This window comes from Phyllobates terribilis, unplaced genomic scaffold, assembly GCF_046119375.1.
Source record: "Phyllobates terribilis strain yellow unplaced genomic scaffold, ASM4611937v1 Scaffold_8__6_contigs__length_399053987, whole genome shotgun sequence".
NCBI classification, from domain to species: domain Eukaryota; kingdom Metazoa; phylum Chordata; class Amphibia; order Anura; family Dendrobatidae; genus Phyllobates; species Phyllobates terribilis.
Window position 1 is genome coordinate 230,706,564 of NW_027362768.1, and position 72,089 is coordinate 230,778,652.

A 72,089-nucleotide genomic window follows, 5' to 3' on the forward strand; every position below is an offset into this window, starting at 1 on the left:
TGGGGTACCCTCACACATATTATTCCCTCATTTAGTGGATATTTTCACAAAAAGAGAAATTTTCAAAAATCCAGAAAATTGGCTGAAAACGACTAAATATCAAGGACTCATTGGGCGAGTCGCTCTGGAACTGAAATCGGAATGCTCACTGACATTTCCCCTATCTGAAAGTCTGATAAATGCCAGAAAAATGACTAAGTCCAAAAAAATATTTTTTTCAACTTTTTTTAATTTTACCCCGTGCAATATATATTCTACCCACACACATTTGGAACTCTCCAGGGGTACCCTCACACATATTATTCCCTCATTTAGTGGATATTTTCACAAAAAAAGAGAAATTTTCAAAAATCCAGAAAATTGGCTGAAAACGACTAAATATCAAGGACTCATTGGGCGAATCGCTCTGGAACTGAAATCGGAATGCTCACTGACATTTGCCCTATCTGAAAGTCTGATAAATGCCAGAAAAATGACTAAGTCCAAAAAAAAATTTTTTAAAACTTTTTTTAATTTTAACCCCGTGGGTTATATATTCTACCCACACACATTTGGAACTCTCCAGGGGTACCCTCACACATATTATTCCCTCATTTAGTGGATATTTTCACAAAAAAGAGAAATTTTCAAAAATCCAGAAAATTGGCTGAAAACGACTAAATATCAAGGACTCATTGGGCGAATCGCTCTGGAACTGAAATCGGAACGCTCACTGACATTTGCCCTATCTGAAAGTCTGATAAACGCCAGAAAAATGACTAAGTCCAAAAAAAAATTTTTTTAAACTTTTTTTAATTTTAACCCCGTGGGTTATATATTCTACCCACACACATTTGGAACTCTCCAGGGGTACCCTCACACATATTATTCCCTCATTTAGTGGATATTTTCACAAAAAAGAGAAATTTTCAAAAATCCAGAAAATTGGCTGAAAACGACTAAATATCAAGGACTCATTGGGCGAATCGCTCTGGAACTAAAATCGGAACGCTCACTGACATTTGCCCTATCTGAAAGTCTGATAAACGCCAGAAAAATGACTAAGTCCAAAAAAAAATTTTTTTAAACTTTTTTTAATTTTAACCCCGTGGGATATATATTCTACCCACACACATTTGGAACTCTCCTGGGGTACCCTCACACATATTATTCCCTCATTTAGTGGATATTTTCACAAAAAGAGAAATTTTCAAAAATCCAGAAAATTGGCTGAAAACGACTAAATATCAAGGACTCATTGGGCGAATCACTCTGGAACTGAAATCGGAATGCTCACTGACATTTGCCCTATCTGAAAGTCTGATAAACGCCGGAAAAATGACTAAGTCCAAAAAAAAATTTTTTTCAACTTTTTTCAATTTTACCCCCGTGGGATATATATTCTACCCACACACATTTGGAACTCTCCTGGGGTACCCTCACACATATTATTCCCTCATTTAGTGGATATTTTCACAAAAAAGTGAAATTTTCAAAAATCCAGAAAATTGGCTGAAAACGACTAAATATCAAGGACTCATTGGGCGAATCGCTCTGGAACTGAAATCGGAACGCTCACTGACATTTGCCCTATCTGAAAGTCTGATAAACGCCGGAAAAATGACTAAGTCCAAAAAAAAATTTTTTTCAACTTTTTTCAATTTTACCCCCGTGGGATATATATTCTACCCACACACATTTGGAATTCTCCTGGGGTACCCTCACACATATTATTCCCTCATTTAGTGGATATTTTCACAAAAAGAGAAATTTTCAAAAATCCAGAAAATTGGCTGAAAACGACTAAATATCAAGGACTCATTGGGCGAGTCGCTCTGGAACTGAAATCGGAATGCTCACTGACATTTCCCCTATCTGAAAGTCTGATAAATGCCAGAAAAATGACTAAGTCCAAAAAAATATTTTTTTCAACTTTTTTTAATTTTACCCCGTGCAATATATATTCTACCCACACACATTTGGAACTCTCCAGGGGTACCCTCACACATATTATTCCCTCATTTAGTGGATATTTTCACAAAAAAAGAGAAATTTTCAAAAATCCAGAAAATTGGCTGAAAACGACTAAATATCAAGGACTCATTGGGCGAATCGCTCTGGAACTGAAATCGGAATGCTCACTGACATTTGCCCTATCTGAAAGTCTGATAAATGCCAGAAAAATGACTAAGTCCAAAAAAAAATTTTTTAAAACTTTTTTTAATTTTAACCCCGTGGGTTATATATTCTACCCACACACATTTGGAACTCTCCAGGGGTACCCTCACACATATTATTCCCTCATTTAGTGGATATTTTCACAAAAAAGAGAAATTTTCAAAAATCCAGAAAATTGGCTGAAAACGACTAAATATCAAGGACTCATTGGGCGAATCGCTCTGGAACTGAAATCGGAACGCTCACTGACATTTGCCCTATCTGAAAGTCTGATAAACGCCAGAAAAATGACTAAGTCCAAAAAAAAATTTTTTTAAACTTTTTTTAATTTTAACCCCGTGGGTTATATATTCTACCCACACACATTTGGAACTCTCCAGGGGTACCCTCACACATATTATTCCCTCATTTAGTGGATATTTTCACAAAAAAGAGAAATTTTCAAAAATCCAGAAAATTGGCTGAAAACGACTAAATATCAAGGACTCATTGGGCGAATCGCTCTGGAACTAAAATCGGAACGCTCACTGACATTTGCCCTATCTGAAAGTCTGATAAACGCCAGAAAAATGACTAAGTCCAAAAAAAAATTTTTTTAAACTTTTTTTAATTTTAACCCCGTGGGATATATATTCTACCCACACACATTTGGAACTCTCCTGGGGTACCCTCACACATATTATTCCCTCATTTAGTGGATATTTTCACAAAAAGAGAAATTTTCAAAAATCCAGAAAATTGGCTGAAAACGACTAAATATCAAGGACTCATTGGGCGAATCGCTCTGGAACTGAAATCGGAATGCTCACTGACATTTGCCCTATCTGAAAGTCTGATAAACGCCGGAAAAATGACTAAGTCCAAAAAAAAATTTTTTTCAACTTTTTTCAATTTTACCCCCGTGGGATATATATTCTACCCACACACATTTGGAACTCTCCTGGGGTACCCTCACACATATTATTCCCTCATTTAGTGGATATTTTCACAAAAAAGTGAAATTTTCAAAAATCCAGAAAATTGGCTGAAAACGACTAAATATCAAGGACTCATTGGGCGAATCGCTCTGGAACTGAAATCGGAACGCTCACTGACATTTGCCCTATCTGAAAGTCTGATAAACGCCGGAAAAATGACTAAGTCCAAAAAAAAATTTTTTTCAACTTTTTTCAATTTTACCCCCGTGGGATATATATTCTACCCACACACATTTGGAATTCTCCTGGGGTACCCTCACACATATTATTCCCTCATTTAGTGGATATTTTCACAAAAAGAGAAATTTTCAAAAATCCAGAAAATTGGCTGAAAACGACTAAATATCAAGGACTCATTGGGCGAGTCGCTCTGGAACTGAAATCGGAATGCTCACTGACATTTGCCCTATCTGAAAGTCTGATAAACGCCGGAAAAATGACTAAGTCCAAAAAAAAATTTTTTTCAACTTTTTTCAATTTTACCCCCGTGGGATATATATTCTACCCACACACATTTGGAACTCTCCTGGGGTACCCTCACACATATTATTCCCTCATTTAGTGGATATTTTCACAAAAAAGAGAAATTTTCAAAAATCCAGAAAATTGGCTGAAAACGACTAAATATCAAGGACTCATTGGGCGAATCGCTCTGGAACTGAAATCGGAATGCTCACTGACATTTGCCCTATCTGAAAGTCTGATAAACGCCGGAAAAATGACTAAGTCCAAAAAAAAATTTTTTTCAACTTTTTTCAATTTTACCCCCGTGGGATATATATTCTACCCACACACATTTGGAACTCTCCTGGGGTACCCTCACACATATTATTCCCTCATTTACTGGATATTTTCACAAAAAAGTGAAATTTTCAAAAATCCAGAAAATTGGCTGAAAACGACTAAATATCAAGGACTCATTGGGCGAGTCGCTCTGGAACTGAAATCGGAACGCTCACTGACATTTGACCTATCTGAAAGTCTGATAAACGCCGGAAAAATGACTAAGTCCAAAAAAAAATTTTTTTAAACTTTTTTTAATTTTAACCCCGTGGGATATATATTCTACCCACACACATTTGGAACTCTCCAGGGGTACCCTCACACATATTATTCCCTCATTTAGTGGATATTTTCACAAAAAAGAGAAATTTTCAAAAATCCAGAAAATTGGCTGAAAACGAATAAATATCAAGGACTCATTGGGCGAATCGCTCTGGAACTGAAATCGGAACGCTCACTGACATTTGCCCTATCTGAAAGTCTGATAAACGCCAGAAAAATGACTAAGTCCAAAAAAAAATTTTTTTAAACTTTTTTTAATTTTAACCCCGTGGGATATATATTCTACGCACACACATTTGGAACTCTCCAGGGGTACCCTCACACATATTATTCCCTCATTTAGTGGATATTTTCACAAAAAAGAGAAATTTTCAAAAATCCAGAAAATTGGCTGAAAACGACTAAATATCAAGGACTCATTGGGCGAATCGCTCTGGAACTGAAATCGGAATGCTCACTGACATTTGCCCTATCTGAAAGTCTGATAAACGCCGGAAAAATGACTAAGTCCAAAAAAAAATTTTTTTAAACTTTTTTTAATTTTAACCCCGTGGGATATATATTCTACCCACACACATTTGGAACTCTCCAGGGGTACCCTCACACATATTATTCCCTCATTTAGTGGATATTTTCACAAAAAAGAGAAATTTTCAAAAATCCAGAAAATTGGCTGAAAACGACTAAATATCAAGGACTCATTGGGCGAATCGCTCTGGAACTGAAATCGGAATGCTCACTGACATTTGCCCTATCTGAAAGTCTGATAAACGCCGGAAAAATGACTAAGTCCCAAAAAAAATTTTTTTCAACTTTTTTCAATTTTACCCCCGTGGGATATATATTCTACCCACACACATTTGGAACTCTCCTGGGGTACCCTCACACATATTATTCCCTCATTTACTGGATATTTTCACAAAAAAGTGAAATTTTCAAAAATCCAGAAAATTGGCTGAAAACGACTAAATATCAAGGACTCATTGGGCGAGTCGCTCTGGAACTGAAATCGGAACGCTCACTGACATTTGACCTATCTGAAAGTCTGATAAACGCCGGAAAAATGACTAAGTCCAAAAAAAAATTTTTTTAAACTTTTTTTAATTTTAACCCCGTGGGATATATATTCTACCCACACACATTTGGAACTCTCCAGGGGTACCCTCACACATATTATTCCCTCATTTAGTGGATATTTTCACAAAAAAAGAGAAATTTTCAAAAATCCAGAAAATTGGCTGAAAACGACTAAATATCAAGGACTCATTGGGCGAATCGCTCTGGAACTGAAATCGGAACGCTCACTGACATTTTCCCTATCTGAAAGTCTGATAAACGCCGGAAAAATGACTAAGTCCAAAAAAAAATTTTTTTCAACTTTTTTCAATTTTACCCCGTGGGATATATATTCTACCCACACACATTTGGAATTCTCCTGGGGTACCCTCACACATATTATTCCCTCATTTAGTGGATATTTTCACAAAAAGAGAAATTTTCAAAAATCCAGAAAATTGGCTGAAAACGACTAAATATCAAGGACTCATTGGGCGAATCACTCTGGAACTGAAATCGGAATGCTCACTGACATTTGCCCTATCTGAAAGTCTGATAAACGCAAGAAAAATGACTAAGTCCAAAAAAAAAATTTTTTAAACTTTTTTTAATTTTAACCCCGTGGGATATATAGTCTACCCACACACATTTGGAACTCTCCAGGGGTACCCTCACACATATTATTCCCTCATTTAGTGGATATTTTCACAAAAAAGAGAAATTTTCAAAAATCCAGAAAATTGGCTGAAAACGACTAAATATCAAGGACTCATTGGGCGAATCGCTCTGGAACTGAAATCGGAACGCTCACTGACATTTGCCCTATCTGAAAGTCTGATAAACGCCAGAAAAATGACTAAGTCCAAAAAAAAATTTTTTTAAACTTTTTTTAATTTTAACCCCGTGGGTTATATATTCTACCCACACACATTTGGAACTCTCCAGGGGTACCCTCACACATATTATTCCCTCATTTAGTGGATATTTTCACAAAAAAGAGAAATTTTCAAAAATCCAGAAAATTGGCTGAAAACGACTAAATATCAAGGACTCATTGGGCGAATCGCTCTGGAACTGAAATCGGAACGCTCACTGACATTTGCCCTATCTGAAAGTCTGATAAACGCCAGAAAAATGACTAAGTCCAAAAAAAAATTTTTTTAAACTTTTTTTAATTTTAACCCCGTGGGATATATATTCTACCCACACACATTTGGAACTCTCCAGGGGTACCCTCACACATATTATTCCCTCATTTAGTGGATATTTTCACAAAAAAGAGAAATTTTCAAAAATCCAGAAAATTGGCTGAAAACGACTAAATATCAAGGACTCATTGGGCGAATCGCTCTGGAACTGAAATCGGAACGCTCACTGACATTTGCCCTATCTGAAAGTCTGATAAACGCCAGAAAAATGACTAAGTCCAAAAAAAAATTTTTTTAAACTTTTTTTAATTTTAACCCCGTGGGATATATATTCTACCCACACACATTTGGAACTCTCCAGGGGTACCCTCACACATATTATTCCCTCATTTAGTGGATATTTTCACAAAAAAGAGAAATTTTCAAAAATCCAGAAAATTGGCTGAAAACGACTAAATATCAAGGACTCATTGGGCGAATCGCTCTGGAACTGAAATCGGAACGCTCACTGACATTTGCCCTATCTGAAAGTCTGATAAACGCCGGAAAAATGACTAAATCCAAAAAAAAATTTTTTTCAACTTTTTTCAATTTTACCCCCGTGGGATATATATTCTACCCACACACATTTGGAACTCTCCTGGGGAACCCTCACACATATTATTCCCTCATTTAGTGGATATTTTCACAAAAAGAGAAATTTTCAAAAATCCAGAAAATTGGCTGAAAACGACTAAATATCAAGGACTCATTGGGCGAATCGCTCTGGAACTGAAATCGGAATGCTCACTGACATTTGCCCTATCTGAAAGTCTGATAAACGCCGGAAAAATGACTAAGTCCCAAAAAAAATTTTTTTCAACTTTTTTCAATTTTACCCCCGTGGGATATATATTCTACCCACACACATTTGGAACTCTCCTGGGGTACCCTCACACATATTATTCCCTCATTTACTGGATATTTTCACAAAAAAGTGAAATTTTCAAAAATCCAGAAAATTGGCTGAAAACGACTAAATATCAAGGACTCATTGGGCGAGTCGCTCTGGAACTGAAATCGGAACGCTCACTGACATTTGACCTATCTGAAAGTCTGATAAACGCCGGAAAAATGACTAAGTCCAAAAAAAAATTTTTTTAAACTTTTTTTAATTTTAACCCCGTGGGATATATAGTCTACCCACACACATTTGGAACTCTCCAGGGGTACCCTCACACATATTATTCCCTCATTTAGTGGATATTTTCACAAAAAAGAGAAATTTTCAAAAATCCAGAAAATTGGCTGAAAACGACTAAATATCAAGGACTCATTGGGCGAATCGCTCTGGAACTGAAATCGGAACGCTCACTGACATTTGCCCAATCTGAAAGTCTGATAAACGCCGGAAAAATGACTAAGTCCAAAAAAAAATTTTTTTCAACTTTTTTCAATTTTACCCCCGTGGGATATATATTCTACCCACACACATTTGGAACTCTCCTGGGGTACCCTCACACATATTATTCCCTCATTTACTGGATATTTTCACAAAAAAGTGAAATTTTCAAAAATCCAGAAAATTGGCTGAAAACGACTAAATATCAAGGACTCATTGGGCGAGTCGCTCTGGAACTGAAATCGGAACGCTCACTGACATTTGACCTATCTGAAAGTCTGATAAACGCCGGAAAAATGACTAAGTCCAAAAAAAAATTTTTTTAAACTTTTTTTAATTTTAACCCCGTGGGATATATATTCTACCCACACACATTTGGAACTCTCCAGGGGTACCCTCACACATATTATTCCCTCATTTAGTGGATATTTTCACAAAAAAAGAGAAATTTTCAAAAATCCAGAAAATTGGCTGAAAACGACTAAATATCAAGGACTCATTGGGCGAATCGCTCTGGAACTGAAATCGGAACGCTCACTGACATTTGCCCTATCTGAAAGTCTGATAAACGCCAGAAAAATGACTAAGTCCAAAAAAAAATTTTTTTAAACTTTTTTTAATTTTAACCCCGTGGGTTATATATTCTACCCACACACATTTGGAACTCTCCAGGGGTACCCTCACACATATTATTCCCTCATTTAGTGGATATTTTCACAAAAAAGAGAAATTTTCAAAAATCCAGAAAATTGGCTGAAAACGACTAAATATCAAGGACTCATTGGGCGAATCGCTCTGGAACTGAAATCGGAACGCTCACTGACATTTGCCCTATCTGAAAGTCTGATAAACGCCAGAAAAATGACTAAGTCCAAAAAAAAATTTTTTTAAACTTTTTTTAATTTTAACCCCGTGGGATATATATTCTACCCACACACATTTGGAACTCTCCAGGGGTACCCTCACACATATTATTCCCTCATTTAGTGGATATTTTCACAAAAAAGAGAAATTTTCAAAAATCCAGAAAATTGGCTGAAAACGACTAAATATCAAGGACTCATTGGGCGAATCGCTCTGGAACTGAAATCGGAACGCTCACTGACATTTGCCCTATCTGAAAGTCTGATAAACGCCGGAAAAATGACTAAGTCCAAAAAAAAATTTTTTTCAACTTTTTTCAATTTTACCCCCGTGGGATATATATTCTACCCACACACATTTGGAACTCTCCTGGGGTACCCTCACACATATTATTCCCTCATTTACTGGATATTTTCACAAAAAAGTGAAATTTTCAAAAATCCAGAAAATTGGCTGAAAACGACTAAATATCAAGGACTCATTGGGCGAGCCGCTCTGGAACTGAAATCGGAACGCTCACTGACATTTGACCTATCTGAAAGTCTGATAAACGCAAGAAAAATGACTAAGTCCAAAAAAAAATTTTTTTAAACTTTTTTTAATTTTAACCCCGTGGGATATATAGTCTACCCACACACATTTGGAACTCTCCAGGGGTACCCTCACACATATTATTCCCTCATTTAGTGGATATTTTCACAAAAAAGAGAAATTTTCAAAAATCCAGAAAATTGGCTGAAAACGACTAAATATCAAGGACTCATTGGGCGAATCGCTCTGGAACTGAAATCGGAACGCTCACTGACATTTGCCCTATCTGAAAGTCTGATAAACGCCAGAAAAATGACTAAGTCCAAAAAAAAATTTTTTTAAACTTTTTTTAATTTTAACCCCGTGGGATATATATTCTACCCACACACATTTGGAACTCTCCAGGGGTACCCTCACACATATTATTCCCTCATTTAGTGGATATTTTCACAAAAAAGAGAAATTTTCAAAAATCCAGAAAATTGGCTGAAAACGACTAAATATCAAGGACTCATTGGGCGAATCGCTCTGGAACTGAAATCGGAACGCTCACTGACATTTGCCCTATCTGAAAGTCTGATAAACGCCGGAAAAATGACTAAATCCAAAAAAAAATTTTTTTCAACTTTTTTCAATTTTACCCCCGTGGGATATATATTCTACCCACACACATTTGGAACTCTCCTGGGGAACCCTCACACATATTATTCCCTCATTTAGTGGATATTTTCACAAAAAGAGAAATTTTCAAAAATCCAGAAAATTGGCTGAAAACGACTAAATATCAAGGACTCATTGGGCGAATCGCTCTGGAACTGAAATCGGAATGCTCACTGACATTTGCCCTATCTGAAAGTCTGATAAACGCCGGAAAAATGACTAAGTCCCAAAAAAAATTTTTTTCAACTTTTTTCAATTTTACCCCCGTGGGATATATATTCTACCCACACACATTTGGAACTCTCCTGGGGTACCCTCACACATATTATTCCCTCATTTACTGGATATTTTCACAAAAAAGTGAAATTTTCAAAAATCCAGAAAATTGGCTGAAAACGACTAAATATCAAGGACTCATTGGGCGAGTCGCTCTGGAACTGAAATCGGAACGCTCACTGACATTTGACCTATCTGAAAGTCTGATAAACGCCGGAAAAATGACTAAGTCCAAAAAAAAATTTTTTTAAACTTTTTTTAATTTTAACCCCGTGGGATATATAGTCTACCCACACACATTTGGAACTCTCCAGGGGTACCCTCACACATATTATTCCCTCATTTAGTGGATATTTTCACAAAAAAGAGAAATTTTCAAAAATCCAGAAAATTGGCTGAAAACGACTAAATATCAAGGACTCATTGGGCGAATCGCTCTGGAACTGAAATCGGAACGCTCACTGACATTTGCCCAATCTGAAAGTCTGATAAACGCCGGAAAAATGACTAAGTCCAAAAAAAAATTTTTTTCAACTTTTTTCAATTTTACCCCCGTGGGATATATATTCTACCCACACACATTTGGAACTCTCCTGGGGTACCCTCACACATATTATTCCCTCATTTACTGGATATTTTCACAAAAAAGTGAAATTTTCAAAAATCCAGAAAATTGGCTGAAAACGACTAAATATCAAGGACTCATTGGGCGAGTCGCTCTGGAACTGAAATCGGAACGCTCACTGACATTTGACCTATCTGAAAGTCTGATAAACGCCGGAAAAATGACTAAGTCCAAAAAAAAATTTTTTTAAACTTTTTTTAATTTTAACCCCGTGGGATATATATTCTACCCACACACATTTGGAACTCTCCAGGGGTACCCTCACACATATTATTCCCTCATTTAGTGGATATTTTCACAAAAAAAGAGAAATTTTCAAAAATCCAGAAAATTGGCTGAAAACGACTAAATATCAAGGACTCATTGGGCGAATCGCTCTGGAACTGAAATCGGAACGCTCACTGACATTTGCCCTATCTGAAAGTCTGATAAACGCCGGAAAAATGACTAAGTCCAAAAAAAAATTTTTTTCAACTTTTTTCAATTTTACCCCCGTGGGATATATATTCTACCCACACACATTTGGAACTCTCCTGGGGTACCCTCACACATATTATTCCCTCATTTAGTGGATATTTTCACAAAAAGAGAAATTTTCAAAAATCCAGAAAATTGGCTGAAAACGACTAAATATCAAGGACTCATTGGGCGAATCGCTCTGGAACTGAAATCGGAATGCTCACTGACATTTGCCCTATCTGAAAGTCTGATAAACGCCGGAAAAATGACTAAGTCCCAAAAAAAATTTTTTTCAACTTTTTTCAATTTTACCCCCGTGGGATATATATTCTACCCACACACATTTGGAACTCTCCTGGGGTACCCTCACACATATTATTCCCTCATTTAGTGGATATTTTCACAAAAAAGAGAAATTTTCAAAAATCCAGAAAATTGGCTGAAAACGACTAAATATCAAGGACTCATTGGGCGAATCGCTCTGGAACTGAAATCGGAACGCTCACTGACATTTGCCCTATCTGAAAGTCTGATAAACGCCAGAAAAATGACTAAGTCCAAAAAAAAATTTTTTTAAACTTTTTTTAATTTTAACCCCGTGGGATATATATTCTACCCACACACATTTGGAACTCTCCAGGGGTACCCTCACACATATTATTCCCTCATTTAGTGGATATTTTCACAAAAAAGAGAAATTTTCAAAAATCCAGAAAATTGGCTGAAAACGACTAAATATCAAGGACTCATTGGGCGAATCGCTCTGGAACTGAAATCGGAACGCTCACTGACATTTGCCCTATCTGAAAGTCTGATAAACGCCGGAAAAATGACTAAGTCCAAAAAAAAATTTTTTTCAACTTTTTTCAATTTTACCCCCGTGGGATATATATTCTACCCACACACATTTGGAACTCTCCTGGGGAACCCTCACACATATTATTCCCTCATTTAGTGGATATTTTCACAAAAAGAGAAATTTTCAAAAATCCAGAAAATTGGCTGAAAACGACTAAATATCAAGGACTCATTGGGCGAATCGCTCTGGAACTGAAATCGGAATGCTCACTGACATTTGCCCTATCTGAAAGTCTGATAAACGCCGGAAAAATGACTAAGTCCCAAAAAAAATTTTTTTCAACTTTTTTCAATTTTACCCCCGTGGGATATATATTCTACCCACACACATTTGGAACTCTCCTGGGGTACCCTCACACATATTATTCCCTCATTTACTGGATATTTTCACAAAAAAGTGAAATTTTCAAAAATCCAGAAAATTGGCTGAAAACGACTAAATATCAAGGACTCATTGGGCGAGTCGCTCTGGAACTGAAATCGGAACGCTCACTGACATTTGACCTATCTGAAAGTCTGATAAACGCCGGAAAAATGACTAAGTCCAAAAAAAAATTTTTTTCAACTTTTTTCAATTTTACCCCCGTGGGATATATATTCTACCCACACACATTTGGAATTCTCCTGGGGTACCCTCACACATATTATTCCCTCATTTAGTGGATATTTTCACAAAAAGAGAAATTTTCAAAAATCCAGAAAATTGGCTGAAAACGACTAAATATCAAGGACTCATTGGGCGAGTCGCTCTGGAACTGAAATCGGAATGCTCACTGACATTTCCCCTATCTGAAAGTCTGATAAATGCCAGAAAAATGACTAAGTCCAAAAAAATATTTTTTTCAACTTTTTTTAATTTTACCCCGTGGGATATATATTCGACCCACACACATTTGGAACTCTCCTGGGGTACCCTCACACATATTATTCCCTCATTTAGTGGATATTTTCACAAAAAGAGAAATTTTCAAAAATCCAGAAAATTGGCTGAAAACGACTAAATATCAAGGACTCATTGGGCGAATCGCTCTGGAACTGAAATCGGAACGCTCACTGACATTTGCCCTATCTGAAAGTCTGATAAACGCCGGAAAAATGACTAAGTCCAAAAAAAAATTTTTTTCAACTTTTTTCAATTTTACCCCCGTGGGATATATATTCTACCCACACACATTTGGAATTCTCCTGGGGTACCCTCACACATATTATTCCCTCATTTAGTGGATATTTTCACAAAAAGAGAAATTTTCAAAAATCCAGAAAATTGGCTGAAAACGACTAAATATCAAGGACTCATTGGGCGAGTCGCTCTGGAACTGAAATCGGAATGCTCACTGACATTTCCCCTATCTGAAAGTCTGATAAATGCCAGAAAAATGACTAAGTCCAAAAAAATATTTTTTTCAACTTTTTTTAATTTTACCCCGTGGGATATATATTCTACCCACACACATTTGGAACTCTCCTGGGGTACCCTCACACATATTATTCCCTCATTTAGTGGATATTTTCACAAAAAAGTGAAATTTTCAAAAATCCAGAAAATTGGCTGAAAACGACTAAATATCAAGGACTCATTGGGCGAGTCGCTCTGGAACTGAAATCGGAACGCTCACTGACATTTGACCTATCTGAAAGTCTGATAAACGCCAGAAAAATGACTAAGTCCAAAAAAAAATTTTTTTAAACTTTTTTTAATTTTAACCCCGTGGGATATATATTCTACCCACACACATTTGGAACTCTCCAGGGGTACCCTCACACATATTATTCCCTCATTTAGTGGATATTTTCACAAAAAAAGAGAAATTTTCAAAAATCCAGAAAATTGGCTGAAAACGACTAAATATCAAGGACTCATTGGGCGAATCGCTCTGGAACTGAAATTGGAATGCTCACTGACATTTGCCCTATCTGAAAGTCTGATAAACGCCGGAAAAATGACTAAGTCCCAAAAAAAATTTTTTTCAACTTTTTTCAATTTTACCCCCGTGGGATATATATTCTACCCACACACATTTGGAACTCTCCTGGGGTACCCTCACACATATTATTACCTCATTTACTGGATATTTTCACAAAAAAGTGAAATTTTCAAAAATCCAGAAAATTGGCTGAAAACGACTAAATATCAAGGACTCATTGGGCGAGTCGCTCTGGAACTGAAATCGGAACGCTCACTGACATTTGACCTATCTGAAAGTCTGATAAACGCAAGAAAAATGACTAAGTCCAAAAAAAAATTTTTTTAAACTTTTTTTAATTTTAACCCCGTGGGATATATAGTCTACCCACACACATTTGGAACTCTCCAGGGGTACCCTCACACATATTATTCCCTCATTTAGTGGATATTTTCACAAAAAAGAGAAATTTTCAAAAATCCAGAAAATTGGCTGAAAACGACTAAATATCAAGGACTCATTGGGCGAATCGCTCTGGAACTGAAATCGGAACGCTCACTGACATTTGCCCTATCTGAAAGTCTGATAAACGCCAGAAAAATGACTAAGTCCAAAAAAAATTTTTTTAAACTTTTTTTAATTTTAACCCCGTGGGATATATATTCTACCCACACACATTTGGAACTCTCCAGGGGTACCCTCACACATATTATTCCCTCATTTAGTGGATATTTTCACAAAAAAAGAGAAATTTTCAAAAATCCAGAAAATTGGCTGAAAACGACTAAATATCAAGGACTCATTGGGCGAATCGCTCTGGAACTGAAATCGGAACGCTCACTGACATTTGCCCTATCTGAAAGTCTGATAAACGCCGGAAAAATGACTAAGTCCAAAAAAAAATTTTTTTCAACTTTTTTCAATTTTACCCCCGTGGGATATATATTCTACCCACACACATTTGGAATTCTCCTGGGGTACCCTCACACATATTATTCCCTCATTTAGTGGATATTTTCACAAAAAGAGAAATTTTCAAAAATCCAGAAAATTGGCTGAAAACGACTAAATATCAAGGACTCATTGGGCGAGTCGCTCTGGAACTGAAATCGGAATGCTCACTGACATTTCCCCTATCTGAAAGTCTGATAAATGCCAAAAAAATGACTAAGTCCAAAAAAATATTTTTTTCAACTTTTTTTAATTTTACCCCGTGGGATATATATTCTACCCACACACATTTGGAACTCTCCTGGGGTACCCTCACACATATTATTCCCTCATTTAGTGGATATTTTCACAAAAAAGTGAAATTTTCAAAAATCCAGAAAATTGGCTGAAAACGACTAAATATCAAGGACTCATTGGGCGAGTCGCTCTGGAACTGAAATCGGAACGCTCACTGACATTTGACCTATCTGAAAGTCTGATAAACGCCAGAAAAATGACTAAGTCCAAAAAAAAATTTTTTTAAACTTTTTTTAATTTTAACCCCGTGGGATATATATTCTACCCACACACATTTGGAACTCTCCAGGGGTACCCTCACACATATTATTCCCTCATTTAGTGGATATTTTCACAAAAAAAGAGAAATTTTCAAAAATCCAGAAAATTGGCTGAAAACGACTAAATATCAAGGACTCATTGGGCGAATCGCTCTGGAACTGAAATCGGAACGCTCACTGACATTTGCCCTATCTGAAAGTCTGATAAACGCCGGAAAAATGACTAAGTCCAAAAAAAAATTTTTTTCAACTTTTTTCAATTTTACCCCCGTGGGATATATATTCTACCCACACACATTTGGAACTCTCCTGGGGTACTCTCACACATATTATTCCCTCATTTAGTGGATATTTTCACAAAAAAAGAGAAATTTTCAAAAATCCAGAAAATTGGCTGAAAACGACTAAATATCAAGGACTCATTGGGCGAATCGCTCTGGAACTGAAATCGGAACGCTCACTGACATTTGCCCTATCTGAAAGTCTGATAAACGCCGGAAAAATGACTAAGTCCAAAAAAAAAATTTTTTCAACTTTTTTCAATTTTACCCCCGTGGGATATATATTCTACCCACACACATTTGGAATTCTCCTGGGGTACCCTCACACATATTATTCCCTCATTTAGTGGATATTTTCACAAAAAGAGAAATTTTCAAAAATCCAGAAAATTGGCTGAAAACGACTAAATATCAAGGACTCATTGGGCGAGTCGCTCTGGAACTGAAATCGGAATGCTCACTGACATTTCCCCTATCTGAAAGTCTGATAAATGCCAGAAAAATGACTAAGTCCAAAAAAATATTTTTTTCAACTTTTTTTAATTTTACCCCGTGGGATATATATTCTACCCACACACATTTGGAACTCTCCTGGGGTACCCTCACACATATTATTCCCTCATTTAGTGGATATTTTCACAAAAAGAGAAATTTTCAAAAATCCAGAAAATTGGCTGAAAACGACTAAATATCAAGGACTCATTGGGCGAATCGCTCTGGAACTGAAATCGGAATGCTCACTGACATTTGCCCTATCTGAAAGTCTGATAAACGCCGGAAAAATGACTAAGTCCCAAAAAAAATTTTTTTCAACTTTTTTCAATTTTACCCCCGTGGGATATATATTCTACCCACACACATTTGGAACTCTCCTGGGGTACCCTCACACATATTATTCCCTCATTTAGTGGATATTTTCACAAAAAAGAGAAATTTTCAAAAATCCAGAAAATTGGCTGAAAACGACTAAATATCAAGGACTCATTGGGCGAATCGCTCTGGAACTGAAATCGGAACGCTCACTGACATTTGCCCTATCTGAAAGTCTGATAAACGCCAGAAAAATGACTAAGTCCAAAAAAAAATTTTTTTAAACTTTTTTTAATTTTAACCCCGTGGGATATATATTCTACCCACACACATTTGGAACTCTCCAGGGGTACCCTCACACATATTATTCCCTCATTTAGTGGATATTTTCACAAAAAAGAGAAATTTTCAAAAATCCAGAAAATTGGCTGAAAACGACTAAATATCAAGGACTCATTGGGCGAATCGCTCTGGAACTGAAATCGGAACGCTCACTGACATTTGCCCTATCTGAAAGTCTGATAAACGCCGGAAAAATGACTAAGTCCAAAAAAAAATTTTTTTCAACTTTTTTCAATTTTACCCCCGTGGGATATATATTCTACCCACACACATTTGGAACTCTCCTGGGGAACCCTCACACATATTATTCCCTCATTTAGTGGATATTTTCACAAAAAGAGAAATTTTCAAAAATCCAGAAAATTGGCTGAAAACGACTAAATATCAAGGACTCATTGGGCGAATCGCTCTGGAACTGAAATCGGAATGCTCACTGACATTTGCCCTATCTGAAAGTCTGATAAACGCCGGAAAAATGACTAAGTCCCAAAAAAAATTTTTTTCAACTTTTTTCAATTTTACCCCCGTGGGATATATATTCTACCCACACACATTTGGAACTCTCCTGGGGTACCCTCACACATATTATTCCCTCATTTACTGGATATTTTCACAAAAAAGTGAAATTTTCAAAAATCCAGAAAATTGGCTGAAAACGACTAAATATCAAGGACTCATTGGGCGAGTCGCTCTGGAACTGAAATCGGAACGCTCACTGACATTTGACCTATCTGAAAGTCTGATAAACGCCGGAAAAATGACTAAGTCCAAAAAAAAATTTTTTTCAACTTTTTTCAATTTTACCCCCGTGGGATATATATTCTACCCACACACATTTGGAATTCTCCTGGGGTACCCTCACACATATTATTCCCTCATTTAGTGGATATTTTCACAAAAAGAGAAATTTTCAAAAATCCAGAAAATTGGCTGAAAACGACTAAATATCAAGGACTCATTGGGCGAGTCGCTCTGGAACTGAAATCGGAATGCTCACTGACATTTCCCCTATCTGAAAGTCTGATAAATGCCAGAAAAATGACTAAGTCCAAAAAAATATTTTTTTCAACTTTTTTTAATTTTACCCCGTGGGATATATATTCGACCCACACACATTTGGAACTCTCCTGGGGTACCCTCACACATATTATTCCCTCATTTAGTGGATATTTTCACAAAAAGAGAAATTTTCAAAAATCCAGAAAATTGGCTGAAAACGACTAAATATCAAGGACTCATTGGGCGAATCGCTCTGGAACTGAAATCGGAACGCTCACTGACATTTGCCCTATCTGAAAGTCTGATAAACGCCGGAAAAATGACTAAGTCCAAAAAAAAATTTTTTTCAACTTTTTTCAATTTTACCCCCGTGGGATATATATTCTACCCACACACATTTGGAATTCTCCTGGGGTACCCTCACACATATTATTCCCTCATTTAGTGGATATTTTCACAAAAAGAGAAATTTTCAAAAATCCAGAAAATTGGCTGAAAACGACTAAATATCAAGGACTCATTGGGCGAGTCGCTCTGGAACTGAAATCGGAATGCTCACTGACATTTCCCCTATCTGAAAGTCTGATAAATGCCAGAAAAATGACTAAGTCCAAAAAAATATTTTTTTCAACTTTTTTTAATTTTACCCCGTGGGATATATATTCTACCCACACACATTTGGAACTCTCCTGGGGTACCCTCACACATATTATTCCCTCATTTAGTGGATATTTTCACAAAAAAGTGAAATTTTCAAAAATCCAGAAAATTGGCTGAAAACGACTAAATATCAAGGACTCATTGGGCGAGTCGCTCTGGAACTGAAATCGGAACGCTCACTGACATTTGACCTATCTGAAAGTCTGATAAACGCCAGAAAAATGACTAAGTCCAAAAAAAAATTTTTTTAAACTTTTTTTAATTTTAACCCCGTGGGATATATATTCTACCCACACACATTTGGAACTCTCCAGGGGTACCCTCACACATATTATTCCCTCATTTAGTGGATATTTTCACAAAAAAAGAGAAATTTTCAAAAATCCAGAAAATTGGCTGAAAACGACTAAATATCAAGGACTCATTGGGCGAATCGCTCTGGAACTGAAATTGGAATGCTCACTGACATTTGCCCTATCTGAAAGTCTGATAAACGCCGGAAAAATGACTAAGTCCCAAAAAAAATTTTTTTCAACTTTTTTCAATTTTACCCCCGTGGGATATATATTCTACCCACACACATTTGGAACTCTCCTGGGGTACCCTCACACATATTATTACCTCATTTACTGGATATTTTCACAAAAAAGTGAAATTTTCAAAAATCCAGAAAATTGGCTGAAAACGACTAAATATCAAGGACTCATTGGGCGAGTCGCTCTGGAACTGAAATCGGAACGCTCACTGACATTTGACCTATCTGAAAGTCTGATAAACGCAAGAAAAATGACTAAGTCCAAAAAAAAATTTTTTTAAACTTTTTTTAATTTTAACCCCGTGGGATATATAGTCTACCCACACACATTTGGAACTCTCCAGGGGTACCCTCACACATATTATTCCCTCATTTAGTGGATATTTTCACAAAAAAGAGAAATTTTCAAAAATCCAGAAAATTGGCTGAAAACGACTAAATATCAAGGACTCATTGGGCGAATCGCTCTGGAACTGAAATCGGAACGCTCACTGACATTTGCCCTATCTGAAAGTCTGATAAACGCCAGAAAAATGACTAAGTCCAAAAAAAAATTTTTTTAAACTTTTTTTAATTTTAACCCCGTGGGATATATATTCTACCCACACACATTTGGAACTCTCCAGGGGTACCCTCACACATATTATTCCCTCATTTAGTGGATATTTTCACAAAAAAAGAGAAATTTTCAAAAATCCAGAAAATTGGCTGAAAACGACTAAATATCAAGGACTCATTGGGCGAATCGCTCTGGAACTGAAATCGGAACGCTCACTGACATTTGCCCTATCTGAAAGTCTGATAAACGCCGGAAAAATGACTAAGTCCAAAAAAAAATTTTTTTCAACTTTTTTCAATTTTACCCCCGTGGGATATATATTCTACCCACACACATTTGGAATTCTCCTGGGGTACCCTCACACATATTATTCCCTCATTTAGTGGATATTTTCACAAAAAGAGAAATTTTCAAAAATCCAGAAAATTGGCTGAAAACGACTAAATATCAAGGACTCATTGGGCGAGTCGCTCTGGAACTGAAATCGGAATGCTCACTGACATTTCCCCTATCTGAAAGTCTGATAAATGCCAAAAAAATGACTAAGTCCAAAAAAATATTTTTTTCAACTTTTTTTAATTTTACCCCGTGGGATATATATTCTACCCACACACATTTGGAACTCTCCTGGGGTACCCTCACACATATTATTCCCTCATTTAGTGGATATTTTCACAAAAAAGTGAAATTTTCAAAAATCCAGAAAATTGGCTGAAAACGACTAAATATCAAGGACTCATTGGGCGAGTCGCTCTGGAACTGAAATCGGAACGCTCACTGACATTTGACCTATCTGAAAGTCTGATAAACGCCAGAAAAATGACTAAGTCCAAAAAAAAATTTTTTTAAACTTTTTTTAATTTTAACCCCGTGGGATATATATTCTACCCACACACATTTGGAACTCTCCAGGGGTACCCTCACACATATTATTCCCTCATTTAGTGGATATTTTCACAAAAAAAGAGAAATTTTCAAAAATCCAGAAAATTGGCTGAAAACGACTAAATATCAAGGACTCATTGGGCGAATCGCTCTGGAACTGAAATCGGAACGCTCACTGACATTTGCCCTATCTGAAAGTCTGATAAACGCCGGAAAAATGACTAAGTCCAAAAAAAAATTTTTTTCAACTTTTTTCAATTTTACCCCCGTGGGATATATATTCTACCCACACACATTTGGAACTCTCCTGGGGTACTCTCACACATATTATTCCCTCATTTAGTGGATATTTTCACAAAAAAAGAGAAATTTTCAAAAATCCAGAAAATTGGCTGAAAACGACTAAATATCAAGGACTCATTGGGCGAATCGCTCTGGAACTGAAATCGGAACGCTCACTGACATTTGCCCTATCTGAAAGTCTGATAAACGCCGGAAAAATGACTAAGTCCAAAAAAAAAATTTTTTCAACTTTTTTCAATTTTACCCCCGTGGGATATATATTCTACCCACACACATTTGGAATTCTCCTGGGGTACCCTCACACATATTATTCCCTCATTTAGTGGATATTTTCACAAAAAGAGAAATTTTCAAAAATCCAGAAAATTGGCTGAAAACGACTAAATATCAAGGACTCATTGGGCGAGTCGCTCTGGAACTGAAATCGGAATGCTCACTGACATTTCCCCTATCTGAAAGTCTGATAAATGCCAGAAAAATGACTAAGTCCAAAAAAATATTTTTTTCAACTTTTTTTAATTTTACCCCGTGGGATATATATTCTACCCACACACATTTGGAACTCTCCTGGGGTACCCTCACACATATTATTCCCTCATTTAGTGGATATTTTCACAAAAAAGTGAAATTTTCAAAAATCCAGAAAATTGGCTGAAAACGACTAAATATCAAGGACTCATTGGGCGAGTCGCTCTGGAACTGAAATCGGAACGCTCACTGACATTTGACCTATCTGAAAGTCTGATAAACGCCAGAAAAATGACTAAGTCCAAAAAAAAATTTTTTTTAACTTTTTTTAATTTTAACCCCGTGGGATATATATTCTACCCACACACATTTGGAACTCTCCTGGGGTACCCTCACACATATTATTCCCTCATTTAGTGGATATTTTCACAAAAAAGAGAAATTTTCAAAAATCCAGAAAATTGGCTGAAAACGACTAAATATCAAGGACTCATTGGGCGAATCGCTCTGGAACTGAAATCGGAACGCTCACTGACATTTGCCCTATCTGAAAGTCTGATAAACGCCAGAAAAATGACTAAGTCCAAAAAAAAATTTTTTTAAACTTTTTTTAATTTTAACCCCGTGGGTTATATATTCTACCCACACACATTTGGAACTCTCCAGGGGTACCCTCACACATATTATTCCCTCATTTAGTGGATATTTTCACAAAAAAGAGAAATTTTCAAAAATCCAGAAAATTGGCTGAAAACGACTAAATATCAAGGACTCATTGGGCGAATCGCTCTGGAACTGAAATCGGAACGCTCACTGACATTTGCCCTATCTGAAAGTCTGATAAACGCCAGAAAAATGACTAAGTCCAAAAAAAATTTTTTTTAAACTTTTTTTAATTTTAACCCCGTGGGATATATATTCTACCCACACACATTTGGAACTCTCCAGGGGTACCCTCACACATATTATTCCCTCATTTAGTGGATATTTTCACAAAAAAGAGAAATTTTCAAAAATCCAGAAAATTGGCTGAAAACGACTAAATATCAAGGACTCATTGGGCGAATCGCTCTGGAACTGAAATCGGAACGCTCACTGACATTTGCCCTATCTGAAAGTCTGATAAACGCCGGAAAAATGACTAAGTCCAAAAAAAAATTTTTTTCAACTTTTTTCAATTTTACCCCCGTGGGATATATATTCTACCCACACACATTTGGAACTCTCCTGGGGTACCCTCACACATATTATTCCCTCATTTAGTGGATATTTTCACAAAAAGAGAAATTTTCAAAAATCCAGAAAATTGGCTGAAAACGACTAAATATCAAGGACTCATTGGGCGAATCGCTCTGGAACTGAAATCGGAATGCTCACTGACATTTGCCCTATCTGAAAGTCTGATAAACGCCGGAAAAATGACTAAGTCCCAAAAAAAATTTTTTTCAACTTTTTTCAATTTTACCCCCGTGGGATATATATTCTACCCACACACATTTGGAACTCTCCTGGGGTACCCTCACACATATTATTCCCTCATTTAGTGGATATTTTCACAAAAAGAGAAATTTTCAAAAATCCAGAAAATTGGCTGAAAACGACTAAATATCAAGGACTCATTGGGCGAATCGCTCTGGAACTGAAATCGGAATGCTCACTGACATTTGCCCTATCTGAAAGTCTGATAAACGCCGGAAAAATGACTAAGTCCCAAAAAAAATTTTTTTCAACTTTTTTCAATTTTACCCCCGTGGGATATATATTCTACCCACACACATTTGGAACTCTCCTGGGGTACCCTCACACATATTATTCCCTCATTTAGTGGATATTTTCACAAAAAGAGAAATTTTCAAAAATCCAGAAAATTGGCTGAAAACGACTAAATATCAAGGACTCATTGGGCGAATCGCTCTGGAACTGAAATCGGAATGCTCACTGACATTTGCCCTATCTGAAAGTCTGATAAACGCCGGAAAAATGACTAAGTCCCAAAAAAAATTTTTTTCAACTTTTTTCAATTTTACCCCCGTGGGATATATATTCTACCCACACACATTTGGAACTCTCCTGGGGTACCCTCACACATATTATTCCCTCATTTACTGGATATTTTCACAAAAAAGTGAAATTTTCAAAAATCCAGAAAATTGGCTGAAAACGACTAAATATCAAGGACTCATTGGGCGAGTCGCTCTGGAACTGAAATCGGAACGCTCACTGACATTTGACCTATCTGAAAGTCTGATAAACGCCGGAAAAATGACTAAGTCCAAAAAAAAATTTTTTTAAACTTTTTTTAATTTTAACCCCGTGGGATATATATTCTACCCACACACATTTGGAACTCTCCAGGGGTACCCTCACACATATTATTCCCTCATTTAGTGGATATTTTCACAAAAAAAGAGAAATTTTCAAAAATCCAGAAAATTGGCTGAAAACGACTAAATATCAAGGACTCATTGGGCGAATCGCTCTGGAACTGAAATCGGAACGCTCACTGACATTTGCCCTATCTGAAAGTCTGATAAACGCCGGAAAAATGACTAAGTCCAAAAAAAAATTTTTTTCAACTTTTTTCAATTTTACCCCCGTGGGATATATATTCTACCCACACACATTTGGAATTCTCCTGGGGTACCCTCACACATATTATTCCCTCATTTAGTGGATATTTTCACAAAAAGAGAAATTTTCAAAAATCCAGAAAATTGGCTGAAAACGACTAAATATCAAGGACTCATTGGGCGAGTCGCTCTGGAACTGAAATCGGAATGCTCACTGACATTTCCCCTATCTGAAAGTCTGATAAATGCCAGAAAAATGACTAAGTCCAAAAAAATATTTTTTTCAACTTTTTTTAATTTTACCCCGTGGGATATATATTCGACCCACACACATTTGGAACTCTCCTGGGGTACCCTCACACATATTATTCCCTCATTTAGTGGATATTTTCACAAAAAGAGAAATTTTCAAAAATCCAGAAAATTGGCTGAAAACGACTAAATATCAAGGACTCATTGGGCGAATCGCTCTGGAACTGAAATTGGAATGCTCACTGACATTTGCCCTATCTGAAAGTCTGATAAACGCCGGAAAAATGACTAAGTCCCAAAAAAAATTTTTTTCAACTTTTTTCAATTTTACCCCCGTGGGATATATATTCTACCCACACACATTTGGAACTCTCCTGGGGTACCCTCACACATATTATTACCTCATTTACTGGATATTTTCACAAAAAAGTGAAATTTTCAAAAATCCAGAAAATTGGCTGAAAACGACTAAATATCAAGGACTCATTGGGCGAGTCGCTCTGGAACTGAAATCGGAACGCTCACTGACATTTGACCTATCTGAAAGTCTGATAAACGCAAGAAAAATGACTAAGTCCAAAAAAAAATTTTTTTAAACTTTTTTTAATTTTAACCCCGTGGGATATATAGTCTACCCACACACATTTGGAACTCTCCTGGGGTACCCTCCCACATATTATTCCCTCATTTAGTGGATATTTTCACAAAAAAGTGAAATTTTCAAAAATCCAGAAAATTGGCTGAAAACGACTAAATATCAAGGACTCATTGGGCGAGTCGCTCTGGAACTGAAATCGGAACGCTCACTGACATTTGACCTATCTGAAAGTCTGATAAACGCCGGAAAAATGACTAAGTCCAAAAAAAAATTTTTTTAAACTTTTTTTAATTTTAACCCCGTGGGTTATATATTCTACCCACACACATTTGGAACTCTCCAGGGGTACCCTCACACATATTATTCCCTCATTTAGTGGATATTTTCACAAAAAAGAGAAATTTTCAAAAATCCAGAAAATTGGCTGAAAACGACTAAATATCAAGGACTCATTGGGCGAATCGCTCTGGAACTGAAATCGGAACGCTCACTGACATTTGCCCTATCTGAAAGTCTGATAAACGCCGGAAAAATGACTAAGTCCAAAAAAAAATTTTTTTCAACTTTTTTCAATTTTACCCCCGTGGGATATATATTCTACCCACACACATTTGGAATTCTCCTGGGGTACCCTCACACATATTATTCCCTCATTTAGTGGATATTTTCACAAAAAGAGAAATTTTCAAAAATCCAGAAAATTGGCTGAAAACGACTAAATATCAAGGACTCATTGGGCGAGTCGCTCTGGAACTGAAATCGGAATGCTCACTGACATTTCCCCTATCTGAAAGTCTGATAAATGCCAGAAAAATGACTAAGTCCAAAAAAATATTTTTTTCAACTTTTTTTAATTTTACCCCGTGGGATATATATTCTACCCACACACATTTGGAACTCTCCTGGGGTACCCTCACACATATTATTCCCTCATTTAGTGGATATTTTCACAAAAAAGTGAAATTTTCAAAAATCCAGAAAATTGGCTGAAAACGACTAAATATCAAGGACTCATTGGGCGAGTCGCTCTGGAACTGAAATCGGAACGCTCACTGACATTTGCCCTATCTGAAAGTCTGATAAACGCCGGAAAAATGACTAAGTCCAAAAAAAAATTTTTTTCAACTTTTTTCAATTTTACCCCCGTGGGATATATATTCTACCCACACACATTTGGAACTCTCCTGGGGTACCCTCACACATATTATTCCCTCATTTAGTGGATATTTTCACAAAAAAGTGAAATTTTCAAAAATCCAGAAAATTGGCTGAAAATGACTAAATATCAAGGAATCATTGGGCGAGTCGCTCTGGATCTGAAATCGGAACGCTCACTGACATTTGACCTATCTGAAAGTCTGATAAACGCCGGAAAAATGACAGTCCAAAAAAAATTTTTTTTCAACTTTTTTCAATTTTACCCTCGTGGGATATATATTCTACCCACACACATTTGGAACTCTCCTGGGGTACCGTCACACATATTATTCCCTCATTTAGTGGATATTTTCACAAAAAAGTGAAATTTTCAAAAATCCAGAAAATTGGCTGAAAACGACTAAATATCAAGGACTCATTGGGCGAGTCGCTCTGGAACTGAAATCGGAACTCTCAATGACATTTGACCTATCTGAAAGTCTGATAAACGCCAGAAAAATGACTAAGTCCAAAAAAAATTTTTTTTAAACTTTTTTTAATTTTAACCCCGTGGGATATATATTCTACCCACACACATTTGGAACTCTCCTGGGGTACCCTCACACATATTATTCCCTCATTTAGTGGATATTTTCACAAAAAAGAGAAATTTTCAAAAATCCAGAAAATTGGCTGAAAACGACTAAATATCAAGGACTCATTGGGCAAATCGCTCTGGAACTGAAATCGGAACGCTCACTGACATTTGCCCTATCTGAAAGTCTGATAAACGCCGGAAAAATGACTAAATCCAAAAAAAAATTTTTTTCAACTTTTTTCAATTTTACCCCCGTGGGATATATATTCTACCCACACACATTTGGAACTCTCCTGGGGTACCCTCACACATATTATTCCCTCATTTAGTGGATATTTTCACAAAAAAGTGACATTTTCAAAAATCCAGAAAATTGGCTGAAAACGACTAAATATCAAGGACTCATTGGGTGAGTCGCTCTGGAACTGAAATTGAAACGCTCACTGACATTTGCCCTATCTGAAAGTCTGATAAACGCCAGAAAAATGACTAAGTCCAAAAAAATGTTTTTTTCAACTTTTTTTAATTTTACCCCCGTGGGATATATATTCTACCCACACACATTTGGAACTCTCCTGGGGTACCCTCACACATATTATTCCCTCATTTAGTGGATATTTTCACAAAAAAGTGAAATTTTCAAAAATCCAGAAAATTGGCTGAAAACGACTAAATATCAAGGACTCATTGGGCGAGTCGCTCTGGAACTGAAATCGGAACGCTCACTGACATTTGCCCTATCTGAAAGTCTGATAAACGCCGGAAAAATGACTAAGTCCAAAAAAAAATTTTTTTCAACTTTTTTCAATTTTACCCCCGTGGGATATATATTCTACCCACACACATTTGGAACTCTCCTGGGGTACCCTCACACATATTATTCCCTCATTTAGTGGATATTTTCACAAAAAAGAGAAATTTTCAAAAATCCAGAAAATTGGCTGAAAACGACTAAATATCAAGGACTCATTGGGCAAATCGCTCTGGAACTGAAATCGGAACGCTCACTGACATTTGCCCTATCTGAAAGTCTGATAAACGCCGGAAAAATGACTAAATCCAAAAAAAATTTTTTTTCAACTTTTTTCAATTTTACCCCCGTGGGATATATATTCTACCCACACACATTTGGAACTCTCCAGGGGTACCCTCACACATATTATTCCCTCATTTAGTGGATATTTTCACAAAAAAGAGAAATTTTCAAAAATCCAGAAAATTGGCTGAAAACGACTAAATATCAAGGACTCATTGGGCGAATCGCTCTGGAACTGAAATCGGAACGCTCACTGACATTTGCCCTATCTGAAAGTCTGATAAACGCCGGAAAAATGACTAAGTCCAAAAAAAAATTTTTTTCAACTTTTTTCAATTTTACCCCCGTGGGATATATATTCTACCCACACACATTTGGAACTCTCCTGGGGTACCCTCACACATATTATTCCCTCATTTAGTGGATATTTTCACAAAAAGAGAAATTTTCAAAAATCCAGAAAATTGGCTGAAAACGACTAAATATCAAGGACTCATTGGGCGAGTCGCTCTGGAACTGAAATCGGAATGCTCACTGACATTTCCCCTATCTGAAAGTCTGATAAATGCCAGAAAAATGACTAAGTCCAAAAAAATATTTTTTTCAACTTTTTTTAATTTTACCCCGTGGGATATATATTCTACCCACACACATTTGGAACTCTCCTGGGGTACCCTCACACATATTATTCCCTCATTTAGTGGATATTTTCACAAAAAAGAGAAATTTTCAAAAATCCAGAAAATTGGCTGAAAACGACTAAATATCAAGGACTCATTGGGCAAATCGCTCTGGAACTGAAATCGGAACGCTCACTGACATTTGCCCTATCTGAAAGTCTGATAAACGCCGGAAAAATGACTAAATCCAAAAAAAAATTTTTTTCAACTTTTTTCAATTTTACCCCCGTGGGATATATATTCTACCCACACACATTTGGAACTCTCCTGGGGTACCCTCACACATATTATTCCCTCATTTAGTGGATATTTTCACAAAAAAGTGACATTTTCAAAAATCCAGAAAATTGGCTGAAAACGACTAAATATCAAGGACTCATTGGGTGAGTCGCTCTGGAACTGAAATTGAAACGCTCACTGACATTTGCCCTATCTGAAAGTCTGATAAACGCCAGAAAAATGACTAAGTCCAAAAAAATGTTTTTTTCAACTTTTTTTAATTTTACCCCCGTGGGATATATATTCTACCCACACACATTTGGAACTCTCCTGGGGTACCCTCACACATATTATTCCCTCATTTAGTGGATATTTTCACAAAAAAGTGAAATTTTCAAAAATCCAGAAAATTGGCTGAAAACGACTAAATATCAAGGACTCATTGGGCGAGTCGCTCTGGAACTGAAATCGGAACGCTCACTGACATTTGCCCTATCTGAAAGTCTGATAAACGCCGGAAAAATGACTAAGTCCAAAAAAAAATTTTTTTCAACTTTTTTCAATTTTACCCCCGTGGGATATATATTCTACCCACACACATTTGGAACTCTCCTGGGGTACCCTCACACATATTATTCCCTCATTTAGTGGATATTTTCACAAAAAAGAGAAATTTTCAAAAATCCAGAAAATTGGCTGAAAACGACTAAATATCAAGGACTCATTGGGCAAATCGCTCTGGAACTGAAATCGGAACGCTCACTGACATTTGCCCTATCTGAAAGTCTGATAAACGCCGGAAAAATGACTAAATCCAAAAAAAATTTTTTTTCAACTTTTTTCAATTTTACCCCCGTGGGATATATATTCTACCCACACACATTTGGAACTCTCCAGGGGTACCCTCACACATATTATTCCCTCATTTAGTGGATATTTTCACAAAAAAGAGAAATTTTCAAAAATCCAGAAAATTGGCTGAAAACGACTAAATATCAAGGACTCATTGGGCGAATCGCTCTGGAACTGAAATCGGAACGCTCACTGACATTTGCCCTATCTGAAAGTCTGATAAACGCCGGAAAAATGACTAAGTCCAAAAAAAAATTTTTTTCAACTTTTTTCAATTTTACCCCCGTGGGATATATATTCTACCCACACACATTTGGAACTCTCCTGGGGTACCCTCACACATATTATTCCCTCATTTAGTGGATATTTTCACAAAAAGAGAAATTTTCAAAAATCCAGAAAATTGGCTGAAAACGACTAAATATCAAGGACTCATTGGGCGAGTCGCTCTGGAACTGAAATCGGAATGCTCACTGACATTTCCCCTATCTGAAAGTCTGATAAATGCCAGAAAAATGACTAAGTCCAAAAAAATATTTTTTTCAACTTTTTTTAATTTTACCCCGTGGGATATATATTCTACCCACACACATTTGGAACTCTCCTGGGGTACCCTCACACATATTATTCCCTCATTTAGTGGATATTTTCACAAAAAAGTGAAATTTTCAAAAATCCAGAAAATTGGCTGAAAACGACTAAATATCAAGGACTCATTGGGCGAGTCGCTCTGGAACTGAAATCGGAACACTCACTGACATTTGCCCTATCTGAAAGTCTGATAAACGCCGGAAAAATGACTAAGTCCAAAAAAAAATTTTTTTCAACTTTTTTCAATTTTACCCCCGTGGGATATATATTCTACCCACACACATTTGGAACTCTCCTGGGGTACCCTCACACATATTATTCCCTCATTTAGTGGATATTTTCACAAAAAAGTGAAATTTTCAAAAATCCAGAAAATTGGCTGAAAATGACTAAATATCAAGGAATCATTGGGCGAGTCGCTCTGGATCTGAAATCGGAACGCTCACTGACATTTGACCTATCTGAAAGTCTGATAAACGCCGGAAAAATGACAGTCCAAAAAAAATTTTTTTTCAACTTTTTTCAATTTTACCCTCGTGGGATATATATTCTACCCACACACATTTGGAACTCTCCTGGGGTACCGTCACACATATTATTCCCTCATTTAGTGGATATTTTCACAAAAAAGTGAAATTTTCAAAAATCCAGAAAATTGGCTGAAAACGACTAAATATCAAGGACTCATTGGGCGAGTCGCTCTGGAACTGAAATCGGAACTCTCAATGACATTTGACCTATCTGAAAGTCTGATAAACGCCAGAAAAATGACTAAGTCCAAAAAAAATTTTTTTTAAACTTTTTTTAATTTTAACCCCGTGGGATATATATTCTACCCACACACATTTGGAACTCTCCTGGGGTACCCTCACACATATTATTCCCTCATTTAGTGGATATTTTCACAAAAAAGAGAAATTTTCAAAAATCCAGAAAATTGGCTGAAAACGACTAAATATCAAGGACTCATTGGGCAAATCGCTCTGGAACTGAAATCGGAACGCTCACTGACATTTGCCCTATCTGAAAGTCTGATAAACGCCGGAAAAATGACTAAATCCAAAAAAAAATTTTTTTCAACTTTTTTCAATTTTACCCCCGTGGGATATATATTCTACCCACACACATTTGGAACTCTCCTGGGGTACCCTCACACATATTATTCCCTCATTTAGTGGATATTTTCACAAAAAAGTGACATTTTCAAAAATCCAGAAAATTGGCTGAAAACGACTAAATATCAAGGACTCATTGGGTGAGTCGCTCTGGAACTGAAATCGGAACGCTCACTGACATTTGCCCTATCTGAAAGTCTGATAAACGCCGGAAAAATGACTAAGTCCAAAAAAAAATTTTTTTCAACTTTTTTCAATTTTACCCCCGTGGGATATATATTCTACCCACACACATTTGGAACTCTCCTGGGGTACCCTCACACATATTATTCCCTCATTTAGTGGATATTTTCACAAAAAAGAGAAATTTTCAAAAATCCAGAAAATTGGCTGAAAACGACTAAATATCAAGGACTCATTGGGCAAATCGCTCTGGAACTGAAATCGGAACGCTCACTGACATTTGCCCTATCTGAAAGTCTGATAAACGCCGGAAAAATGACTAAATCCAAAAAAAATTTTTTTTCAACTTTTTTCAATTTTACCCCCGTGGGATATATATTCTACCCACACACATTTGGAACTCTCCTGGGGTACCCTCACACATATTATTCCCTCATTTAGTGGATATTTTCACAAAAAAGTGACATTTTCAAAAATCCAGAAAATTGGCTGAAAACGACTAAATATCAAGGACTCATTGGGTGAGTCGCTCAGGAACTGAAATTGAAACGCTCACTGACATTTGCCCTATCTGAAAGTCTGATAAACGCCGGAAAAATGACTAAGTCCAAAAATGTTTTTTTCAACTTTTTTTAATTTTACCCCCGTGGGATATATATTCTACCCACACACATTTGGAACTCTCCTGGGGTACCCTCACACATATTATTCCCTCATTTAGTGGATATTTTCACAAAAAAGTGAAATTTTCAAAAAATCCAGAAAATTGGCTGAAAACGACTAAATATCAAGGACTCATTGGGCGAATCGCTCTGGAACTGAAATCGGAACGCTCACTGACATTTCCCCTATCTGAAAGTCTGATAAACGCCGGAAAAATGACTAAGTCCAAAAAAAAAATTTTTTCAACTTTTTTTAATTTTACCCCCGTGGGATATATATTCTACCCACAAACATTTGGAACTCTCCTGGGGTACCCTCACCCATATTATTCCCTCATTTAGTGGATATTTTCACAAAAAAGTGAAATTTTCAAAAATCCAGAAAATTGGCTGAAAATGACTAAATATCAAGGACTCATTGGGCGAGTCGCTCTGGAACTGAAATCGGAATGCTCACTGACATTTCCCCTATCTGAAAGTCTGATAAATGCCAGAAAAATGACTAAGTCCAAAAAAATATTTTTTTCAACTTTTTTTAATTTTACCCCGTGGGATATATATTCGACCCACACACATTTGGAACTCTCCTGGGGTACCCTCACACATATTATTCCCTCATTTAGTGGATATTTTCACAAAAAGAGAAATTTTCAAAAATCCAGAAAATTGGCTGAAAACGACTAAATATCAAGGACTCATTGGGCGAATCGCTCTGGAACTGAAATTGGAATGCTCACTGACATTTGCCCTATCTGAAAGTCTGATAAACGCCGGAAAAATGACTAAGTCCCAAAAAAAATTTTTTTCAACTTTTTTCAATTTTACCCCCGTGGGATATATATTCTACCCACACACATTTGGAACTCTCCTGGGGTACCCTCACACATATTATTACCTCATTTACTGGATATTTTCACAAAAAAGTGAAATTTTCAAAAATCCAGAAAATTGGCTGAAAACGACTAAATATCAAGGACTCATTGGGCGAGTCGCTCTGGAACTGAAATCGGAACGCTCACTGACATTTGACCTATCTGAAAGTCTGATAAACGCAAGAAAAATGACTAAGTCCAAAAAAAAATTTTTTTAAACTTTTTTTAATTTTAACCCCGTGGGATATATAGTCTACCCACACACATTTGGAACTCTCCAGGGGTACCCTCACACATATTATTCCCTCATTTAGTGGATATTTTCACAAAAAAGAGAAATTTTCAAAAATCCAGAAAATTGGCTGAAAACGACTAAATATCAAGGACTCATTGGGCGAATCGCTCTGGAACTGAAATCGGAACGCTCACTGACATTTGCCCTATCTGAAAGTCTGATAAACGCCAGAAAAATGACTAAGTCCAAAAAAAAATTTTTTTAAACTTTTTTTAATTTTAACCCCGTGGGATATATATTCTACCCACACACATTTGGAACTCTCCAGGGGTACCCTCACACATATTATTCCCTCATTTAGTGGATATTTTCACAAAAAAAGAGAAATTTTCAAAAATCCAGAAAATTGGCTGAAAACGACTAAATATCAAGGACTCATTGGGCGAATCGCTCTGGAACTGAAATCGGAACGCTCACTGACATTTGCCCTATCTGAAAGTCTGATAAACGCCGGAAAAATGACTAAGTCCAAAAAAAAATTTTTTTCAACTTTTTTCAATTTTACCCCCGTGGGATATATATTCTACCCACACACATTTGGAATTCTCCTGGGGTACCCTCACACATATTATTCCCTCATTTAGTGGATATTTTCACAAAAAGAGAAATTTTCAAAAATCCAGAAAATTGGCTGAAAACGACTAAATATCAAGGACTCATTGGGCGAGTTGCTCTGGAACTGAAATCGGAATGCTCACTGACATTTCCCCTATCTGAAAGTCTGATAAATGCCAGAAAAATGACTAAGTCCAAAAAAATATTTTTTTCAACTTTTTTTAATTTTACCCCGTGGGATATATATTCTACCCACACACATTTGGAACTCTCCTGGGGTACCCTCACACATATTATTCCCTCATTTAGTGGATATTTTCACAAAAAAGTGAAATTTTCAAAAATCCAGAAAATTGGCTGAAAACGACTAAATATCAAGGACTCATTGGGCGAGTCGCTCTGGAACTGAAATCGGAACGCTCACTGACATTTGACCTATCTGAAAGTCTGATAAACGCCAGAAAAATGACTAAGTCCAAAAAAAAAATTTTTTAAACTTTTTTTAATTTTAACCCCGTGGGATATATATTCTACCCACACACATTTGGAACTCTCCAGGGGTACCCTCACACATATTATTCCCTCATTTAGTGGATATTTTCACAAAAAAAGAGAAATTTTCAAAAATCCAGAAAATTGGCTGAAAACGACTAAATATCAAGGACTCATTGGGCGAATCGCTCTGGAACTGAAATCGGAACGCTCACTGACATTTGCCCTATCTGAAAGTCTGATAAACGCCGGAAAAATGACTAAGTCCAAAAAAAAATTTTTTTCAACTTTTTTCAATTTTACCCCCGTGGGATATATATTCTACCCACACACATTTGGAACTCTCCTGGGGTACTCTCACACATATTATTCCCTCATTTAGTGGATATTTTCACAAAAAAAGAGAAATTTTCAAAAATCCAGAAAATTGGCTGAAAACGACTAAATATCAAGGACTCATTGGGCGAGTCGCTCTGGAACTGAAATCGGAACGCTCACTGACATTTGACCTATCTGAAAGTCTGATAAACGCCAGAAAAATGACTAAGTCCAAAAAAAAATTTTTTTTAACTTTTTTTAATTTTAACCCCGTGGGATATATATTCTACCCACACACATTTGGAACTCTCCTGGCGTACCCTCACACATATTATTCCCTCATTTAGTGGATATTTTCACAAAAAAGAGAAATTTTCAAAAATCCAGAAAATTGGCTGAAAACGACTAAATATCAAGGACTCATTGGGCGAATCGCTCTGGAACTGAAATCGGAACGCTCACTGACATTTGCCCTATCTGAAAGTCTGATAAACGCCGGAAAAATGACTAAGTCCAAAAAAAAATTTTTTTCAACTTTTTTCAATTTTACCCCCGTGGGATATATATTCTACCCACACACATTTGGAACTCTCCTGGGGTACCCTCCCACATATTATTCCCTCATTTAGTGGATATTTTCACAAAAAAGTGAAATTTTCAAAAATCCAGAAAATTGGCTGAAAACGACTAAATATCAAGGACTCATTGGGCGAGTCGCTCTGGAACTGAAATCGGAACGCTCACTGACATTTGACCTATCTGAAAGTCTGATAAACGCCGGAAAAATGACTAAGTCCAAAAAAAAATTTTTTTAAACTTTTTTTAATTTTAACCCCGTGGGTTATATATTCTACCCACACACATTTGGAACTCTCCAGGGGTACCCTCACACATATTATTCCCTCATTTAGTGGATATTTTCACAAAAAAGAGAAATTTTCAAAAATCCAGAAAATTGGCTGAAAACGACTAAATATCAAGGACTCATTGGGCGAATCGCTCTGGAACTGAAATCGGAACGCTCACTGACATTTGCCCTATCTGAAAGTCTGATAAACGCCGGAAAAATGACTAAGTCCAAAAAAAAATTTTTTTCAACTTTTTTCAATTTTACCCCCGTGGGATATATATTCTACCCACACACATTTGGAACTCTCCTGGGGTACCCTCACACATATTATTCCCTCATTTAGTGGATATTTTCACAAAAAGAGAAATTTTCAAAAATCCAGAAAATTGGCTGAAAACGACTAAATATCAAGGACTCATTGGGCGAATCGCTCTGGAACTGAAATCGGAATGCTCACTGACATTTGCCCTATCTGAAAGTCTGATAAACGCCGGAAAAATGACTAAGTCCCAAAAAAAAATTTTTTCAACTTTTTTCAATTTTACCCCCGTGGGATATATATTCTACCCACACACATTTGGAACTCTCCTGGGGTACCCTCACACATATTATTCCCTCATTTACTGGATATTTTCACAAAAAAGTGAAATTTTCAAAAATCCAGAAAATTGGCTGAAAACGACTAAATATCAAGGACTCATTGGGCGAGTCGCTCTGGAACTGAAATCGGAACGCTCACTGACATTTGACCTATCTGAAAGTCTGATAAACGCCGGAAAAATGACTAAGTCCAAAAAAAAATTTTTTTAAACTTTTTTTAATTTTAACCCCGTGGGATATATATTCTACCCACACACATTTGGAACTCTCCAGGGGTACCCTCACACATATTATTCCCTCATTTAGTGGATATTTTCACAAAAAAAGAGAAATTTTCAAAAATCCAGAAAATTGGCTGAAAACGACTAAATATCAAGGACTCATTGGGCAAATCGCTCTGGAACTGAAATCGGAACGCTCACTGACATTTGCCCTATCTGAAAGTCTGATAAACGCCGGAAAAATGACTAAGTCCAAAAAAAAATTTTTTTCAACTTTTTTCAATTTTACCCCCGTGGGATATATATTCTACCCACACACATTTGGAATTCTCCTGGGGTACCCTCACACATATTATTCCCTCATTTAGTGGATATTTTCACAAAAAGAGAAATTTTCAAAAATCCAGAAAATTGGCTGAAAACGACTAAATATCAAGGACTCATTGGGCGAGTCGCTCTGGAACTGAAATCGGAATGCTCACTGACATTTCCCCTATCTGAAAGTCTGATAAATGCCAGAAAAATGACTAAGTCCAAAAAAATATTTTTTTCAACTTTTTTTAATTTTACCCCGTGGGATATATATTCTACCCACACACATTTGGAACTCTCCTGGGGTACCCTCACACATATTATTCCCTCATTTAGTGGATATTTTCACAAAAAAGTGAAATTTTCAAAAATCCAGAAAATTGGCTGAAAACGACTAAATATCAAGGACTCATTGGGCGAGTCGCTCTGGAACTGAAATCGGAACGCTCACTGACATTTGCCCTATCTGAAAGTCTGATAAACGCCGGAAAAATGACTAAGTCCAAAAAAAAATTTTTTTCAACTTTTTTCAATTTTACCCCCGTGGGATATATATTCTACCCACACACATTTGGAACTCTCCTGGGGTACCCTCACACATATTATTCCCTCATTTAGTGGATATTTTCACAAAAAAGTGAAATTTTCAAAAATCCAGAAAATTGGCTGAAAATGACTAAATATCAAGGAATCATTGGGCGAGTCGCTCTGGATCTGAAATCGGAACGCTCACTGACATTTGACCTATCTGAAAGTCTGATAAACGCCGGAAAAATGACAGTCCAAAAAAAATTTTTTTTCAACTTTTTTCAATTTTACCCTCGTGGGATATATATTCTACCCACACACATTTGGAACTCTCCTGGGGTACCGTCACACATATTATTCCCTCATTTAGTGGATATTTTCACAAAAAAGTGAAATTTTCAAAAATCCAGAAAATTGGCTGAAAACGACTAAATATCAAGGACTCATTGGGCGAGTCGCTCTGGAACTGAAATCGGAACTCTCAATGACATTTGACCTATCTGAAAGTCTGATAAACGCCAGAAAAATGACTAAGTCCAAAAAAAATTTTTTTTAAACTTTTTTTAATTTTAACCCCGTGGGATATATATTCTACCCACACACATTTGGAACTCTCCTGGGGTACCCTCACACATATTATTCCCTCATTTAGTGGATATTTTCACAAAAAAGAGAAATTTTCAAAAATCCAGAAAATTGGCTGAAAACGACTAAATATCAAGGACTCATTGGGCAAATCGCTCTGGAACTGAAATCGGAACGCTCACTGACATTTGCCCTATCTGAAAGTCTGATAAACGCCGGAAAAATGACTAAATCCAAAAAAAAATTTTTTTCAACTTTTTTCAATTTTACCCCCGTGGGATATATATTCTACCCACACACATTTGGAACTCTCCTGGGGTACCCTCACACATATTATTCCCTCATTTATTGGATATTTTCACAAAAAAGTGACATTTTCAAAAATCCAGAAAATTGGCTGAAAACGACTAAATATCAAGGACTCATTGGGTGAGTCGCTCTGGAACTGAAATCGGAACGCTCACTGACATTTGCCCTATCTGAAAGTCTGATAAACGCCGGAAAAATGACTAAGTCCAAAAAAAAATTTTTTTCAACTTTTTTCAATTTTACCCCCGTGGGATATATATTCTACCCACACACATTTGGAACTCTCCTGGGGTACCCTCACACATATTATTCCCTCATTTAGTGGATATTTTCACAAAAAAGAGAAATTTTCAAAAATCCAGAAAATTGGCTGAAAACGACTAAATATCAAGGACTCATTGGGCAAATCGCTCTGGAACTGAAATCGGAACGCTCACTGACATTTGCCCTATCTGAAAGTCTGATAAACGCCGGAAAAATGACTAAATCCAAAAAAAATTTTTTTTCAACTTTTTTCAATTTTACCCCCGTGGGATATATATTCTACCCACACACATTTGGAACTCTCCTGGGGTACCCTCACACATATTATTCCCTCATTTAGTGGATATTTTCACAAAAAAGTGACATTTTCAAAAATCCAGAAAATTGGCTGAAAACGACTAAATATCAAGGACTCATTGGGTGAGTCGCTCAGGAACTGAAATTGAAACGCTCACTGACATTTGCCCTATCTGAAAGTCTGATAAACGCCGGAAAAATGACTAAGTCCAAAAATGTTTTTTTCAACTTTTTTTAATTTTACCCCCGTGGGATATATATTCTACCCACACACATTTGGAACTCTCCTGGGGTACCCTCACACATATTATTCCCTCATTTAGTGGATATTTTCACAAAAAAGTGAAATTTTCAAAAAATCCAGAAAATTGGCTGAAAACGACTAAATATCAAGGACTCATTGGGCGAATCGCTCTGGAACTGAAATCGGAACGCTCACTGACATTTCCCCTATCTGAAAGTCTGATAAACGCCAGAAAAATGACTAAGTCCAAAAAAAAAATTTTTTCAACTTTTTTTAATTTTACCCCCGTGGGATATATATTCTACCCACAAACATTTGGAACTCTCCTGGGGTACCCTCACCCATATTATTCCCTCATTTAGTGGATATTTTCACAAAAAAGTGAAATTTTCAAAAATCCAGAAAATTGGCTGAAAATGACTAAATATCAAGGACTCATTGGGCGAGTCGCTCTGGAACTGAAATCGGAACGCTCACTGACATTTCCCCTATCTGAAAGTCTGATAAATGCCAGAAAAATGACTAAGTCCAAAAAAATATTTTTTTCAACTTTTTTTAATTTTACCCCGTGGGATATATATTCTACCCACACACATTTGGAACTCTCCTGGGGTACCCTCACACATATTATTCCCTCATTTAGTGGATATTTTCACAAAAAAGTGAAATTTTAAAAAATCCAGAAAATTGGCTGAAAATGACTAAATATCAAGGACTCATTGGGCGAGTCGCTCTGGATCTGAAATCGGAACGCTCACTGACATTTGACCTATCTGAAAGTCTGATAAACGCCGGAAAAATGACAGTCCAAAAAAAATTTTTTTTCAACTTTTTTCAATTTTACCCTCGTGGGATATATATTCTACCCACACACATTTGGAACTCTCCTGGGGTACCGTCACACATATTATTCCCTCATTTAGTGGATATTTTCACAAAAAAGTGAAATTTTCAAAAATCTAGAAAATTGGCTGAAAACGACTAAATATCAAGGACTCATTGGGCGAGTCGCTCTGGAACTGAAATCGGAACGCTCAATGACATTTGACCTATCTGAAAGTCTGATAAACGCCAGAAAAATGACTAAGTCCAAAAAAAATTTTTTTTAAACTTTTTTTAATTTTAACCCCGTGGGATATATATTCTACCCACACACATTTGGAACTCTCCTGGGGTACCCTCACACATATTATTCCCTCATTTAGTGGATATTTTCACAAAAAAGAGAAATTTTCAAAAATCCAGAAAATTGGCTGAAAACGACTAAATATCAAGGACTCATTGGGCAAATCGCTCTGGAACTGAAATCGGAACGCTCACTGACATTTGACCTATCTGAAAGTCTGATAAACGCCAGAAAAATGACTAAGTCCAAAAAAAATTTTTTTTAAACTTTTTTTAATTTTAACCCCGTGGGATATATATTCTACCCACACACATTTGGAACTCTCCTGGGGTACCCTCACACATATTATTCCCTCATTTAGTGGATATTTTCACAAAAAAGAGAAATTTTCAAAAATCCAGAAAATTGGCTGAAAACGACTAAATATCAAGGACTCATTGGGCAAATCGCTCTGGAACTGAAATCGGAACACTCACTGACATTTGCCCTATCTGAAAGTCTGATAAACGCCGGAAAAATGACTAAATCCAAAAAAAAATTTTTTTCAACTTTTTTCAATTTTACCCCCGTGGGATATATATTCTACCCACACACATTTGGAACTCTCCTGGGGTACCCTCACACATATTATTCCCTCATTTAGTGGATATTTTCACAAAAAAGTGACATTTTCAAAAATCCAGAAAATTGGCTGAAAACGACTAAATATCAAGGACTCATTGGGTGAGTCGCTCTGGAACTGAAATTGAAACGCTCACTGACATTTGCCCTATCTGAAAGTCTGATAAACGCCGGAAAAATGACTAAGTCCAAAAATGTTTTTTTCAACTTTTTTTAATTTTACCCCCGTGGGATATATATTCTACCCACACACATTTGGAACTCTCCTGGGGTACCCTCACACATATTATTCCCTCATTTAGTGGATATTTTCACAAAAAAGTGACATTTTCAAAAATCCAGAAAATTGGCTGAAAACGACTAAATATCAAGGACTCATTGGGTGAGTCGCTCTGGAACTTAAATTGAAACGCTCACTGACATTTGCCCTATCTGAAAGTCTGATAAACGCCGGAAAAATGACTAAGTCCAAAAAAATGTTTTTTTCAACTTTTTTTAATTTTACCCCCGTGGGATATATATTCTACCCACACACATTTGGAACTCTCCTGGGGTACCCTCACACATATTATTCCCTCATTTAGTGGATATTTTCACAAAAAAGTGAAATTTTCAAAAATCCAGAAAATTGGCTGAAAACGACTAAATATCAAGGACTCATTGGGCGAATCGCTCTGGAACTGAAATCGGAACGCTCACTGACATTTGCCCTATCTGAAAGTCTGATAAACGCCGGAAAAATGACTAAGTCCAAAAAAAAATTTTTTTCAACTTTTTTCAATTTTACCCCCGTGGGATATATATTCTACCCACACACATTTGGAACTCTCCTGGGGTACCCTCACACATATTATTCCCTCATTTAGTGGATATTTTCACAAAAAAGTGAAATTTTCAAAAATCCAGAAAATTGGCTGAAAATGACTAAATATCAAGGAATCATTGGGCGAGTCGCTCTGGATCTGAAATCGGAACGCTCACTGACATTTGACCTATCTGAAAGTCTGATAAACGCCGGAAAAATGACAGTCCAAAAAAAATTTTTTTTCAACTTTTTTCAATTTTACCCTCGTGGGATATATATTCTACCCACACACATTTGGAACTCTCCTGGGGTACCGTCACACATATTATTCCCTCATTTAGTGGATATTTTCACAAAAAAGTGAAATTTTCAAAAATCCAGAAAATTGGCTGAAAACGACTAAATATCAAGGACTCATTGGGCGAGTCGCTCTGGAACTGAAATCGGAACTCTCAATGACATTTGACCTATCTGAAAGTCTGATAAACGCCAGAAAAATGACTAAGTCCAAAAAAAATTTTTTTTAAACTTTTTTTAATTTTAACCCCGTGGGATATATATTCTACCCACACACATTTGGAACTCTCCTGGGGTACCCTCACACATATTATTCCCTCATTTAGTGGATATTTTCACAAAAAAGAGAAATTTTCAAAAATCCAGAAAATTGGCTGAAAACGACTAAATATCAAGGACTCATTGGGCAAATCGCTCTGGAACTGAAATCGGAACGCTCACTGACATTTGCCCTATCTGAAAGTCTGATAAACGCCGGAAAAATGACTAAATCCAAAAAAAAATTTTTTTCAACTTTTTTCAATTTTACCCCCGTGGGATATATATTCTACCCACACACATTTGGAACTCTCCTGGGGTACCCTCACACATATTATTCCCTCATTTAGTGGATATTTTCACAAAAAAGTGACATTTTCAAAAATCCAGAAAATTGGCTGAAAACGACTAAATATCAAGGACTCATTGGGTGAGTCGCTCTGGAACTGAAATTGAAACGCTCACTGACATTTGCCCTATCTGAAAGTCTGATAAACGCCAGAAAAATGACTAAGTCCAAAAAAATGTTTTTTTCAACTTTTTTTAATTTTACCCCCGTGGGATATATATTCTACCCACACACATTTGGAACTCTCCTGGGGTACCCTCACACATATTATTCCCTCATTTAGTGGATATTTTCACAAAAAAGTGAAATTTTCAAAAAATCCAGAAAATTGGCTGAAAACGACTAAATATCAAGGACTCATTGGGCGAATCGCTCTGGAACTGAAATCGGAACGCTCACTGACATTTGCCCTATCTGAAAGTCTGATAAACGCCGGAAAAATGACTAAGTCCAAAAAAAAAATTTTTTCAACTTTTTTTAATTTTACCCCCGTGGGATATATATTCTACCCACAAACATTTGGAACTCTCCTGGGGTACCCTCACCCATATTATTCCCTCATTTAGTGGATATTTTCACAAAAAAGTGAAATTTTCAAAAATCCAGAAAATTGGCTGAAAATGACTAAATATCAAGGACTCATTGGGCGAGTCGCTCTGGAACTGAAATCGGAACGCTCACTGACATTTGCCCTATCTGAAAGTCTGATAAACGCCGGAAAAATGACTAAGTCCAAAAAAAAATTTTTTTCAACTTTTTTCAATTTTACCCCCGTGGGATATATATTCTACCCACACACATTTGGAATTCTCCTGGGGTACCCTCACACATATTATTCCCTCATTTAGTGGATATTTTCACAAAAAGAGAAATTTTCAAAAATCCAGAAAATTGGCTGAAAACGACTAAATATCAAGGACTCATTGGGCGAGTCGCTCTGGAACTGAAATCGGAATGCTCACTGACATTTCCCCTATCTGAAAGTCTGATAAATGCCAGAAAAATGACTAAGTCCAAAAAAATATTTTTTTCAACTTTTTTTAATTTTACCCCGTGGGATATATATTCTACCCACACACATTTGGAACTCTCCTGGGGTACCCTCACACATATTATTCCCTCATTTAGTGGATATTTTCACAAAAAAGTGAAATTTTCAAAAATCCAGAAAATTGGCTGAAAACGACTAAATATCAAGGACTCATTGGGCGAGTCGCTCTGGAACTGAAATCGGAACGCTCACTGACATTTGCCCTATCTGAAAGTCTGATAAACGCCGGAAAAATGACTAAGTCCAAAAAAAAATTTTTTTCAACTTTTTTCAATTTTACCCCCGTGGGATATATATTCTACCCACACACATTTGGAACTCTCCTGGGGTACCCTCACACATATTATTCCCTCATTTAGTGGATATTTTCACAAAAAAGTGAAATTTTCAAAAATCCAGAAAATTGGCTGAAAATGACTAAATATCAAGGAATCATTGGGCGAGTCGCTCTGGATCTGAAATCGGAACGCTCACTGACATTTGACCTATCTGAAAGTCTGATAAACGCCGGAAAAATGACAGTCCAAAAAAAATTTTTTTTCAACTTTTTTCAATTTTACCCTCGTGGGATATATATTCTACCCACACACATTTGGAACTCTCCTGGGGTACCGTCACACATATTATTCCCTCATTTAGTGGATATTTTCACAAAAAAGTGAAATTTTCAAAAATCCAGAAAATTGGCTGAAAACGACTAAATATCAAGGACTCATTGGGCGAGTCGCTCTGGAACTGAAATCGGAACTCTCAATGACATTTGACCTATCTGAAAGTCTGATAAACGCCAGAAAAATGACTAAGTCCAAAAAAAATTTTTTTTAAACTTTTTTTAATTTTAACCCCGTGGGATATATATTCTACCCACACACATTTGGAACTCTCCTGGGGTACCCTCACACATATTATTCCCTCATTTAGTGGATATTTTCACAAAAAAGAGAAATTTTCAAAAATCCAGAAAATTGGCTGAAAACGACTAAATATCAAGGACTCATTGGGCAAATCGCTCTGGAACTGAAATCGGAACGCTCACTGACATTTGCCCTATCTGAAAGTCTGATAAACGCCGGAAAAATGACTAAATCCAAAAAAAAATTTTTTTCAACTTTTTTCAATTTTACCCCCGTGGGATATATATTCTACCCACACACATTTGGAACTCTCCTGGGGTACCCTCACACATATTATTCCCTCATTTATTGGATATTTTCACAAAAAAGTGACATTTTCAAAAATCCAGAAAATTGGCTGAAAACGACTAAATATCAAGGACTCATTGGGTGAGTCGCTCTGGAACTGAAATTGAAACGCTCACTGACATTTGCCCTATCTGAAAGTCTGATAAACGCCAGAAAAATGACTAAGTCCAAAAAAATGTTTTTTTCAACTTTTTTTAATTTTACCCCCGTGGGATATATATTCTACCCACACACATTTGGAACTCTCCTGGGGTACCCTCACACATATTATTCCCTCATTTAGTGGATATTTTCACAAAAAAGTGAAATTTTCAAAAATCCAGAAAATTGGCTGAAAACGACTAAATATCAAGGACTCATTGGGCGAGTCGCTCTGGAACTGAAATCGGAACGCTCACTGACATTTGCCCTATCTGAAAGTCTGATAAACGCCGGAAAAATGACTAAGTCCAAAAAAAAATTTTTTTCAACTTTTTTCAATTTTACCCCCGTGGGATATATATTCTACCCACACACATTTGGAACTCTCCTGGGGTACCCTCACACATATTATTCCCTCATTTAGTGGATATTTTCACAAAAAAGAGAAATTTTCAAAAATCCAGAAAATTGGCTGAAAACGACTAAATATCAAGGACTCATTGGGCAAATCGCTCTGGAACTGAAATCGGAACGCTCACTGACATTTGCCCTATCTGAAAGTCTGATAAACGCCGGAAAAATGACTAAATCCAAAAAAAATTTTTTTTCAACTTTTTTCAATTTTACCCCCGTGGGATATATATTCTACCCACACACATTTGGAACTCTCCTGGGGTACCCTCACACATATTATTCCCTCATTTAGTGGATATTTTCACAAAAAAGTGACATTTTCAAAAATCCAGAAAATTGGCTGAAAACGACTAAATATCAAGGACTCATTGGGTGAGTCGCTCAGGAACTGAAATTGAAACGCTCACTGACATTTGCCCTATCTGAAAGTCTGATAAACGCCGGAAAAATGACTAAGTCCAAAAATGTTTTTTTCAACTTTTTTTAATTTTACCCCCGTGGGATATATATTCTACCCACACACATTTGGAACTCTCCTGGGGTACCCTCACACATATTATTCCCTCATTTAGTGGATATTTTCACAAAAAAGTGAAATTTTCAAAAAATCCAGAAAATTGGCTGAAAACGACTAAATATCAAGGACTCATTGGGCGAATCGCTCTGGAACTGAAATCGGAACGCTCACTGACATTTCCCCTATCTGAAAGTCTGATAAACGCCGGAAAAATGACTAAGTCCAAAAAAAAAATTTTTTCAACTTTTTTTAATTTTACCCCCGTGGGATATATATTCTACCCACAAACATTTGGAACTCTCCTGGGGTACCCTCACCCATATTATTCCCTCATTTAGTGGATATTTTCACAAAAAAGTGAAATTTTCAAAAATCCAGAAAATTGGCTGAAAATGACTAAATATCAAGGACTCATTGGGCGAGTCGCTCTGGAACTGAAATCGGAACGCTCACTGACATTTCCCCTATCTGAAAGTCTGATAAATGCCAGAAAAATGACTAAGTCCAAAAAAATATTTTTTTCAACTTTTTTTAATTTTACCCCGTGGGATATATATTCTACCCACACACATTTGGAACTCTCCTGGGGTACCCTCACACATATTATTCCCTCATTTAGTGGATATTTTCACAAAAAAGTGAAATTTTAAAAAATCCAGAAAATTGGCTGAAAATGACTAAATATCAAGGACTCATTGGGCGAGTCGCTCTGGATCTGAAATCGGAACGCTCACTGACATTTGACCTATCTGAAAGTCTGATAAACGCCGGAAAAATGACAGTCCAAAAAAAATTTTTTTTCAACTTTTTTCAATTTTACCCTCGTGGGATATATATTCTACCCACACACATTTGGAACTCTCCTGGGGTACCGTCACACATATTATTCCCTCATTTAGTGGATATTTTCACAAAAAAGTGAAATTTTCAAAAATCTAGAAAATTGGCTGAAAACGACTAAATATCAAGGACTCATTGGGCGAGTCGCTCTGGAACTGAAATCGGAACGCTCAATGACATTTGACCTATCTGAAAGTCTGATAAACGCCAGAAAAATGACTAAGTCCAAAAAAAATTTTTTTTAAACTTTTTTTAATTTTAACCCCGTGGGATATATATTCTACCCACACACATTTGGAACTCTCCTGGGGTACCCTCACACATATTATTCCCTCATTTAGTGGATATTTTCACAAAAAAGAGAAATTTTCAAAAATCCAGAAAATTGGCTGAAAACGACTAAATATCAAGGACTCATTGGGCAAATCGCTCTGGAACTGAAATCGGAACGCTCACTGACATTTGACCTATCTGAAAGTCTGATAAACGCCAGAAAAATGACTAAGTCCAAAAAAAATTTTTTTTAAACTTTTTTTAATTTTAACCCCGTGGGATATATATTCTACCCACACACATTTGGAACTCTCCTGGGGTACCCTCACACATATTATTCCCTCATTTAGTGGATATTTTCACAAAAAAGAGAAATTTTCAAAAATCCAGAAAATTGGCTGAAAACGACTAAATATCAAGGACTCATTGGGCAAATCGCTCTGGAACTGAAATCGGAACACTCACTGACATTTGCCCTATCTGAAAGTCTGATAAACGCCGGAAAAATGACTAAATCCAAAAAAAAATTTTTTTCAACTTTTTTCAATTTTACCCCCGTGGGATATATATTCTACCCACACACATTTGGAACTCTCCTGGGGTACCCTCACACATATTATTCCCTCATTTAGTGGATATTTTCACAAAAAAGTGACATTTTCAAAAATCCAGAAAATTGGCTGAAAACGACTAAATATCAAGGACTCATTGGGTGAGTCGCTCTGGAACTGAAATTGAAACGCTCACTGACATTTGCCCTATCTGAAAGTCTGATAAACGCCGGAAAAATGACTAAGTCCAAAAATGTTTTTTTCAACTTTTTTTAATTTTACCCCCGTGGGATATATATTCTACCCACACACATTTGGAACTCTCCTGGGGTACCCTCACACATATTATTCCCTCATTTAGTGGATATTTTCACAAAAAAGTGACATTTTCAAAAATCCAGAAAATTGGCTGAAAACGACTAAATATCAAGGACTCATTGGGTGAGTCGCTCTGGAACTTAAATTGAAACGCTCACTGACATTTGCCCTATCTGAAAGTCTGATAAACGCCGGAAAAATGACTAAGTCCAAAAAAATGTTTTTTTCAACTTTTTTTAATTTTACCCCCGTGGGATATATATTCTACCCACACACATTTGGAACTCTCCTGGGGTACCCTCACACATATTATTCCCTCATTTAGTGGATATTTTCACAAAAAAGTGAAATTTTCAAAAATCCAGAAAATTGGCTGAAAACGACTAAATATCAAGGACTCATTGGGCGAATCGCTCTGGAACTGAAATCGGAACGCTCACTGACATTTGCCCTATCTGAAAGTCTGATAAACGCCGGAAAAATGACTAAGTCCAAAAAAAAATTTTTTTCAACTTTTTTCAATTTTACCCCCGTGGGATATATATTCTACCCACACACATTTGGAACTCTCCTGGGGTACCCTCACACATATTATTCCCTCATTTAGTGGATATTTTCACAAAAAAGTGAAATTTTCAAAAATCCAGAAAATTGGCTGAAAATGACTAAATATCAAGGAATCATTGGGCGAGTCGCTCTGGATCTGAAATCGGAACGCTCACTGACATTTGACCTATCTGAAAGTCTGATAAACGCCGGAAAAATGACAGTCCAAAAAAAATTTTTTTTCAACTTTTTTCAATTTTACCCTCGTGGGATATATATTCTACCCACACACATTTGGAACTCTCCTGGGGTACCGTCACACATATTATTCCCTCATTTAGTGGATATTTTCACAAAAAAGTGAAATTTTCAAAAATCCAGAAAATTGGCTGAAAACGACTAAATATCAAGGACTCATTGGGCGAGTCGCTCTGGAACTGAAATCGGAACTCTCAATGACATTTGACCTATCTGAAAGTCTGATAAACGCCAGAAAAATGACTAAGTCCAAAAAAAATTTTTTTTAAACTTTTTTTAATTTTAACCCCGTGGGATATATATTCTACCCACACACATTTGGAACTCTCCTGGGGTACCCTCACACATATTATTCCCTCATTTAGTGGATATTTTCACAAAAAAGAGAAATTTTCAAAAATCCAGAAAATTGGCTGAAAACGACTAAATATCAAGGACTCATTGGGCAAATCGCTCTGGAACTGAAATCGGAACGCTCACTGACATTTGCCCTATCTGAAAGTCTGATAAACGCCGGAAAAATGACTAAATCCAAAAAAAAATTTTTTTCAACTTTTTTCAATTTTACCCCCGTGGGATATATATTCTACCCACACACATTTGGAACTCTCCTGGGGTACCCTCACACATATTATTCCCTCATTTAGTGGATATTTTCACAAAAAAGTGACATTTTCAAAAATCCAGAAAATTGGCTGAAAACGACTAAATATCAAGGACTCATTGGGTGAGTCGCTCTGGAACTGAAATTGAAACGCTCACTGACATTTGCCCTATCTGAAAGTCTGATAAACGCCAGAAAAATGACTAAGTCCAAAAAAATGTTTTTTTCAACTTTTTTTAATTTTACCCCCGTGGGATATATATTCTACCCACACACATTTGGAACTCTCCTGGGGTACCCTCACACATATTATTCCCTCATTTAGTGGATATTTTCACAAAAAAGTGAAATTTTCAAAAAATCCAGAAAATTGGCTGAAAACGACTAAATATCAAGGACTCATTGGGCGAATCGCTCTGGAACTGAAATCGGAACGCTCACTGACATTTGCCCTATCTGAAAGTCTGATAAACGCCGGAAAAATGACTAAGTCCAAAAAAAAAATTTTTTCAACTTTTTTTAATTTTACCCCCGTGGGATATATATTCTACCCACAAACATTTGGAACTCTCCTGGGGTACCCTCACCCATATTATTCCCTCATTTAGTGGATATTTTCACAAAAAAGTGAAATTTTCAAAAATCCAGAAAATTGGCTGAAAATGACTAAATATCAAGGACTCATTGGGCGAGTCGCTCTGGAACTGAAATCGGAACGCTCACTGACATTTCCCCTATCTGAAAGTCTGATAAATGCCAGAAAAATGACTAAGTCCAAAAAAATATTTTTTTCAACTTTTTTTAATTTTACCCCGTGGGATATATATTCTACCCACACACATTTGGAACTCTCCTGGGGTACCCTCACACATATTATTCCCTCATTTAGTGGATATTTTCACAAAAAAGTGAAATTTTAAAAAATCCAGAAAATTGGCTGAAAATGACTAAATATCAAGGACTCATTGGGCGAGTCGCTCTGGATCTGAAATCGGAACGCTCACTGACATTTGACCTATCTGAAAGTCTGATAAACGCCGGAAAAATGACAGTCCAAAAAAAATTTTTTTTCAACTTTTTTCAATTTTACCCTCGTGGGATATATATTCTACCCACACACATTTGGAACTCTCCTGGGGTACCGTCACACATATTATTCCCTCATTTAGTGGATATTTTCACAAAAAAGTGAAATTTTCAAAAATCTAGAAAATTGGCTGAAAACGACTAAATATCAAGGACTCATTGGGCGAGTCGCTCTGGAACTGAAATCGGAACGCTCAATGACATTTGACCTATCTGAAAGTCTGATAAACGCCAGAAAAATGACTAAGTCCAAAAAAAATTTTTTTTAAACTTTTTTTAATTTTAACCCCGTGGGATATATATTCTACCCACACACATTTGGAACTCTCCTGGGGTACCCTCACACATATTATTCCCTCATTTAGTGGATATTTTCACAAAAAAGAGAAATTTTCAAAAATCCAGAAAATTGGCTGAAAACGACTAAATATCAAGGACTCATTGGGCAAATCGCTCTGGAACTGAAATCGGAACGCTCACTGACATTTGACCTATCTGAAAGTCTGATAAACGCCAGAAAAATGACTAAGTCCAAAAAAAATTTTTTTTAAACTTTTTTTAATTTTAACCCTGTGGGATATATATTCTACCCACACACATTTGGAACTCTCCTGGGGTACCCTCACACATATTATTCCCTCATTTAGTGGATATTTTCACAAAAAAGAGAAATTTTCAAAAATCCAGAAAATTGGCTGAAAACGACTAAATATCAAGGACTCATTGGGCAAATCGCTCTGGAACTGAAATCGGAACACTCACTGACATTTGCCCTATCTGAAAGTCTGATAAACGCCGGAAAAATGACTAAATCCAAAAAAAAATGTTTTTCAACTTTTTTCAATTTTACCCCCGTGGGATATATATTCTACCCACACACATTTGGAACTCTCCTGGGGTACCCTCACACATATTATTCCCTCATTTAGTGGATATTTTCACAAAAAAGTGACATTTTCAAAAATCCAGAAAATTGGCTGAAAACGACTAAATATCAAGGACTCATTGGGTGAGTCGCTCTGGAACTGAAATTGAAACGCTCACTGACATTTGCCCTATCTGAAAGTCTGATAAACGCCGGAAAAATGACTAAGTCCAAAAATGTTTTTTTCAACTTTTTTTAATTTTACCCCCGTGGGATATATATTCTACCCACACACATTTGGAACTCTCCTGGGGTACCCTCACACATATTATTCCCTCATTTAGTGGATATTTTCACAAAAAAGTGACATTTTCAAAAATCCAGAAAATTGGCTGAAAACGACTAAATATCAAGGACTCATTGGGTGAGTCGCTCTGGAACTTAAATTGAAACGCTCACTGACATTTGCCCTATCTGAAAGTCTGATAAACGCCGGAAAAATGACTAAGTCCAAAAAAATGTTTTTTTCAACTTTTTTTAATTTTACCCCCGTGGGATATATATTCTACCCACACACATTTGGAACTCTCCTGGGGTACCCTCACACATATTATTCCCTCATTTAGTGGATATTTTCACAAAAAAGAGAAATTTTCAAAAATCCAGAAAATTGGCTGAAAACGACTAAATATCAAGGACTCATTGGGCAAATCGCTCTGGAACTGAAATCGGAACGCTCACTGACATTTGACCTATCTGAAAGTCTGATAAACGCCAGAAAAATGACTAAGTCCAAAAAAAATTTTTTTTAAACTTTTTTTAATTTTAACCCCGTGGGATATATATTCTACCCACACACATTTGGAACTCTCCTGGGGTACCCTCACACATATTATTCCCTCATTTAGTGGATATTTTCACAAAAAAGAGAAATTTTCAAAAATCCAGAAAATTGGCTGAAAACGACTAAATATCAAGGACTCATTGGGCAAATCGCTCTGGAACTGAAATCGGAACACTCACTGACATTTGCCCTATCTGAAAGTCTGATAAACGCCGGAAAAATGACTAAATCCAAAAAAAAATTTTTTTCAACTTTTTTCAATTTTACCCCCGTGGGATATATATTCTACCCACACACATTTGGAACTCTCCTGGGGTACCCTCACACATATTATTCCCTCATTTAGTGGATATTTTCACAAAAAAGTGACATTTTCAAAAATCCAGAAAATTGGCTGAAAACGACTAAATATCAAGGACTCATTGGGTGAGTCGCTCTGGAACTTAAATTGAAACGCTCACTGACATTTGCCCTATCTGAAAGTCTGATAAACGCCGGAAAAATGACTAAGTCCAAAAAAATGTTTTTTTCAACTTTTTTTAATTTTACCCCCGTGGGATATATATTCTACCCACACACATTTGGAACTCTCCTGGGGTACCCTCACACATATTATTCCCTCATTTAGTGGATATTTTCACAAAAAAGTGAAATTTTCAAAAATCCAGAAAATTGGCTGAAAACGACTAAATATCAAGGACTCATTGGGCGAATCGCTCTGGAACTGAAATCGGAACGCTCACTGACATTTGCCCTATCTGAAAGTCTGATAAACGCCGGAAAAATGACTAAGTCCAAAAAAAAATTTTTTTCAACTTTTTTCAATTTTACCCCCGTGGGATATATATTCTACCCACACACATTTGGAACTCTCCTGGGGTACCCTCACACATATTATTCCCTCATTTAGTGGATATTTTCACAAAAAAGTGAAATTTTCAAAAATCCAGAAAATTGGCTGAAAATGACTAAATATCAAGGAATCATTGGGCGAGTCGCTCTGGATCTGAAATCGGAACGCTCACTGACATTTGACCTATCTGAAAGTCTGATAAACGCCGGAAAAATGACAGTCCAAAAAAAATTTTTTTTCAACTTTTTTCAATTTTACCCTCGTGGGATATATATTCTACCCACACACATTTGGAACTCTCCTGGGGTACCGTCACACATATTATTCCCTCATTTAGTGGATATTTTCACAAAAAAGTGAAATTTTCAAAAATCCAGAAAATTGGCTGAAAACGACTAAATATCAAGGACTCATTGGGCGAGTCGCTCTGGAACTGAAATCGGAACTCTCAATGACATTTGACCTATCTGAAAGTCTGATAAACGCCAGAAAAATGACTAAGTCCAAAAAAAATTTTTTTTAAACTTTTTTTAATTTTAACCCCGTGGGATATATATTCTACCCACACACATTTGGAACTCTCCTGGGGTACCCTCACACATATTATTCCCTCATTTAGTGGATATTTTCACAAAAAAGAGAAATTTTCAAAAATCCAGAAAATTGGCTGAAAACGACTAAATATCAAGGACTCATTGGGCAAATCGCTCTGGAACTGAAATCGGAACGCTCACTGACATTTGCCCTATCTGAAAGTCTGATAAACGCCGGAAAAATGACTAAATCCAAAAAAAAATTTTTTTCAACTTTTTTCAATTTTACCCCCGTGGGATATATATTCTACCCACACACATTTGGAACTCTCCTGGGGTACCCTCACACATATTATTCCCTCATTTAGTGGATATTTTCACAAAAAAGTGACATTTTCAAAAATCCAGAAAATTGGCTGAAAACGACTAAATATCAAGGACTCATTGGGTGAGTCGCTCTGGAACTGAAATTGAAACGCTCACTGACATTTGCCCTATCTGAAAGTCTGATAAACGCCAGAAAAATGACTAAGTCCAAAAAAATGTTTTTTTCAACTTTTTTTAATTTTACCCCCGTGGGATATATATTCTACCCACACACATTTGGAACTCTCCTGGGGTACCCTCACACATATTATTCCCTCATTTAGTGGATATTTTCACAAAAAAGTGAAATTTTCAAAAATCCAGAAAATTGGCTGAAAACGACTAAATATCAAGGACTCATTGGGCGAGTCGCTCTGGAACTGAAATCGGAACGCTCACTGACATTTGCCCTATCTGAAAGTCTGATAAACGCCGGAAAAATGACTAAGTCCAAAAAAAAATTTTTTTCAACTTTTTTCAATTTTACCCCCGTGGGATATATATTCTACCCACACACATTTGGAACTCTCCTGGGGTACCCTCACACATATTATTCCCTCATTTAGTGGATATTTTCACAAAAAAGAGAAATTTTCAAAAATCCAGAAAATTGGCTGAAAACGACTAAATATCAAGGACTCATTGGGCAAATCGCTCTGGAACTGAAATCGGAACGCTCACTGACATTTGCCCTATCTGAAAGTCTGATAAACGCCGGAAAAATGACTAAGTCCAAAAAAAAAATTTTTTCAACTTTTTTTAATTTTACCCCCGTGGGATATATATTCTACCCACAAACATTTGGAACTCTCCTGGGGTACCCTCACCCATATTATTCCCTCATTTAGTGGATATTTTCACAAAAAAGTGAAATTTTCAAAAATCCAGAAAATTGGCTGAAAATGACTAAATATCAAGGACTCATTGGGCGAGTCGCTCTGGAACTGAAATCGGAACGCTCACTGACATTTCCCCTATCTGAAAGTCTGATAAATGCCAGAAAAATGACTAAGTCCAAAAAAATATTTTTTTCAACTTTTTTTAATTTTACCCCGTGGGATATATATTCTACCCACACACATTTGGAACTCTCCTGGGGTACCCTCACACATATTATTCCCTCATTTAGTGGATATTTTCACAAAAAAGTGAAATTTTAAAAAATCCAGAAAATTGGCTGAAAATGACTAAATATCAAGGACTCATTGGGCGAGTCGCTCTGGATCTGAAATCGGAACGCTCACTGACATTTGACCTATCTGAAAGTCTGATAAACGCCGGAAAAATGACAGTCCAAAAAAAATTTTTTTTCAACTTTTTTCAATTTTACCCTCGTGGGATATATATTCTACCCACACACATTTGGAACTCTCCTGGGGTACCGTCACACATATTATTCCCTCATTTAGTGGATATTTTCACAAAAAAGTGAAATTTTCAAAAATCTAGAAAATTGGCTGAAAACGACTAAATATCAAGGACTCATTGGGCGAGTCGCTCTGGAACTGAAATCGGAACGCTCAATGACATTTGACCTATCTGAAAGTCTGATAAACGCCAGAAAAATGACTAAGTCCAAAAAAAATTTTTTTTAAACTTTTTTTAATTTTAACCCCGTGGGATATATATTCTACCCACACACATTTGGAACTCTCCTGGGGTACCCTCACACATATTATTCCCTCATTTAGTGGATATTTTCACAAAAAAGAGAAATTTTCAAAAATCCAGAAAATTGGCTGAAAACGACTAAATATCAAGGACTCATTGGGCAAATCGCTCTGGAACTGAAATCGGAACGCTCACTGACATTTGACCTATCTGAAAGTCTGATAAACGCCAGAAAAATGACTAAGTCCAAAAAAAATTTTTTTTAAACTTTTTTTAATTTTAACCCCGTGGGATATATATTCTACCCACACACATTTGGAACTCTCCTGGGGTACCCTCACACATATTATTCCCTCATTTAGTGGATATTTTCACAAAAAAGAGAAATTTTCAAAAATCCAGAAAATTGGCTGAAAACGACTAAATATCAAGGACTCATTGGGCAAATCGCTCTGGAACTGAAATCGGAACACTCACTGACATTTGCCCTATCTGAAAGTCTGATAAACGCCGGAAAAATGACTAAATCCAAAAAAAAATGTTTTTCAACTTTTTTCAATTTTACCCCCGTGGGATATATATTCTACCCACACACATTTGGAACTCTCCTGGGGTACCCTCACACATATTATTCCCTCATTTAGTGGATATTTTCACAAAAAAGTGACATTTTCAAAAATCCAGAAAATTGGCTGAAAACGACTAAATATCAAGGACTCATTGGGTGAGTCGCTCTGGAACTGAAATTGAAACGCTCACTGACATTTGCCCTATCTGAAAGTCTGATAAACGCCGGAAAAATGACTAAGTCCAAAAATGTTTTTTTCAACTTTTTTTAATTTTACCCCCGTGGGATATATATTCTACCCACACACATTTGGAACTCTCCTGGGGTACCCTCACACATATTATTCCCTCATTTAGTGGATATTTTCACAAAAAAGTGACATTTTCAAAAATCCAGAAAATTGGCTGAAAACGACTAAATATCAAGGACTCATTGGGTGAGTCGCTCTGGAACTTAAATTGAAACGCTCACTGACATTTGCCCTATCTGAAAGTCTGATAAACGCCGGAAAAATGACTAAGTCCAAAAAAATGTTTTTTTCAACTTTTTTTAATTTTACCCCCGTGGGATATATATTCTACCCACACACATTTGGAACTCTCCTGGGGTACCCTCACACATATTATTCCCTCATTTAGTGGATATTTTCACAAAAAAGTGAAATTTTCAAAAATCCAGAAAATTGGCTGAAAACGACTAAATATCAAGGACTCATTGGGCGAATCGCTCTGGAACTGAAATCGGAACGCTCACTGACATTTGCCCTATCTGAAAGTCTGATAAACGCCGGAAAAATGACTAAGTCCAAAAAAAAATTTTTTTCAACTTTTTTCAATTTTACCCCCGTGGGATATATATTCTACCCACACACATTTGGATCTCTCCTGGGGTACCCTCACACATATTATTCCCTCATTTAGTGGATATTTTCACAAAAAGTGAAATTTTCAAAAATCCAGAAAATTGGCTGAAAATGACTAAATATCAAGGACTCATTGGGCGAGTCGCTCTGGAACTGAAATCGGAATGCTCACTGACATTTCCCCTATCTGAAAGTCTGATAAATGCCAGAAAAATGACTAAGTCCAAAAAAATATTTTTTTCAACTTTTTTTAATTTTACCCCGTGGGATATATATTCTAACCACACACATTTGGAACTCTCCTGGGGTACCCTCACACATATTATTCCCTCATTTAGTGGATATTTTCACAAAAAAGTGACATTTTCAAAAATCCAGAAAATTGGCTGAAAACGACTAAATATCAAGGACTCATTGGGCGAATCGCTCTGGAACTGAAATCGGAACGCTCACTGACATTTGACCTATCTGAAAGTCTGATAAACGCCAGAAAAATGACTAAGTCCAAAAAAAATTTTTTTAAAACTTTTTTTAATTTTAACCCCGTGGGATATATATTCTACCCACACACATTTGGAACTCTCCTGGGGTACCCTCACACATATTATTCCCTCATTTAGTGGATATTTTCATAAAAAGTGAAATTTTCAAAAATCCAGAAAATTGGCTGAAAATGACTAAATATCAAGGACTCATTGGGCGAGTCGCTCTGGAACTGAAATCGGAATGCTCACTGACATTTCCCCTATCTGAAAGTCTGATGAATGCCAGAAAAATGACTAAGTCCAAAAAAATATTTTTTTCAACTTTTTTTAATTTTACCCCGTGGGATATATATACTACCCACACACATTTGGAACTCTCCTGGGGTACCCTCACACATATTATTCCCTCATTTAGTGGATATTTTCACAAAAAAGTGAAATTTTCAAAAATCCAGAAAATTGGCTGAAAACGACTAAATATCAAGGACTCATTGGGCGAGTCGCTCTGGAACTGAAATCGGAACGCTCACTGACATTTGACCTATCTGAAAGTCTGATAAACGCCAGAAAAATGACTAAGTCCAAAAAAAAATTTTTTTAAACTTTTTTAATTTTAACCCCGTGGGATATATATTCTACCCACACACATTTGGAACTCTCCAGGGGTACCCTCACACATATTATTCCCTCATTTAGTGGATATTTTCACAAAAAAGTGAAATTTTCAAAAATCCAGAAAATTGGCTGAAAACGACTAAATATCAAGGACTCATTGGGCGAGTCGCTCTGGAACTGAAATCGGAACGCTCACTGACATTTGACCTATCTGAAAGTCTGATAAACGCCAGAAAAATGACTAAGTCCAAAAAAAAATTTTTTTAAACTTTTTTTAATTTTAACCCCGTGGGATATATATTCTACCCACACACATTTGGAACTCTCCTGGGGTACCCTCACACATATTATTCCCTCATTTAGTGGATATTTTCACAAAAAAGAGAAATTTTCAAAAATCCAGAAAATTGGCTGAAAACGACTAAATATCAAGGACTCATTGGGCGAATCGCTCTGGAACTGAAATCGGAACGCTCACTGACATTTGCCCTATCTGAAAGTCTGATAAACGCCGGAAAAATGACTAAGTCCAAAAAAATATTTTTTTCAACTTTTTTTAATTTTACCCCGTGGGATATATATTCTAACCACACACATTTGAAACTCTCCTGGGGTACCCTCACACATATTATTCCCTCATTTAGTGGATATTTTCACAAAAAAGTGACATTTTCAAAAATCCAGAAAATTGGCTGAAAACGACTAAATATCAAGGACTCATTGGGCGAGTCGCTCTGGAACTGAAATCGGAATGCTCACTGACATTTCCCCTATCTGAAAGTCTGATAAATGCCAGAAAAATGACTAAGTCCAAAAAAATATTTTTTTCAACTTTTTTTAATTTTACCCCGTGGGATATATATTCTAACCACACACATTTGGAACTCTCCTGGGGTACCCTCACACATATTATTCCCTCATTTAGTGGATATTTTCACAAAAAGTGAAATTTTCAAAAATCCAGAAAATTGGCTGAAAATGACTAAATATCAAGGACTCATTGGGCGAGTCGCTCTGGAACTGAAATCGGAATGCTCACTGACATTTCCCCTATCTGAAAGTCTGATAAATGCCAGAAAAATGACTAAGTCCAAAAAAATATTTTTTTCAACTTTTTTTAATTTTACCCCGTGGGATATATATTCTACCCACACACATTTGGAACTCTCCTGGGGTACCCTCACACATATTATTCCCTCATTTAGTGGATATTTTCACAAAAAAGTGAAATTTTCAAAAATCCAGAAAATTGGCTGAAAACGACTAAATATCAAGGACTCATTGGGCGAGTCGCTCTGGAACTGAAATCGGAACGCTCACTGACATTTGACCTATCTGAAAGTCTGATAAACGCCAGAAAAATGACTAAGTCCAAAAAAAATTTTTTTAAAACTTTTTTTAATTTTAACCCCGTGGGATATATATTCTACCCACACACATTTGGAACTCTCCTGGGGTACCCTCACACATATTATTCCCTCATTTAGTGGATATTTTCACAAAAAGTGAAATTTTCAAAAATCCAGAAAATTGGCTGAAAATGACTAAATATCAAGGACTCATTGGGCGAGTCGCTCTGGAACTGAAATCGGAATGCTCACTGACATTTCCCCTATCTGAAAGTCTGATAAATGCCAGAAAAATGACTAAGTCCAAAAAAATATTTTTTTCAACTTTTTTTAATTTTACCCCGTGGGATATATATTCTACCCACACACATTTGGAACTCTCCTGGGGTACCCTCACACATATTATTCCCTCATTTAGTGGATATTTTCACAAAAAAGTGAAATTTTCAAAAATCCAGAAAATTGGCTGAAAACGACTAAATATCAAGGACTCATTGGGCGAGTCGCTCTGGAACTGAAATCGGAACGCTCACTGACATTTGACCTATCTGAAAGTCTGATAAACGCCAGAAAAATGACTAAGTCCCAAAAAAAATTTTTTTAAACTTTTTTAATTTTAACCCCGTGGGATATATATTCTACCCACACACATTTGGAACTCTCCAGGGGTACCCTCACACATATTATTCCCTCATTTAGTGGATATTTTCACAAAAAAGTGAAATTTTCAAAAATCCAGAAAATTGGCTGAAAACGATTAAATATCAAGGACTCATTGGGCGAGTCGCTCTGGAACTGAAATCGGAACGCTCACTGACATTTGACCTATCTGAAAGTCTGATAAACGCCAGAAAAATGACTAAGTCCAAAAAAAAACTTTTTTAAACTTTTTTTAATTTTAACCCCGTGGGATATATATTCTACCCACACACATTTGGAACTCTCCAGGGGTACCCTCACACATATTATTCCCTCATTTAGTGGATATTTTCACAAAAAAGAGAAATTTTCAAAAATCCAGAAAATTGGCTGAAAACGACTAAATATCAAGGACTCATTGGGCGAATCGCTCTGGAACTGAAATCGGAACGCTCACTGACATTTGCCCTATCTGAAAGTCTGATAAACGCCGGAAAAATGGCTAAGTCCAAAAAAAAATTTTTTTCAACTTTTTTCAATTTTACCCCCGTGGGATATATATTCTACCCACACACATTTGGAACTCTCCTGGGGTACCCTCACACATATTATTCCCTCATTTAGTGGATATTTTCACAAAAAAGAGAAATTTTCAAAAATCCAGAAAATTGGCTGAAAACGACTAAATATCAAGGACTCATTGGGCGAGTCGCTCTGGAACTGAAATCGGAATGCTCACTGACATTTCCCCTATCTGAAAGTCTGATAAATGCCAGAAAAATGACTAAGTCCAAAAAAATATTTTTTTCAACTTTTTTTAATTTTACCCCGTGGGATATATATTCTAACCACACACATTTGGAACTCTCCTGGGGTACCCTCACACATATTATTCCCTCATTTAGTGGATATTTTCACAAAAAAGTGAAATTTTCAAAAATCCAGAAAATTGGCTGAAAACAACTAAATATCAAGGACTCATTGGGCGAGTCGCTCTGGAACTGAAATCGGAATGCTCACTGACATTTGCCCTATCTGAAAGTCTGATAAACGCCGGAAAAATGACTAAGTCCAAAAAAAAATTTTTTTCAATTTTTTTCAATTTTACCCCCGTGGGATATATATTCTACCCACACACATTTGGAACTCTCCTGGGGTACCCTCACACATATTATTCCCTCATTTAGTGGATATTTTCACAAAAAGTGAAATTTTCAAAAATCCAGAAAATTGGCTGATAATGACTAAATATCAAGGACTCATTGGGCGAGTCGCTCTGGAACTGAAATCGGAATGCTCACTGACATTTCCCCTATCTGAAAGTCTGATAAATGCCAGAAAAATGACTAAGTCCAAAAAAATATTTTTTTCAACTTTTTTTAATTTTACCCCGTGGGATATATATTCTAACCACACACATTTGGAACTCTCCTGGGGTACCCTCACACATATTATTCCCTCATTTAGTGGATATTTTCACAAAAAAGTGAAATTTTCAAAAATCCAGAAAATTGGCTGAAAACGACTAAATATCAAGGACTCATTGGGCGAGTCGCTCTGGAACTGAAATCGGAACGCTCACTGACATTTGACCTATCTGAAAGTCTGATAAACGCCAGAAAAATGACTAAGTCCAAAAAAAATTTTTTTTAAACTTTTTTTAATTTTAACCCCGTGGGATATATATTCTACCCACACACATTTGGAACTCTCCAGGGGTACCCTCACACATATTATTCCCTCATTTAGTGGATATTTTCACAAAAAAGAGAAATTTTCAAAAATCCAGAAAATTGTCTGAAAACGACTAAATATCAAGGACTCATTGGGCGAATCGCTCTGGAACTGAAATCGGAACGCTCACTGACATTTGCCCTATCTGAAAGTCTGATAAACGCCGGAAAAATGACTAAGTCCAAAAAAAAATTTTTTTCAACTTTTTTCAATTTTACCCCCGTGGGATATATATTCTACCCACACACATTTGGAACTCTCCTGGGGTACCCTCACACATATTATTCCCTCATTTAGTGGATATTTTCACAAAAAAGAGAAATTTTCAAAAATCCAGAAAATTGGCTGAAAACGACTAAATATCAAGGACTCATTGGGCGAATCGCTCTGGAACTGAAATCGGAATGCTCACTGACATTTGCCCTATCTGAAAGTCTGATAAACGCCGGAAAAATGACTAAGTCCAAAAAAAAATTTTTTTCAACTTTTTTCAATTTTACCCCCGTGGGATATATATTCTACCCACACACATTTGGAACTCTCCTGGGGTACACTCACACATATTATTCCATCATTTAGTGGATATTTTCACAAAAAAGTGAAATTTTCAAAAATCCAGAAAATTGGCTGAAAATGACTAAATATCAAGGACTCATTGGGCGAGTCGCTCTGGAACTGAAATCGGAACGCTCACTGACATTTCCCCTATCTGAAAGTCTGATAAATGCCAAAAAAATGACTAAGTCCAAAAAAATATTTTTTTCAACTTTTTTTAATTTTACCCCCGTGGGATATATATTCTACCCATACACATTTGGAACTCTCCTGGGGTACCCTCACACATATTATTCCTTCATTTAGTGGATATTTTCACAAAAAAGTGAAATTTTCAAAAATCCAGAAAATTGGCTGAAAACGACTAAATATCAAGGACTCATTGGGCGAGTCGCTCTGGAACTGAAATCGGAACGCTCACTGACATTTGACCTATCTGAAAGTCTGATAAACGCCAGAAAAATGACTAAGTCCAAAAAAAAATTTTTTTAAACTTTTTTTAATTTTAACCCCGTGGGATATATATTCTACCCACACACATTTGGAACTCTCCTGGGGTACCATCACACATATTATTCCCTCATTTAGTGGATATTTTCACAAAAAGAGAAATTTTCAAAAATCCAGAAAATTGGCTGAAAACGACTAAATATCAAGGACTCATTGGGCAAATCGCTCTGGAACTGAAATCGGAACGCTCACTGACATTTGCCCTATCTGAAAGTCTGATAAACGCCGGAAAAATGACTAAATCCAAAAAAAAAATTTTTTTCAACTTTTTTCAATTTTACCCCCGTGGGATATATATTCTACCCACACACATTTGGAACTCTCCTGGGGTACCCTCACACATATTATTCCCTCATTTAGTGGATATTTTCACAAAAAAGTGACATTTTCAAAAATCCAGAAAATTGGCTGAAAACGACTAAATATCAAGGACTCATTGGGTGAGTCGCTCTGGAACTGAAATTGAAACGCTCACTGACATTTGCCCTATCTGAAAGTCTGATAAACGCCGGAAAAATGACTAAGTCCAAAAAAATGTTTTTTTCAACTTTTTTTAATTTTACCCCCGTGGGATATATATTCTACCCACACACATTTGGAACTCTCCTGGGGTACCCTCACACATATTATTCCCTCATTTAGTGGATATTTTCACAAAAAAGTGAAATTTTCAAAAATCCAGAAAATTGGCTGAAAACGACTAAATATCAAGGACTCATTGGGCGAGTCGCTCTGGAACTGAAATCGGAACGCTCACTGACATTTGACCTATCTGAAAGTCTGATAAACGCCAGAAAAATGACTAAGTCCAAAAAAAAATTTTTTTCAACTTTTTTCAATTTTACCCCCGTGGGATATATATTCTACCCACACACATTTGGAACTCTCCTGGGGTACCCTCACACATATTATTCCCTCATTTAGTGGATATTTTCACAAAAATGTGAAATTTTCAAAAAATCCAGAAAATTGGCTGAAAACGACTAAATATCAAGGACTCATTGGGCGAATCGCTCTGGATCTGAAATCGGAACGCTCACTGACATTTGACCTATCTGAAAGTCTGATAAACGCCGGAAAAATGACAGTCCAAAAAAAATTTTTTTTCAACTTTTTTCAATTTTACCCTCGTGGGATATATATTCTACCCACACACATTTGGAACTCTCCTGGGGTACCGTCACACATATTATTCCCTCATTTAGTGGATATTTTCACAAAAAAGTGAAATTTTCAAAAATCTAGAAAATTGGCTGAAAACGACTAAATATCAAGGACTCATTGGGCGAGTCGCTCTGGAACTGAAATCGGAATGCTCACTGACATTTGCCCTATCTGAAAGTCTGATAAACGCCGGAAAAATGACTAAGTCCAAAAAAAAATTTTTTTCAATTTTTTTCAATTTTACCCCCGTGGGATATATATTCTACCCACACACATTTGGAACTCTCCTGGGGTACCCTCACACATATTATTCCCTCATTTAGTGGATATTTTCACAAAAATGTGAAATTTTCAAAAAATCCAGAAAATTGGCTGAAAACGACTAAATATCAAGGACTCATTGGGCGAATCGCTCTGGAACTGAAATCGGAACGCTCACTGACATTTCCCCTATCTGAAAGTCTGATAAACGCCGGAAAAATGATTAAGTCCAAAAAAAAATTTTTTTCAACTTTTTTTAATTTTACCCCCGTGGGATATATATTCTACCCACACACATTTGGAACTCTCCTGGGGTACCCTCACACATATTATTCCCTCATTTAGTGGATATTTTCACAAAAAAGTGAAATTTTCAAAAATCCAGAAAATTGGCTGAAAATGACTAAATATCAAGGACTCATTGGGCGAGTCGCTCTGGATCTGAAATCGGAACGCTCACTGACATTTGACCTATCTGAAAGTCTGATAAACGCCGGAAAAATGACAGTCCAAAAAAAATTTTTTTTCAACTTTTTTCAATTTTACCCTCGTGGGATATATATTCTACCTACACACATTTGGAACTCTCCTGGGGTACCGTCACACATATTATTCCCTCATTTAGTGGATATTTTCACAAAAAAGTGAAATTTTCAAAAATCTAGAAAATTGGCTGAAAACGACTAAATATCAAGGACTCATTGGGCGAGTCGCTCTGGAACTGAAATCGGAATGCTCACTGACATTTGCCCTATCTGAAAGTCTGATAAACGCCGGAAAAATGACTAAGTCCAAAAAAAAATTTTTTTCAATTTTTTTCAATTTTACCCCCGTGGGATATATATTCTACCCACACACATTTGGAACTCTCCTGGGGTACCCTCACACATATTATTCCCTCATTTAGTGGATATTTTCACAAAAAGTGAAATTTTCAAAAATCCAGAAAATTGGCTGAAAATGACTAAATATCAAGGACTCATTGGGCGAGTCGCTCTGGAACTGAAATCGGAATGCTCACTGACATTTCCCCTATCTGAAAGTCTGATAAATGCCAGAAAAATGACTAAGTCCAAAAAAATATTTTTTTCAACTTTTTTTAATTTTACCCCGTGGGATATATATTCTAACCACACACATTTGGAACTCTCCTGGGGTACCCTCACACATATTATTCCCTCATTTAGTGGATATTTTCACAAAAAAGTGAAATTTTCAAAAATCCAGAAAATTGGCTGAAAATGACTAAATATCAAGGACTCATTGGGCGAATCGCTCTGGAACTGAAATCGGAACGCTCACTGACATTTCCCCTATCTGAAAGTCTGATAAACGCCGGAAAAATGACTAAGTCCAAAAAAATATTTTTTTCAACTTTTTTTAATTTTACCCCCGTGGGATATATATTCTACCCATACACATTTGGAACTCTCCTGGGGTACCCTTACACATATTATTCCCTCATTTAGTGGATATTTTCACAAAAAAGAGAAATTTTCAAAAATCCAGAAAATTGTCTGAAAACGACTAAATATCAAGGACTCATTGGGCGAGTCGCTCTGGAACTGAAATCGGAACGCTCACTGACATTTCCCCTATCTGAAAGTCTGATAAATGACAGAAAAATGACTAAGTCCAAAAAAATATTTTTTTCAACTTTTTTTAATTTTACCCCCGTGGGATATATATTCTACCCATACACATTTGGAACTCTCCTGGGGTACCCTCACACATATTATTCCCTCATTTAGTGGATATTTTCACAAAAAAGTGAAATTTTCAAAAATCCAGAAAATTGGCTGAAAACGACTAAATATCAAGGACTCATTGGGCGAATCGCTCTGGAACTGAAATCGGAATGCTCACTGACATTTGCCCTATCTGAAAGTCTGATAAACGCCGGAAAAATGACAGTCCAAAAAAATTTTTTTTTCAACTTTTTTCAATTTTACCCTCGTGGGATATATATTCTACCCACACACATTTGGAAATCTCCTGGGGTACCGTCACACATATTATTCCCTCATTTAGTGGATATTTTCACAAAAAAGTGAAATTTTCAAAAATCTAGAAAATTGGCTGAAAACGACTAAATATCAAGGACTCATTGGGCGAGTCGCTCTGGAACTGAAATCGGAACGCTCACTGACATTTGACCTATCTGAAAGTCTGATAAACGCCAGAAAAATGACTAAGTCCAAAAAAAATTTTTTTTAAACTTTTTTTAATTTTAACCCCGTGGGATATATATTCTACCCACACACATTTGGAACTCTCCTGGGGTACCCTCACACATATTATTCCCTCATTTAGTGGATATTTTCACAAAAAAGAGAAATTTTCAAAAATCCAGAAAATTGGCTGAAAACGACTAAATATCAAGGACTCATTGGGCAAATCGCTCTGGAACTGAAATCGGAACGCTCACTGACACTTGCCCTATCTGAAAGTCTGATAAACGCCGGAAAAATGACTAAATCCAAAAAAAAATTTTTTTCAACTTTTTTCAATTTTACCCCCGTGGGATATATATTCTACCCACACACATTTGGAACTCTCCTGGGGTACCCTCACACATATTATTCCCTCATTTAGTGGATATTTTCACAAAAAAGTGACATTTTCAAAAATCCAGAAAATTGGCTGAAAACGACTAAATATCAAGGACTCATTGGGTGAGTCGCTCTGGAACTGAAATTGAAACGCTCACTGACATTTGCCCTATCTGAAAGTCTGATAAACGCCGGAAAAATGACTAAGTCCAAAAATGTTTTTTTCAACTTTTTTAATTTTACCCCCGTGGGATATATATTCTACCCACACACATTTGGAACTCTCCTGGGGTACCCTCACACATATTATTCCCTCATTTAGTGGATATTTTCACAAAAAAGTGAAATTTTCAAAAATCCAGAAAATTGGCTGAAAATGACTAAATATCAAGGACTCATTGGGCGAGTCGCTCTGGAACTGAAATCGGAACGCTCACTGACATTTCCCCTATCTGAAAGTCTGATAAATGCCAGAAAAATGACTAAGTCCAAAAAAATATTTTTTTCAACTTTTTTTAATTTTACCCCGTGGGATATATATTCTACCCACACACATTTGGAACTCTCCTGGGGTACCCTCACACATATTATTCCCTCATTTAGTGGATATTTTCACAAAAAAGTGAAATTTTCAAAAATCCAGAAAATTGGCTGAAAATGACTAAATATCAAGGACTCATTGGGCGAGTCGCTCTGGATCTGAAATCGGAACGCTCACTGACATTTGACCTATCTGAAAGTCTGATAAACGCCAGAAAAATGACTAAGTCCAAAAAAAATTTTTTTTAAACTTTTTTTAATTTAAACCCCGTGGGATATATATTCTACCCACACACATTTGGAACTCTCCTGGGGTACCATCACACATATTATTCCCTCATTTAGTGGATATTTTCACAAAAAGAGAAATTTTCAAAAATCCAGAAAATTGGCTGAAAACGACTAAATATCAAGGACTCATTGGGCAAATCGCTCTGGAACTGAAATCGGAACGCTCACTGACATTTGCCCTATCTGAAAGTCTGATAAACGCCGGAAAAATGACTAAATCAAAAAAAAATTTTTTTTCAACTTTTTTCAATTTTACCCCCGTGGGATATATATTCTACCCACACACATTTGGAACTCTCCTGGGGTACCCTCACACATATTATTCCCTCATTTAGTGGATATTTTCACAAAAAAGTGACATTTTCAAAAATCCAGAAAATTGGCTGAAAACGACTAAATATCAAGGACTCATTGGGTGAGTCGCTCTGGAACTGAAATTGAAACGCTCACTGACATTTGCCCTATCTGAAAGTCTGATAAACGCCGGAAAAATGACTAAGTCCAAAAAAATGTTTTTTTCAACTTTTTTTAATTTTACCCCCGTGGGATATATATTCTGCCCACACACATTTGGAACTCTCCTGGGATACCCTCACACATATTATTCCCTCATTTAGTGGATATTTTCACAAAAAAGTGAAATTTTCAAAAATCCAGAAAATTGGCTGAAAACGACTAAATATCAAGGACTCATTGGGCGAATCGCTCTGGAACTGAAATCGGAATGCTCACTGACATTTGCCCTATCTGAAAGTCTGATAAACGCCGGAAAAATGACTAAGTCCAAAAAAAAATTTTTTTCAACTTTTTTTAATTTTACCCCCGTGGGATATATATTCTACCCACACACATTTGGAACTCTCCTGGGGTACCCTCACACATATTATTCCCTCATTTAGTGGATATTTTCACAAAAAAGTGAAATTTTCAAAAATCCAGAAAATTGGCTGAAAATGACTAAATATCAAGGACTCATTGGGCGAGTCGCTCTGGAACTGAAATCGGAACGCTCACTGACATTTGCCCTATCTGAAAGTTTGATAAACGCCGGAAAAATGACTAAATCCAAAAAAAAATTTTTTTCAACTTTTTTCAATTTTACCCCCGTGGGATATATATTCTACCCACACACATTTGGAACTCTCCTGGGGTACCCTCACACATATTATTCCCTCATTTAGTGGATATTTTCACAAAAAAGTGACATTTTCAAAAATCCAGAAAATTGGCTGAAAACGACTAAATATCAAGGACTCATTGGGTGAGTCGCTCTGGAACTGAAATTGAAACGCTCACTGACATTTGCCCTATCTGAAAGTCTGATAAACGCCGGAAAAATGACTAAGTCCAAAAATGTTTTTTTCAACTTTTTTTAATTTTACCCCCGTGGGATATATATTCTACCCACACACATTTGGAACTCTCCTGGGGTACCCTCACACATATTATTCCCTCATTTAGTGGATATTTTCACAAAAAAGTGAAATTTTCAAAAATCCAGAAAATTGGCTGAAAACGACTAAATATCAAGGACTCATTGGGCGAGTCGCTCTGGAACTGAAATCGGAACGCTCACTGACATTTGACCTATCTGAAAGTCTGATAAACGCCAGAAAAATGACTAAGTCCAAAAAAAAATTTTTTTAAACTTTTTTTAATTTTAACCCCGTGGGATATATATTCTACCCACACACATTTGGAACTCTCCAGGGGTACCCTCACACATATTATTCCCTCATTTAGTGGATATTTTCACAAAAAAGAGAAATTTTCAAAAATCCAGAAAATTGTCTGAAAACGACTAAATATCAAGGACTCATTGGGCGAATCGCTCTGGAACTGAAATCGGAACGCTCACTGACATTTGCCTTATCTGAAAGTCTGATAAACGCCGGAAAAATGACTAAGTCCAAAAAAAAATTTTTTTCAACTTTTTTCAATTTTACCCCCGTGGGATATATATTCTACCCACACACATTTGGAACTCTCCTGGGGTACCCTCACACATATTATTCCCTCATTTAGTGGATATTTTCACAAAAAGAGAAATTTTCAAAAATCCAGAAAATTGGCTGAAAACGACTAAATATCAAGGACTCATTGGGCAAATCGCTCTGGAACTGAAATCGGAACGCTCACTGACATTTGCCCTATCTGAAAGTCTGATAAACGCCGGAAAAATGACTAAATCCAAAAAAAAATTTTTTTCAACTTTTTTCAATTTTACCCCCGTGGGATATATATTCTACCCACACACATTTGGAACTCTCCTGGGGTACCCTCACACATATTATTCCCTCATTTAGTGGATATTTTCACAAAAAAGTGACATTTTCAAAAATCCAGAAAATTGGCTGAAAACGACTAAATATCAAGGACTCATTGGGTGAGTCGCTCTGGAACTGAAATTGAAACGCTCACTGACATTTGCCCTATCTGAAAGTCTGATAAACGCCGGAAAAATGACTAAGTCCAAAAAAATGTTTTTTTCAACTTTTTTTAATTTTACCCCCGTGGGATATATATTCTACCCACACACATTTGGAACTCTCCTGGGGTACCCTCACACATATTATTCCCTCATTTAGTGGATATTTTCACAAAAAAGTGAAATTTTCAAAAATCCAGAAAATTGGCTGAAAACGACTAAATATCAAGGACTCATTGGGCGAGTCGCTCTGGAACTGAAATCGGAACGCTCACTGACATTTGCCCTATCTGAAAGTCTGATAAACGCCGGAAAAATGACTAAGTCCAAAAAAAAATTTTTTTCAACTTTTTTCAATTTTACCCCCGTGGGATATATATTCTACCCACACACATTTGGAACTCTCCTGGGGTACCCTCACACATATTATTCCCTCATTTAGTGGATATTTTCACAAAAAAGAGAAATTTTCAAAAATCCAGAAAATTGGCTGAAAACGACTAAATATCAAGGACTCATTGGGCGAATCGCTCTGGAACTGAAATCGGAATGCTCACTGACATTTACCCTATCTGAAAGTCTGATAAACGCCGGAAAAATGACTAAGTCCAAAAAAAAATTTTTTTCAACTTTTTTCAATTTTACCCCCGTGGGATATATATTCTACCCACACACATTTGGAACTCTCCTGGAGTACCCTCACACATATTATTCCCTCATTTAGTGGATATTTTCACAAAAATGTGAAATTTTCAAAAAATCCAGAAAATTGGCTGAAAATGACTAAATATCAAGGACTCATTGGGCGAGTCGCTCTGGATCTGAAATCGGAACGCTCACTGACATTTGACCTATCTGAAAGTCTGATAAACGCCGGAAAAATGACAGTCCAAAAAAAATTTTTTTTCAACTTTTTTCAATTTTACCCTCGTGGGATATATATTCTACCCACACACATTTGGAACTCTCCTGGGGTACCGTCACACATATTATTCCCTCATTTAGTGGATATTTTCACAAAAAAGTGAAATTTTCAAAAATCTAGAAAATTGGCTGAAAACGACTAAATATCAAGGACTCATTGGGCGAGTCGCTCTGGAACTGAAATCGGAACGCTCACTGACATTTGCCCTATCTGAAAGTCTGATAAACGCCGGAAAAATGACTAAGTCCAAAAAAAAATTTTTTTCAACTTTTTTCAATTTTACCCCCGTGGGATATATATTCTACCCACACACATTTGGAACTCTCCTGGGGTACCCTCACACATATTATTCCCTCATTTAGTGGATATTTTCACAAAAAAGAGAAATTTTCAAAAATCCAGAAAATTGGCTGAAAACGACTAAATATCAAGGACTCATTGGGCGAATCGCTCTGGAACTGAAATCGGAATGCTCACTGACATTTACCCTATCTGAAAGTCTGATAAACGCCGGAAAAATGACTAAGTCCAAAAAAAAATTTTTTTCAACTTTTTTCAATTTTACCCCCGTGGGATATATATTCTACCCACACACATTTGGAACTCTCCTGGAGTACCCTCACACATATTATTCCCTCATTTAGTGGATATTTTCACAAAAATGTGAAATTTTCAAAAAATCCAGAAAATTGGCTGAAAATGACTAAATATCAAGGACTCATTGGGCGAGTCGCTCTGGATCTGAAATCGGAACGCTCACTGACATTTGACCTATCTGAAAGTCTGATAAACGCCGGAAAAATGACAGTCCAAAAAAAATTTTTTTTCAACTTTTTTCAATTTTACCCTCGTGGGATATATATTCTACCCACACACATTTGGAACTCTCCTGGGGTACCGTCACACATATTATTCCCTCATTTAGTGGATATTTTCACAAAAAAGTGAAATTTTCAAAAATCTAGAAAATTGGCTGAAAACGACTAAATATCAAGGACTCATTGGGCGAGTCGCTCTGGAACTGAAATCGGAACGCTCACTGACATTTGACCTATCTGAAAGTCTGATAAACGCCAGAAAAATGACTAAGTCCAAAAAAAATTTTTTTTAAACTTTTTTTAATTTTAACCCCGTGGGATATATATTCTACCCACACACATTTGGAACTCTCCTGGGGTACCCTCACACATATTATTCTCTCATTTAGTGGATATTTTCACAAAAAAGTGAAATTTTCAAAAAACCAGAAAATTGGCTGAAAATGACTAAATATCAAGGACTCATTGGGCGAGTCGCTCTGGAACTGAAATCGGAACGCTCACTGACATTTCCCCTATCTGAAAGTCTGATAAATGCCAGAAAAATGACTAAGTCCAAAAAAATATTTTTTTCAACTTTTTTTAATTTTACCCCGTGGGATATATATTCTACCCACACACATTTGGAACTCTCCTGGGGTACCCTCACACATATTATTCCCTCATTTAGTGGATATTTTCACAAAAAAGTGAAATTTTCAAAAATCCAGAAAATTGGCTGAAAATGACTAAATATCAAGGACTCATTGGGCGAGTCGCTCTGGATCTGAAATCGGAACGCTCACTGACATTTGACCTCTCTGAAAGTCTGATAAACGCCAGAAAAATGACTAAGTCCAAAAAAAATTTTTTTTAAACTTTTTTTAATTTTAACCCCGTGGGATATATATTCTACCCACACACATTTGGAACTCTCCT